The 72,089-nt window shown below is 38.9% G+C and overlaps 1 protein-coding gene, 1 long non-coding RNA gene and 3 other non-coding genes across 9 annotated transcripts; 4 read left to right on the forward strand and 1 right to left on the reverse strand.

Annotated features, from left to right (window-relative positions):
• The first annotated feature begins 22,179 nt into the window (after window positions 1–22,179).
• On the forward strand, window positions 22,180–30,491 carry LOC148863419 (uncharacterized). Of its 3 annotated transcripts, none has more exons than XR_016109771.1 (4): window positions 22,180–22,454; window positions 22,569–24,496; window positions 25,539–28,792; window positions 30,140–30,491. It is a non-coding gene; the product is annotated as an uncharacterized LOC148863419 (long non-coding RNA). The 3 variants fall into 3 exon arrangements; XR_016109772.1 differs by lacking the exon at window positions 30,140–30,491 and adding an exon at window positions 29,298–29,803; XR_016109770.1 differs by lacking the exon at window positions 30,140–30,491 and having other exon boundaries at window positions 25,539–29,081.
• LOC148863420 (small nucleolar RNA R160) lies at window positions 24,866–24,956 on the forward strand. The gene has a single exon (XR_016111731.1). It is a non-coding gene; the product is annotated as a small nucleolar RNA R160 (small nucleolar RNA).
• On the forward strand, window positions 25,357–25,436 carry LOC148863421 (small nucleolar RNA R160). The gene has a single exon (XR_016111729.1). It is a non-coding gene; the product is annotated as a small nucleolar RNA R160 (small nucleolar RNA).
• On the forward strand, window positions 29,372–29,451 carry LOC148863422 (small nucleolar RNA R160). The gene has a single exon (XR_016111732.1). It is a non-coding gene; the product is annotated as a small nucleolar RNA R160 (small nucleolar RNA).
• A 27,134-nt stretch (window positions 30,492–57,625) lies between the features above and the next one.
• LOC148863423 (UPF0496 protein At1g20180-like) lies at window positions 57,626–59,552 on the reverse strand. Of its 3 annotated transcripts, none has more exons than XM_088980968.1 (2): window positions 59,182–59,552; window positions 57,626–58,782 (listed from the first exon to the last, which is right to left on the reverse strand). In XM_088980968.1, exons 1-2 carry the CDS (start codon window positions 59,393–59,395, stop codon window positions 57,704–57,706), a joined length of 1,293 nt encoding a protein of 430 aa, XP_088837094.1. In that variant the 5' UTR covers window positions 59,396–59,552; the 3' UTR covers window positions 57,626–57,703. The 3 variants fall into 3 exon arrangements, with proteins under 3 accessions (XP_088837094.1, XP_088837096.1, XP_088837095.1); XM_088980970.1 differs by having other exon boundaries at window positions 57,626–58,912; window positions 59,182–59,311; XM_088980969.1 differs by having other exon boundaries at window positions 57,626–58,920; window positions 59,182–59,308.
• Between the last annotated feature and the right edge of the window lie 12,537 nt (window positions 59,553–72,089).

The raw sequence follows: 72,089 nt of genomic DNA on the forward strand, positions 1-72,089 counted from the left end.
CTCATATCTTTGATCCACTACTTTCGCCTCCCTGGGGACTTGGTTTACAGCCTCCCTACTGGTAACTTCTTTGGGAGCATGGTCCCAACGACATAGTAGTCTTTCAGGAACAACTAGAGGCTGGCTTGCGTCTCCCCCTACACCCCTTGATAGTGGAGGTGTTAAAACATTTCAACATCACCATTGACCAGCTTCATCCCAACGCCATTTGAAACATGGTTGGGACTATATCCCTGTGTTATGAGTACTGCCTTCCTTTGGACCTTGATATTTTTGCCTCTATCCTCTGTATAAAGAATGTTGCTCCTGGGGTTCCTCCGGAGAGACACTTTTATTACCTCTCTCCCCTCCGTGGCTATAAGCTCTTGTACGAGCTGCCAAATAAGATTCCCGCCTGAAAGCGGGATTACTTTGTGGTCCATAACCCCGAGGGGTGGCCCTTCCCCACTGCCTGGAGGGGTGCCATCTAGGACCCTGGGGCTGAGCTGGACCCTGAAACTCAGAAAACGATGATGTCCTAGGCGTCGGTAGGCTTCCTTTGCTCGGACTACTTGACCAAGGAGAAGCTCATGTAGGTAGGCTTGAGTCTGGGAAGGTCGGCCTTTTAGGTCGTGTAGTGCCTTGTACACACGTATTATGTTCCTTATCGAGCTAATATCTTGTGGTCTTTTGGCAGCCATCATGCCCAGTGCCGATTCGCGCCGCCTTCTCTCGGGCAACTAGAGACGCCATGCGCAGAGGACACGCCCTGACCGGACCCCTCTTTCGGGAAGTACTGAGTTCGGGTCTGCTGAGGCGGTTCTACCTTCTCCTCCGCCCAAGGTTCCGATGCCCCCTCCCAAGGGGACTAGTGGGATTAACCCTGGGGGAAATGAGCTCCCTCAGCCGGGGGAGGCTCCTTGTAATCCCCATTAGCCCCGTCCTTACCCCCAGTTCCTAGTGGGGAACTGGGAAGGGGTAAATGATTATCTGGTGGCTCGCTGGAGGAGTCGGAAGGCAATCACTAATGATGAGATCGCTCAGTGGGGAAACATGGAGCCTGGGGACCTCTCCGCGTTCGCCTCTGCTCACTGCATGGTGGTAAGTGACCTTTTTCCCCCTTCTCTCTCTTGTTTTGCTCTTTTTTGCTGTCTTCTGATCTTCTTTTCTGTTGGCAGGTGAATTCCACCATCCATGCCATGGCTCTCCAGACGCGCATCCATCGCGTCGACGCCCTCGACCAGCGGGCTACCAATCAAAAGCTCCAGAGCGAGCTTGACCGAATCCGGGGAGAGCTCCATCACACCCACAAGGGGAGCGAGTCTTAGGAGCTGCTCATCCACGACCAGGAGGATAAAATCGCCCGGCTTTCTGAAGAGAGCACACGTTACAGGGAGGAATCGTCGAGGATGGCGGCAGAGAGGGAGCTCCTTAGGCAGTAGGTGCGGGAGTTGGAGTCCACTCTTCTAAATCGGACTCGAAACTTTGATCAGATGGTAGAGGCTGAGCGAGAGAAAGCGGTCTGGGATTTTAAAGACTCCTAGGAATTTTAGGACCTCCAGGCGGAGTACGGTTCAGATTCGTATCGCTCGAGGTTTAAGCTTTGTCGGTGGCTGGTTCGGAAGAAGTTCTCTGGACTCAACCTTGACGGCATTACTATGAAGGGTCAGTCCCTTGAGACGGTGGACCAAGCAGAGGAAAAGGAGCTTGACTCTCCAGAGGATGAGGAGGTGGATCCTTGAGGCGGCATTTCTTTGGGCTTCTGGTGGCTTCCGGGTGCCATAAACTCGGTCTTGAAAAGATCTTGTTGGGAAGTTGTGCCCTTTTTACCTTTTGTTAAACTGTCTTGAGCTGTTTAGCCCGATTTCTTTTTTTGGTAATGAAACTTCTTCCTTCTTCTTTTTTTTCCCGAGTATGGCATGCTCCCTTTATTTTTGCTAAAGCGATCTCACCACTTGAGCTTTTAGAGCTACATGCCCGAAATAGGACTTTTCAGTAGTTGTTATCCTGATCTGTCCTTTAACGTTTAAAGCATCTCCATGGTACATCGCGAAGTGATTACCATGTATGCCTGAACTATGCATTTGTTGGTTATTCCTCAATTCAACCAACGTATTGAGACGAGCTATGCTTCATAAGGTTTAAACCCGAGCTGCTTACGCCTCTGATATTTCATACTTTGCCTTTGCCACTGAAGTGCCTAAGCCTTTCTTGATGTCGAGGTCTTCGTTAGCTCGGTGTTTTTGGCCCTTAGGCTAAGGGGGTGATAGTCTGCCACTGAAGTTTGCCCAGTTGCCATGGAGGCGACTAGGTATTGTAGCGCTGAAGTCGTGTTAGCTCAACATTTTGGCCCTTAGGCTCTGGGAGTGACTCGTGGTCTACCCAGTAGTTAGAGGTAATATTGCCTTAAGTTGACAATATTCCATGCCCGAGGTACTTGTTTCCCTTCGAGAGTCTCGAGATCATACGTTCCTTCCCCGAGCACTCGCTTGACTCGGTAGGGGCCTTCCCAGTTGGATCTGAGCTTGCCAGCGCCGGGCTCAGGTACCATAACCTTACGAAGGACCAGGTTGCTAATGCGGAGGTTCCGCCTCTTGACCCTGGCGTTATAGTACCGAGCTACTCTCTGCTGGTAGGCTGCGGTTCTGATGTACGCGATGTCCCTTACTTCGTCGAGTAGATCGAGGTTGGTACGTAGCCCATCTTCATTCATCTGATCACTATATGCTTCTAGTCACAGCATGGGCACTTCGATCTTTGTAGTGATGACTGCTTCAGTGCCGTAGGTGAGATTGAAGGAAGTTTCTCCCATGGTGATCTTCTCTGTGGTTCGGTACGCCCACAGAACATTGGGTAGTTCATCTGCCCACAATCCTTTAGCTCGGTCCAATCGTGCCTTTAATCCACGGAGAATGGCTCTGTTCGTTACTTTTGCTTGGCCGTTTTCTTGAGGGTATGCGACTGAAGTAAAGTTCTGTCGGATTCCCATGTCTTGGCACCAATGTTGGAATTTCATGTCTTCAAACTGTTTGTCGTTGTCGGAAATCAATACCCGAGGTAATTCGAAGCGGCATACAATATTTTTTCAAAAGAAGTTTTGAACGTTTCGGGTTGTGATCTCTACGAGGGGTTCGGCTTCTACCTACTTGGTAAAATAGTCCACTACTACCACTAAAAACTTCCTTCCACCCGTTGCTGGGGAGAATGGCCCGAGTAGATCGATGCCCCATTGTGCAAAGGGCCACGAACTGGTGAGATACTTGAGGTCGGCAATGGGTTGGTGGTGGATATTGGCATGTCTCTGTCATTTGTCACATTTTATAATGAGTTCAATGGCATTTGCCTTTATTGTTGGCCAATAATACCCTTGTCGAAGTGCTTTCTGGGCAAGGGCTCTGCCCCCCAAGTGCCCGCCGCACAGCCCCTCATGAAGGTCGTGGAGTATGAGTTCAGCTTCAGTAGGGCGCAAGCCACGCAAATAGGGGAGCGTGTAGGATCTCCTGTACAGCCGCTCGTCTAACATGACGTATTTAGCTGCCTGGCGCTGCACCCTTCTGGTTGCATTGCGATCTACAGGGAGGGTCCCGTGTAGCAAGAAGCTCGCGAGCGGGTCAATCCAGCTCGGCTCTACTTGGACGACGGGAGCGACTTCCTCTACCCCCTGAGAATGCTAGGCCGAGACAGGTTCTCTATGTACACGGTTCTCATGGTGATGTCGCTAGTGCTGGCTAACTTGGATAGAGCATCGGCCTCAGCGTTCTCCGACCTAGGGATCTGTCTAATGAAGTGTGACAGGAAGTCGAGCAGGGCTTCTCTAACTTTGGTCAGGTGGCAATCATGGTCAGCTCGCGAGCTTCGTATTCGCTGGTGACCTTGTTAACCACGAGCTGGGAGTCATTGTAGATAACAATGTGCCTTGATTTTACTTCTCTGGCTATGGCTAGTCCAGTTATCAATGCCTCATACTCTGCTTCATTGTTAGATGCCGCGAACTCGAAGCGTAGCGCGTATTCCAGTTTCATACCGCTTGGGCCGTGCAGAACTATTCCGGCACCACTGCCCTGTTGGTTCGAGGAGCCATCTACGTGAAGGATCCAAGGCTCCTCATCCCAGCTCGCGGTAGGCTGAGTTAGGAGAGGTGTCACACTGCCTGCTACCTCAAGGGTTCAGACTTGACCGGCCCGGGAGCTTCGGGCTCACCTGAGGTGGGAGCCTTGCGCTCAACCGGCCTGGGAGCTTCGGAGCTGAATGTGTATTCGGCTATGAAATCCACTAAGGCTTGGGCCTTAATGGCAGTTTGCGGCTTGTACTAGAGATCGTACTCGCTGAGCTCAACGGCCCACTTCATCAGCTTGTCGAAGGCGAACTGGCATTCTTCGGTCCACTCGAAGTCTTTACTTTTCTTGATTGCCTTGAAAAAAGGCAGGCAGCGATTTGCCGATTTGGACACGAAGCGGCTTAGGGTGGCCATGCGGCCATTCAGCCTCTGAACTTCTTTCAGCTTGCGATGTGCCTTCATGTTCAGGATGGCCTTTATCTTTTCAATGTTTGCTTCGATGCCACGTTGGTTCACTATATAATCCAGGAATTTACCCGAGGTGACACCAAAGACACACTTGTTGGGGTTCATTCTCATACTATACTTGCATACAATTTCAAAAACACATTGCACGTCATTTATTAAATAGCCTGAGAACTGGGTTTTGACGACCATGTCGTCTACATAGCATTCAACTTATTGCCGATCAACGGCTCAAAAAGTTTGTTGACAAGTCTTTGAAAGGTTGCCCCAACATTTTTTAGCCCAAAGGGCATGACCTTGTAACAATACAATCTTAGCTCGGTTACAAATGTTGTCTTTTCCTTGTCGGCGAAGTCCATCTTGATCTGGTTATAGCCCGAGTATGCGTCCAGAAAACTCAGCAACTCGTGCCCTGAGGTCGCATCCACTAGACGGTCGATCTTAGGGAGTGGGAAACAATCCTTCAGGCAAGCTCGATTCAGGTCGGTGTAATCAACGCACATGCGCCATTTAACATTGGCCTTTTTTACCAGAACTGGGTTAGCCACCCAGCTCGGGTAATGGACCTCCTTGATGAAATCGGCTGCAAGGAGTTTCTCGACCTCCTCATCAACTATCCTCTAGCGCTCTAGGGCGAGATTGCATTTTTTCTGTCTAATTGCCCTCACTAATGGATCAGTATTCAATTTGGGAGCTATTAACTTGGCATCTATAACAGGAATCTCTGTCATGGACCATGCAAACACATCTAAATTTTTTAGTAAAAAACTTACCAGCCAAGAGCGGAGAGGCTCCTTGATTGTTGCTCTGATCTGTAGGGTCCTGGCTGGATCTTCTACTGAGGTAGGGATGCGGATCGTTCCTTCGGTTGGCGTAGCTCGCTCCTCGAAGTACTCTACGGGTCGCTCTAACTCAAGGTCGTCTGCCAGCTTGGCTTTCTCTTTGAGGGCGGTAACGTTGCACTTGTGAGACTCGAACTGGTCACCTCGCACTGTACCAACCCCGAAGTTTGTGGGGAACTTCATAGCCAAGTAGTAGGTGAACACCACTGTGTGAAGTGCGTGGGTGATGGGCCGACCTATAATGGCGTTGTATGACAAGAAGGTGTGCTCGAATCTCACGAGGCTAGGCCAGGTGCCGATCTCCACGAGTACTGAGTTCGCCCTAAGGGCCTGACTTCCTCTCCGCTAAAGCCAACCAGTGGAGTGCTCGTCGGTTTGAGGTCGCCTTCTCGGAGCTGAAGCTTGTCGAACGCATCTTTGAACAAGACATCTACTGAGCTACTAGGTTCAACCAGGATACGCTTCACCTCGAAGTCGTTGACCCTCATCTTTATCACCAATGCATCATCATGGGGGTATTGGACCCCTCGCGCATTGTCTTCCGTGAAGAATATCAGGTCTTCGGGCCTGGGCCGCTTTGGCGGATTCTCCTCTTCACGCTCAGGTTTGCGGACTGAAGAATTTCCTACGGCCGAGGTGCAGCCTGCTACTATGGATCCGTCGGTGACCGTGTTGATCATCCCGCAGATCAATCTCTCCTCGGGTGGCTGTCTCTGCGGTCTCGCTGCGCTGACTGCTGGGCTCGGGAGCATCTCTCCTTTGCTCCCCTTGTCAATCTACCTAGTTTTTATTATTTCTTTGTACAAAATTTGTCACGTAGTCGCGACGGATGAGCTCTTTGATCTCGTCGCGGAGTTTTTTATAGTCTTCGGTACTATGACCGTGATCTCTACGAAAGTGACAAAATACATTTTTATTTCTAAGGGTCGGGTCCCCCCTTAATCGGGGTGGCCACTTCACAAAAGAAGCATCCTTGATCGCCATGAGAATTTCCCCTCGCTTTGCGTTGAGGGGTGTGAAGCTCGTTCTCTCAACCGGGGGAGCTCGGGGGTGAAAATCTGACATGTTCCCTCCCCTGGTTGGGTACTTGCTTTTCTTCCTTTTGCTGTCATCGTTGTTGAAGTTGCGGTCTTCTCTCTTTCTTTTCTCTAATGGGGCTTCGGTCCGTTGGTTCATTTCTTCCTCAGTTCTGATGAATTGATCGGCGAGCTTAAGGAATCCTGTGATGTCTTTGGGTTTGTTTCCCACCACATGCCATTTGAATTCCCTGTGGGTGATTCCCTTTTTTGCTGTCGCAAGTCTTACGGTGGGGTCTAAGTCCGGGATTAGTAGGCACGTGTCGTTGAAGCATTTGATGTAGCTTCGAATCGACTCTCCTTCCCTTTGGACTATACTGAGAAGGCTTTCTTGTGACCTCAGACACTTCTTACTGGTGATTAAGTGTGAGGTGAACAGCTGTACGAGCTGCACCCAACTTTTGACTGTCCCCGGCACGAGGTTTTTGTACCAAGTGCGAGCTACCCCTTTAAAATTCGTGGAGAAAGCAACGCACTTGCAGGCTTCATCAGCCCCAACCAAGTGCATCTGGGACTGGAAAGAATCTATGTGATCATTTGGGTCGAAAGACCCATCATACTTATCCAGGGGAGGGAACCTGATGTTTGTCGGCATCAGGGAAGCTAGGAGCTCGGAGAATAGTGGAGAGGGTACAGAGAGAAGGTGAGCGGTTTTTGTGATTTTCGAGCTTACCCCCATCTTACCTTTGGGCTGCTCAGGTAGGCTGGGTTCCACGGGATGGCTTGGATTTACAACGCGAGGTGCTCTAGCATGTCTCCTTTGCTGCTACTGGACTGGCTCCGCAGTAGTGCTACTGACCTCCGCACTGTCAGATGGTGCCTTGGTCAAGAGTGATTTGGACTGCCGGCTACTATGGACCGAAATGCCTTGTCTGGAGTCCTCGGCTAGGACCTTGAACCGGTTTCCTACAAAAGTTCCTTCAGGTCATGAGGGCCGAGGTGAACTGGTTCTGGTGTGTCGAGTATCTCTCGACCTTCTTACTTGTTGGGAGATGAGAGGAACAACTTGTTTTTCTTTCCTACCACGAGACGAAGCCTGGGAGGTCTCCCCCTGGCAGGGATGGCTGTTTTGGCAGCGAGGCTTGCTCGGGGTGATCAGGCACTAAGGTGGGGTTGGTTGTTGGTTCTGCTACAATGGTGGGAACTGCTACTGGTACATATGGTGCAGGACTTGCTATTGGTACTATTGGAACTGTTAGACCTACAGCATTTGGGCTTGGATAGCCTGCACACACTATACCAAGTCGCTTAACTGGCTCGATCCGACTCCAGGGGAACTATAGGGGTTTCAACGGAGGTCGCACCCACTACAGGAGGAAGTGGGGCGTTAATAGGCACGATTGGTTGAGGTATAGTAGGTGTTGGAATCCCATCCGTGGTGAGCGGTATGGTGAACTGGCCTACGTAGACAGTGAGGAACTGAGGTTGCCCCCCAGAGATAAAAGGTTTAGGTTTTTGGAATAGAGATAAAAGGCTTTTAGTAACGAGTTTCCCACAAACGGTGCCAAATGATGTGGCGTAACCCGGCTGCTCCCTACTAGATATGATCTGGCTACTAGCAACGACGAAAACTAGGGTGATCTGCAGGAGAGGAGTCAGAGATCCCGAGGCGGCTAACCCAACGGGGACACTCCGATGGCTAAGTTAGCACAGATTAGCTATAATAGAGAGCTTAAGGATGATGAATAGTGAGTTTGAGAGCTAGAGAGCAAAGATTATGCATAAAAAACATACATTCGCCCCTAGGGGGTGAAGTCTTTATATACTGGAATCCTGACGGGTTAGGTGGAGTAGGTCGTTGTGTCAGATCCGTTACCATGTTAGTTGGGAGTAACGTCTCCCGCGGTGAGGTTGGCCATCCCCGTCTGAATCGGAGAGTGGGTGAACTAATGTAGCCGTTACAAAGTACGGTTTCGAGGGATGTAGAGTACGAAGGTGTATTCCTTGAGATTGCCATGTGGAGGTTGATTAGACTAGGCAGCGGGCTGCTCATGAAGTGTCAGGCTTCTTGGTGGCGAGCTGCTTGAGTTCGCATTTCACAAACTTGATCTGCCCCGAATGCCGAAGTGCTTTAGTACTGAGGTGATCTTGCACTGAGGTAGGCCTATTCCATGGTGGCTCGTCTGTCCGAGCTCAACCTGTAGCGAACTTGGCACTGTTGTTCTGCTCACGAATTGGTACCGGAACGATCTTAGCCCAAAGTAACTTTAGTTCGGGGTACTAGCGTACCCGAGGTTGCTTTGTAGCGAGCTGATCTACGATGAGCTGTCACCCGTGTTGAGTCATGCCCACATGTCTCTTGATTATGAGGTCAGGCCAAATTCCCTTTCATCAGTAAGTATTGTTGGCCAACCAATACCTAAAGGGAACTGGGAAACAGATACAGACGAAGAGGATCCGCAGTGGGAGAAGGTCTCTAAGACCCGAGTTATGCTAGACATCAGGAAACCCCTGGCTTTAGGAAATTGGGACAGAGACGACGAAGGGCAAAATGGTTCTCTTTCAAGTTTAGGAGTCGAATCAGGATGATGTGGAAGAGAGACTGATAAGAGACTTACAACGATTGAAAAAGGGGGAAAATGTCATTTACAATAGTGAAAGAGCTGACATGGCCTTCAAACTTGTATTTTCAGGCATCATAATTAGAGAAATCCACTCCGAAGATTTGATGGATAAAGAAGGTTTTGGATTGCTAGCGAAATGGGTCAAATCTTCCCAACCCGAGAAAACAAATTGGAGCCAAGAGGATCAAGCTTATTTCAAACAAGCTAGGAGTCCTTTGCCAGAATTTAACCTACTTCAAGATTAGGTTAGCTTGGAGAGTATTCTAAAACAAGGGCGAGATGATCAGGAGGGAGAACTTGTGACCATGGAAGAGGATTATATCAAGGGAAGCCAATCGGAGGGAATGAATCTGGAGGAGGAAAAAGACCAAGGTGATGCAGAAGTTTTAATTGGAAACACCACAACATCATAGGAAGAAGAGGTATTTCTCTCCCTAAATTTTCTCCCTCATTATTCTCAAGATGAAATATTTCCTACACCAAGTAGCTCTTGCATCCAATTAAATGATTTGTATTATAGGATTGATTGGTTTTTGAAGAAAACACTTTTTTCTAAAATGGAAAAAAAGAAAGAAATGCCAAAATTTAGAATACTTGCCTCCCATAAGGAGGATATAACAAAAAGAGAAAAAAAGAAAAAAATTAGGAAAAAATGAAAATCCCCTTTCAAAAACCACCCTTTTAAAAAAGAATAAGAAACAAGATTTCATCAGTAACTCAGTTTAGAGGGGTAGTTTTTTGTCAAAAAATATCTATGCTCAAAATATAGGAGGGGGGTCAATAGAATTGGAGAGCTCTTTGCCATCCATACACTATCACTAAAGAAACAACTACTTCATGAGGAATCTTGCTAAAAATAAGTGGGTAGGGGTCTCCAAATGAGGATGTTAAATTGGAATTGTCAAGGAATTGGGTCTCCGCTAACAATTCAAGCTTTAAAAGTGATCACTAGAAGAACAAACCCAAATATCATTTTCCTTATGGAGACCAATTAGTCTTTATTAAACTGCAGGAAAAAATTAGGTTTCCTAAAGTCCTGGAGCTGTTGGGGGAGTGATGCAAAGGGGTTGAAAGGGGGATTAGCCCTTTTTTGGAAAGAAGGGATCATTCAAAAAATTCTGTTTGTTGATAATCAGTTCATCCACTCTAAAATCTGCAAGGAATGAAATAAGAAACGGTACTGTACTTTTAATTATGGAGAGCCCAAATGACACAAAAGAAAAAATTTCCTAAAGAAATTGGGTGTTTTGTCCACTTTTGTTAGGGGACCTTGGATTTGTTGTGGGGACCTTAAACCTGATCTTCAGCAAGGAGGATAAAGAATGTAGGAGATCCTACAATCTGTGCCTTCTAAACTCTAACAAGAAGTTTCTGAATGATTGCGACTTATCAAAGGTAAGAAGCCATGGAGTTAAATTTACCTGGTCAAATAAAAGGGAAGGAAAAGAAAAAATAAAAGCAAAGCTAGATAGAACTGTAAGCAATCAAAGCTGGAATAACCTAATTAAAGAATCCCACGCTAAAACCTTGATCTGCCTAGGATCTGACCATTATCCAATTATAATGAACACAATACGAAATACAAGAGGTAGGATGAAGCCTTTCAGAATGGAACAAATGTGGCTAACCCATGAAAGTTTCAAGGAAATTGTCCAAGCTAGTTGGATAGAGCAACCAAATGGGTCATCTCAAGACAAATTTCAAAGCAAATTTTCAAACATGCAAGAAAATCTAAGAATTTGGAACAAAAAAGTCGTTGGAAATGTTCAATACAAAATTAGAAGTCTGAAGAAAGTAATAGAGTTAGAACTGAACTTGGGATGCTCAAAGAATGAATCAAGAATTAAAACTCTAGAATCAGAACTTGAAATCTAGCTTATGAGAGAAGAACAAATGTGGGCTAAAAAATATAGGACAAATTGGATCCAACATGGAGACAAGAACACCAAGTACTTCCGTGCCCAAACCATAGAAGGAGAAATAGGAATAGGATTCTCAGCCTTGAAAAGGAGCCAAGTTTCTAAATAGATAACCAAATAGAAATAGAAAAAACCCTCACTCAACACTTTGAGAATATATTTCAAGCAACAATTTTGCATGACCCTGAGGAGATTCTGGAGAGCATGAGTAGGAAAATATCCAAAGAGGAAAGCAAATGGATGGAGAGAAATATAAAGGAAGAAGAAATTAAAGAAGCCTTACTTCAAATAACTCATCTGAAAGCTCTGAGCCCATATGGCTTTTAAAACATTTTTTTTTTCAAAAATATTGGGAAATTGTAGGACCTGATCTCTACAAAGTTGAAAACAAGGGGTAAGAAAGCTTTGATGGCTCTAAAATTGAACATGAGTAAGGCTTATGACAGAGTGGAGTGGAGCTTCCTGTAGAGGGTTCTAACAAAGCTAGGTTTTGGAAACAAATGGGTAACTTGGATATTAGAGTGTATCTCATCAGTATCCTGCCAAATCTTGATAAAAAGCTCCCTAAGTAGACCTTTGATTCCTGAAAGGGGAATTAGACAAGGAGATTCACTATCCCCATACCTTTTCCTTTTTTGTATCTAAAGCACTCTCCACTCACTTTCATCACCTTGTTTTGTAGAAAAAATTTCAAGTGTGAAACTAGACAGGGATTGCCCAGCAATTTCCCACCTGTTTTTTTGCGGATGATAGTTACTTATTCACAAAGGCAACTCCATTTGAAAGTCAAAATCTGGTGGAGGTAGTCAAATTTTATGAAAAGTCTTCTAGCCAATAGATAAATTTTTCTAAGTCTGAGATCTTTTTCAGCAAAAAATTTCATCCAAAGCTACAAAAACTCTTAGCTAGAAGGTTAAAAATTAAAAAGGTGGATCATCTTGGAATCTACTTAGGCTTACCCACAACTGTAGGAAGATCAAAGACAGATTTATTCACCCATTTGACAAGGAGAATCCAATCCAAAACTTCCAAGTGGAATGAACTTCTCCTTTCAAATGGAAGGAAATAAGTCCTTCTGAAATCTGTAGTAGTTGCCATCCCAAACTACACCATGTCTTGCTTTTTACTTCCCAAAGCCATCTATCAAGAGATGAAAAAATCTCATAGAAGATTCTGGTAGGGATCACAAGAAAAACAGAACAAACAAAATTGGGTCAGCTGGGAGATTACAAGTAGAAACAAAGGTGATGATGGAAGGTGATAAAAGCAACCTCTAGTGCAAGGTGATAAAAGCAAGATATCTAAAAGGAAAAAAAAAGATTCTAGCTGATGACCTACAACATATAGGATCATGGGGGTGGCACAGTGTCCTAGCTGGAAGAAAAATCCTTATGTTAGGGGCTTGTTGGGATATCAACTCGGGAGAAAATATTAGAATTTGGGGAGACCCTTGGCAGAAGGACACCCCGAATTTCAAAATAATGGGCCAAAACCCTAGAAATAATGGGCTTGTTTGGGTAAAGGGCCTCATTGACCAAGAAAGAATATGTTAGAACATATAAGTCTTTAGGGAGCATTTTACAGAAGAAGTTGAAGACCAAATTAAAAAAAAAATCCCATTGGCTACTTGTAATTAGGGGGATAGAGTAATATGGAAAGAGAGTAATAATGGTTTGTTCTCTGTCAAGTCGGCTTATGTCCTTGCTAGCAGAGAAAGATTTGAATCTCATGCTGAAAATCAATATGCAATTAGAATCATAATCAGTAGTCAAAACAAATTGCACTGTAAGGAGTTATGGAAATTAAAAATAGACCCAAAGATCAAACACTTAATCTGGAAATGTCTGTGGGATGCAATAGCAGTCAAGAATAATATAGCAAAAAGGAAAATAGTTCAATTTAATATTTGTCCAATTTGTTATAGAGAACCAGAGACAAAAATGCACATCCTCTTCAAATGTGATCATGCTAGATTTCTGTGGTTTGGCTCTTGTTTTGGCTATAACTCAGGTCTTGCACCAAATGATTTTAAATTCTGGTTTGACAACTAGATTGTAAAATGCAATCAGTTGAAAGACAATAAGGATGAGCTTCTAAACTATTCGGCTCTATTGTTATGGATCATTTGGAAGAGTAGGAATAAATATGTTTTTGAAAATGAACTCCCTAATCTGCATCTATCTCTTCTATCTTTTAACAAGGCCTAGAAGGAAAGGATGGTGATTTTGCTGAAAAAATGGCAAGGTTCTTTGCAAACGCCTAAGAAGATAGGCCATCTTTCTTGTGGAAGCTCCCAAAGGAAAATTCCTTGAAGATCAATGTGGATGGCAATTTTGTGAGAGCAGGTAAGGCTGGCTTTGGAACTATAATCAGAAATCATTTCGGCTATTGTGAAGCTTTTTGTTTTAGGCCAAGGCATTAATCTAGCAAAGAAGTTTTGTAGGGGCCCTTTTGTAGTTGAATGTGATATCCCTCAAAGAACCCGCTTGGATCTCATGATGCTTTCTTTTTTTGTAAAGATATTTTAAACTCCAGCAAAGACTTGGACCTTTATTTTTCTTTCTCTGGTAGAGAAAGTAATGTGCTAGCACATAATATAGCAAAAAAAAAGGTCTATTGGATTCAGGTGTTTATACTAAAGCGATGCCTTTATGCTTAGCTAGCTGGGTGGAGTTTCCCCTTTGCTTTGTAATTCTTGCTCTTTGAATCTTGTCTTTTTTTTACCCAAAAAAAATCACATCTGATCTGACCCAAACCATTATGTGTATAAGGAGGCAAAGTGGGCACTCACAACCCTAGTTGCATTTGGAATAAGTGTAAAACGTCATTGGTGTAAAAATATATCACTTTGAAATTATTGCATCATGATGGTTTTTGTAATGTGTGTGAGAAAGACGTTATTAGTGCTTTTACACCAATGGAAAGATGAAGAAACGGTTTTTACATGGAAAACATTACAAAAATAGAGGTGTAAAACGGCCTACAAGCAGCCCACACAAATTGTGGGCTGTGTTGTGTCGGATCATGGGCCGTTTCGGGCTGTGCCGCCCTCCCCTGAGATAACTTGGGGGTTGGCCAAGCACGACCCATGGTCCAAGCCCGTGCAGGGATGTCGTGTCGTAGGTTGGGCTGGTCTGTGGACCAAGCCGGGCCATGGATCGGATCAAAACTATTTATTTAAAAAAATGAAAAAAAAATTTAATTTTAATTTTATGTGAATTTTGATGTACACAATTGTTTATATATACAATAATTAAATAAATTAGTATAATAAAATTGAAAACAATTGCTTACTTTATCAATATATTATATATAATTATAATTTATATAATATTATATATATAAATTATTAAAATATATTATTTATATAAATATATATGAAATATATAAATAATGTATATGGGTTGTGTTGACATGTGGGCCATGGGAGGCGCGGCCCACTCGGTTGTGTTGTGCCGGCCCGGCCCAGCACGGCCCACACAATGATATAGAGCATGGCATGGCCCACAGACCGTTATGCTGGACCATGCCGGGCCAATCTAAATTCGTGTCAAGCTACAAGCGACACGGCCCGATTTACACCTTTAGACAAAAAAGGTCATTTACACCAACTTCGTTGCATCATACAACCCCAAAACTGGATCGAAGTGTAAAATAACAACAAACCGGGATTTCCACTGCTTCCATATGCAGCCTTATCAAATTTGGGCTCAAACATCTCATTTGCCACGTCGATCCACGGGTGAGTAAGGACTAACCCATTGGAGGACACTCTCCTCTAATTGGGTTCCATTTATTAGAGCAAACCTAGGAACTAGGAAGGTATACTTGATTTAATGGTCATTCATTAACTCTTACGATCTTACTTCAAATCAACATTTTAAAAAACGATCCTGAAATGGAACCTTTCTGGCCACCAGTTTCTGGGTCAATGGCCTGACCTTCCGGTTCGAATGAGCGGTCTATTCTGATAGTAAAATTAAAAAAAATAAAAAATAAAAAAAAACAGTCAAAAACCGTTGAATGGATCGACAGTTCAACCCTGGATCAATAATTTGTTGATTTTTTCAACAATTTTTGACCAAATTCTGGATTTTGGGTAAAATGAAATCAATTGCCTAAACGGTTCCCAAGCCAAACGGTCCGACCATCCGGATCAACGGCGGTTTGGAAAACGTTGCTTCAAATCTATCGAACTAAAAAGTTCGCAAACAGCCAAACACCATGAATCTTCAACTCCGAGAATTTGACGAGATGTCAAATCACTCAATTCGAACCCTTTCCTCCACGAGAATTTTGACGAGAGCCAGGAAGATGTGAGGTTGGGATTCTTATGTTACCTGTTCCAAACGTACGGCTGGAAGGAAATCTTACCTTGGATTGCATGGGATGTGCGGATTCTGAAATCCTCTTTCAAACTAGTTAATTCCCTCAACCCCCCAATTTCTCGTGGCTTCAAATGTCTCCTGGAAATGGAATCATAAGAAAGCACACAATAAAGCTGATTCAGATGAAGGAATTGAACAGGAGAATGGGAAATCCTTGATCTTGTGTTAATCAACTGGCTTATCAAGCCATCAAAGGAGGAGGCGATCAACAGCAACCCACTTGGGTTGACTCAACGATTTTGGGGCTGATGACTTTAATTGAATGAAAAAAAAACAGTAATTGTGGTCTGTACAAACATATAGTTTATATTTTATAAACCAAGATAAACTAATTCCCCGTTCATAATTTTCCTTTCTTTAATAAAATAAGATAAAATATATAATATTGTTTTTACAAAGTTATATATTTTATCTCTTTCTCTCTCTCTTGTCATTATTAGTTGGCATTGGGACTTGCATTCACCAATTCCTAAGCTTTAGATTAGTGGAATCTCTCTTACTCTTTCACTTTACTTTATTAAACTCTAATCTACTGCTAAGTTAAGGTTTAGTAGAAAAAAAATGGTAATGTAAGAGATAAAAATGATTTGTATTGATTGGGTGGGTTTTACTATGAAATTGTAGAAACAGTACTTCTCCTCTCCTTCAGATTCTATCAATGTTTGTAACATTATAAACATTTTTATATCCTCTTACATAAGAAACTATGTACAATAATCTAGAGAGGAAAGGAGTTCATGGAAGAGAGGACAATGGGCAAAACCTACCACATCATTAAAGAAATGGGGGGGGGGGTGGATCCTTGGTTCTCTCTCTCCAATTAGCTTATGTGGAAGTCAGGAACTGAGCAAATGGGGTAGTGCCACGTGCAATATTTGTGCCTTTTGGAGTAGGGACAGACAGGTAAAATCTTGGTAGGCTTATTGACTGGCAGCACTGTAGCAATAAGATAATAAAGATAAAATAAACAATGCATGGTTGGCAATTGGAATGGCTCTCCTTTTGGGAAAGATAAACCTAAGCAACCAAATCCCATCTAAAGCAATATGGGATGGGATGGTGGGAGTTGGGGATTCGAGATCTCTTGGAAGGGGTTTTACAATTCTTTATCTGGAATCAAAGTTTGATTGCATCATTGACGAGAACCCTGCGCTCTCTCTCTCTCTCTCTCTCCACACACACAGAGCGAGAGTGGTTGATAAAAGATGCCCAGGTTTTGAGCTTTAATCAATTAGGCTTAAAATTAACTACCAACAAAAAATTATATTACTGAAACTAAAAGTACTGATCTGTTAAACAATGTTCTTTTTTCTTTTTCTTTTTCTTTTTCTTTTTCTCTTTTATTATTTATTTATTTATTTATTTTTTGTGAAGGGGGTTTACGCGGTGAGACGCTGTAACAATGCTGTAATATTGAAGATGACAGCTTGCTTAGTTGGTAAAATTATGACTTTTCATATCATAAACATATATGTTTAGAAAACAGTCTACATTCATCAAGCTACCAAGTATTCCAAGTATTCATAACCCCTCTTGCTTACAGTTCTAACTAAACCTCTTCCCCCAGGTCACCCCCACCTCCCATAGAAAAAGAATCAAGGAAATTTTGAGTAGAATAAAAGAAAGCTAAAGTGAGGGAGAGTTATCTGCGACCAGGGTCACAGATCAACTCAACGACCTGTAGTGATTATTGATGGTGCAAAAGACAAACTATCATGTCTAACACACTGGCGTGTTAGAAAATCACTGGGGGTCGTTGAGTTGTTCTGCCACGGTGGTTGCAGGTAACGTTTTCTCAGCCAATCCATCAAATGGGTCGACGGTGGTCGCAGTTTTTTGATAACTTCAGTTGTCCTGGTCTTTTGTCTGTAGCCGTAGGAAATAGAGTTATGGGTTTCTCATTTCTCATTCCTGCTATACAACAATATTAAAAATATAGACCATTTGTGGTAGTTCCCACTTGGATTTATACTATGTAAAGAGTATGATATGTTTCAACCAAATACTCTGGTGGCAATATTTAGAAAATTGATTGAAGTGATAAAGTCAGTTTGGCCTTACAAAAAGGCATCAGCATCTCCTCATGACTTGTGAAATTCATGGAGACATCGGGGCAGAACATGAAGATATGGCATTGAATGATTGCTTTTGTAACATCTTCTGGGTCACTTTCTTTAAGACCCAACTCATTGATCTGCCTTCTTTTTTTTTTTTTTTTTTATCATAGCGCTGATGCTTATGCTTTTATCCTCAAACTGTGAGGATCTCATCTACAACACAAGTTCTCCATCTTCATCCTTTCTTTTATCAGTGTTGAGTTTGGATTAATACGGGGGCCCATCACTCAGAGAGGCCCTCACATATCCCTATCCCTGTGTCCCCTCCATGTCAATGTCAATATCCCTGAGAACTCTAGAAAGAACAGTTGGCATATTGATAACCATCTGGTTAATATTTACATTAGTTCTGGAATCCCCCAACCTTTTTCTTGTTGATCTGCAAGAACTTGTCCCCCATGTGTCATGGTCGGACAAAGGAAAGATGAAAATTTTATCTTAGCTAAGGTCCTTTCATCACAGATATCAGCCCAATAGTCCATGGAGGCTAGACAGGCATACACAAGTTGTTCAATATCAAACAACTACTCCCAATATTATAATGCTGGTCTTTATCGAAAGTAACACAGTTAGTGTCTGTTTATTATATGGTTAAGTATACAGAATAAGGGCATTATTGATCTATGGACTAAGTCCATAAGCTATATATCTGAATAATTGGTGGGTCACAAACAGTGAGTTAATGTGCTTACTTTAAACAAAAATTAAAAAAGATCTTCATCTTTTGTTTAATGGACCTAACACTGCCTTTAGACCCATATCAGATGGTAAGCCCATAATTAAATATATACTAATATAAATTGCATCAGGTCTAGTTAGTTAGTCCAAGACAGTTTGTAGTGAATGGATGGATTTTGAGACAGAGATTAAAATGTTCATCACTTAAGAAAGGTGATGTGATTGTGACCCATTTTAGGAGATTTATTTTAAGTCCTTTATATTGAAAGATGGTGTCCTTTCTAGTAAGGGGGGGGGGGGGGGAATAGTTAAAACTGTTGAGTTTTGCATGTTTTTCATACACCCAGTTGATCTAGTGGAGGGGGATGAATGGGGAGTCAGTGAATGTGGGAAATTTCAGGCCACAGATTAAGGTTTCTGTTTTGAGATTGTTGATTCTGTTAAGAAAGGGAGATGGGGCCTTGAATTTCCCCCCTTTATGGTATGAAGTTGATGGTGTGCTCTTGTGTGGCTTTAAACTTGATCCCAGAAGATAAGGATAGGCTTTGAGCATGGGTTCTCTGGGAATTTTCTAGTGTGAATGTCGCTTTCAAGTAGCCTTTGCCATGTGCTAACTGGTGAATGCAATACCCTTTTGATAACATTCATCCAATCAATCTTGTGCAACTCTTTTCAATAGAGAGATGGTCTGTTGCTTAGATAACTAATTGCAGCATGGAATAATAAAATCTTGCTTATTGTGAATCGTTTCTCAGTCTTAAACTGTTATAATCTTTAGCTGCTATTTGAGCCAATTTCTGCACTAGATGATTGGATTAATTTTGTTTAATCCATCTTGATTACATGATAGAATTGGAGCTCAGCTCCATTTCTGTAGAATTGATTAAAGTGGTTAGATTCTCTAGGAATTTCAGAATCCACAAAACGTGGGATTTGTGGCTTTAAAGTTTAAACCCATTAACATTCGAATTCAAAACTGCTGCCCAAATGCACTCGGAGTGCGAAATTGAGAAATTCGTGGAGTTGGGACAATCAATTCCACTTCTGCCCCTGAGTTCCCGGGGATCCAACTTCCAAGAACACACACATTATTATTTTAAGACAAGTGAAGGATATCTTAAATCTTTCTTATCAAAGGGACCATAACAAAAGCATCACAACAACAAAATTAATAAAAGGAAGATCATAAGAGAAGAAAAGAAAAACGAGAAGACAAAACAATCCAGAACGAAGGAATTTGACCCAGTTTACTTTTAACAGTTGCAAAAGAAAATTAAAAGAGGTGAAATGAACAGTGGGACCAAATTCCGTCTTCATTTCCTAGTCTATCTAGGAACCAGACTTTGTCCCCACCCTAGGGCAAGAGGAATTTAGTCTTAACTCTTAAGACGCATGAAACATCAATCATGTGGAAAGATGGAGGAATTGAAGCAGCAAAAATGGAGGACACTATATGACACCATCATGGTCTCGGGTTTTTGTGCATGGAAGTTTCATCGGGAGATGGAGCTTTTTCTTTGGAAAGCAGTGTCAAATTGATAACCAGCTGCAGCTGGGTTTCTCAGCCCAGGTATATATATGTAATGTAATGCGTGTGGTCCAGTGTTGAGAGATGAAACCCCACGTTACAGAGTGGAACCTGGACCTCAAGTGAACAGAGAAGCGAAGCCCATTGAAGCCATTACAGTCACAGATACGTTGCCACCTTTTCTGTCTCCCTCCTGCTTTCTTACAGAGACAGCATTGGTTTGTCCGCCTTGATCCTCGCACGGGATGGTTGGGAATTTGGGTAGCAAGACTGTCAAGTGTCAATGGCGGGCGGGATTTAGAATACTCATGAGTCATTAGCAGCTGGACCGCTGGAGCGGCTGGAGAGTGGAGGCCTGGAGCAGATCACCTGATCACCATCACATTGCATAGACGTAGACCATTCATTCATAACTTCATATCATATGGGAGCGTTATTGGCTAGTGGTCTAGTCTAGTGGTTAAGGCTTCACGCCACTGCACATTGCACAAAGGCGGCCCAGCCCAGCTCAAGCCCACTGGAGCTCAGGTCATTCTGGGCTGAATAGTTGAAGAAGGTTCCTACTTTCTTGTTCCCTAATTGGGTCATCTAGGGAGCTTCAATTCCATATGTTAACCTACTATATTTGTGCTACGTAGAGGGATGGTGTCAATCTCAGCTATCTGCTAAGTAAGGTACCTTCTGAAGTGGCCAGTTTTTACAAATTCTTAGCCCACATCAACTTTTTGCCCACCTTTTATTAGTCTCTTCCACAAGTAATATTGCATGTTCAGAGTGTCGAAATTCTAATATTAAACTTGCTTCAAAGAGAGAGAGAGAGAGAGAGAGAGAGAGGGTTCTTTGGACTCAAAATTGGCTTATTAATAAGGGATAACACGAGAAATTATGGGCCCATCCCAACCCAATTTGCCATGTAGCCCAATCACTCACTAAGGCTCAGTTTGGAAGGAGTAATCACTATGGCTTCACGCAACTGCACATTACTTCTTCCAAATGGAGCCTAAGCTGGTAAGTCCTGCGGCCCATTTTCTGTCTTACCGTCTTGTGTAAAGGAATGTTCTACTAAATACTCCACTAAGATCAACAGCTTAACTTATTCTTATGTTCCAACCAGAGTAATGCTTATTCATCTCCAAGCAATTAAGTCATGTACCAGTGGGCTTGCAAGCCAAACAACTGGAGCAATTGGAGGCACTTATCCAAGTATCTCCCGTTCAATATCAAAGACGATAGTTGATTCTTGTAAAAAGCAACTACACACTACTTGGATTGTTGAAACGGGAAGCATCAAAGAAACATATGCATTCACTTTCCTCATTTCCATTGATGGGATTATTGTAAAACCAATTTGTCTTGACTTTCAGTGCACACAACCTTTAAATCTCTCCCTCTCTCTCTCTCTCTCGAGATTTGTTGGTCCTTCTTCAAACTTCTTAGCAATCAAGTTATAGTTCCAATAGCCATATTGAGTGTGGCTAGCTCTTCGGGCTTAACATTCTCAGCTAGTCCAATGGCCTCTAGAGTAGCTATACCCTATAGGTTGCTGCTGCAGTGTTTTCACCTTCTTCCACATGCTGGTTTTGTCTGATCCCTACAATACCAATTACCCCCACCCTCTCCACGTCTTAACACAATTCAGGCAGGTTGGGTTGAGGGTCAACCCTGAAGGTGCAAATCTTGGGTTTGGGCCTATCCCAACTAGAGGTCAAATCTGAATTTACCAATCTAGACCCAACTCAAGCTTAATCTAACACAACTCCATTTGGGCACGGGTTAGGTTAAGCTGGGCTTAATTGGCTTTGGATGGATTGATCGGGCACATTTTCTGGACCTTTAACCCAAATTAGGTGTAGAATTGATTGAAAATATATTCAAATTTCATTTCTGAATGTAGATGTACATATATTTTTCCGACTGATGTTCAAATGTAGATATAGTTAAGGAGAAAAAGATATTTTTATATAACTAAAATTGTATGTATTTGTTTGTTCGGGTGGGCTTGGAATAGATTTAGCGGGCTCGGGCTAATCAAGACTCAACCCAAGCCAACCAGAGAATAGGTCAGGTCAGGCCCGAATTCTCTGATCCAGGCCCATCCCGCATCCGGAAAATACCGGCCCGAACTATGCAACAAAACTGGGTTGGGCCCGCCCAAGTTGCGGGCTTGCAGTACGCGAACGAGTGGAGTGATGAGGGTTTTCGTGGAACAGAAATCAAGTAAATCTGACGGTTAATAGAGGACCCTTCCTGATGTTACCATTAGGCTGTGTTTGGTTTGAAGGAAAATACAAAGTTTATATAGATTTTCTTGCCTTTTCTTACCCTTTTCCTTCAAACCAAACACAGCCTTGTGGTTACCCGAGGGGATTATGAAACGATGCAGTATTTGGATAAGTACTTAAATTACGTTTTTAGTCTTCATTATTTGCCAAACAGTTGCCAGTAGGGCAGTAAGTCAGTAACTCTTTCGAAGCAGGGGTATTGTTGGCGAGACGCGATAAAAACTCTGCCTTTCGTGAACTCACCCGTCACGCGAAAAGAAACTTTATTCCCGCCCAGACGCCACGCGCCAAAGCAAAACCTTAGTCCTATACATAGATAAAACCCTAGAAGAAATGAACTCGGAGAGGAGCAGCAGGGATAGATCGTTTTGTTTTATTCCCTGGGATCTCTTCAAGCCTAGCATCTCTTGTCCCCTACCGTCTCTCTTATTCGACCATCTCCATTCATTATCTCTCCCACCCTTCGAATCTTCCTACGGCTCCTCGTTGTCACAAAGACGCTGTTCCACTTGTTTGGCTTCTAGGGTTGATCATTCTGTTAAGCTATACAGGTTTCCTGGTATTAACATGTTTCTCCATCTATTTGTCAAAAATAATGCAATCCCTCCTTTTTGTTCAACTTTCTTTTATTATTTATGAGTGATTTGAGGCGCATCATTCTGTCCCTGACTAGGTCTTGAAAAAAGTTTTGATCGGAAGGGAACTGGGAAATATCAATCTCTAGATGATGAAATGCCTTGTAGCAGTGTATTTTTAGGTTGGCTTCATTAGCATCATCCTTAAGTGGACTATGAAGTCTTGTTCAACCTTGTCTGGCCATGGTATTGGTTCACAACTGAGTAAACGCGGAGCTTTTTCCCATAATGAAGAGATGGGTTTGTCGGTTTTTTCTAATCCCTTCTGGTTTATCTCTAATACTAAAGAGATAATTCCTTCGTGTTCATATATATTGCATAAATATTCATTGTTGTCCACACTATTGGACATTTTCTGTCGACTACTCTGTGCTTAAAGCTGCTTCGCTTCGTCTCATATTATACACTATTTGTCATGTAAATTTATATGGTAGCTGTACAGGTAGATTTCCATGAAACTGGGAGAGGCCCTAGGGTTCCCCAAATAACTGTTTATTTTGGTTTCCTGATGGCTTTGTTTAATGAGAATGGAAGTGTATTTTGAAGTCCATGCAAGAATGATAACGACACAGTACTTTCATATCTATTCAATAGCTGGGCAAATAACAGTTGGGTTTGGTCATTTATTTTCAACATGTTTAAATGATTGTTTGATATAATTTCTTCAGTCTTAATTCAATATAAACTGATCTGGAATAAGTTGAGTGAATTTAGTGGTCCATGCTTGCTTTGTGCCTCTTGTGCTTTTGGCTAATTTCTTAATTATGTTTTTGCCCTATTTATTGCCAAGTTTCATTGCTTAGATGAGCCAGAGCGGTCTTACTGTTGTCTAGAGATAGGGTTTTTTGAGAACTTATTTTCTCTGAGATTTGAAATGGTTTGACCAGACATTGTCCCATTTAATAAGGTATACAAATCTTTCCAAAGGTGGACATGGTTTTCATGTTTATACTTGGCTCTAGGAAGGGAAAAAGTGGAGGCACCAGAATACACAGTCTGTTCTTTATTTCTTGGTTTACAGACTATACGAGCATGGTGTGACAGAAAAAACCTTCTTCATTGTCCGAAATATGTTGTTGGCACATTCTTGCGATGTGACAAAGTCTATGAAGAAGACATTTTGACATGTATAGGATTTTGAATTATGTGATTGTTTACTTCCTTTCAATGATGGAATGTGTTGTGCTGACCTTATTGTTGTATTTCTTTATGTTTTTGTGATGTTGTAACATGTCTAAAAACTGAACTAGACTTGGTTCAGGAACAGTTCAGGTAAAGTTGTCCAAAGTAGAACCATTAATATTCATTTAGCATAACCTCTGCTGTGTATATTTCCGAGATATGCTGGCCACAATCTGAATATCATAGAAATGATATGAAATTACTGGTTATAATTTATAACTGATGTAAGCTTTTGACCTATGATTTTGTTTCTGTTGTCTTGTATCAACTTCCTTGCCTTGTAAATTACAAATTTCTGGTTTTATTTTAATTCAGCAGCATGATGAATATATGATTTTAGTTTATATTGAATCTTATAAATCAGAGGTCTTCAAAGTTCTCTGAGCTCTTTCCATGTCATGGACATAATTATTTTTGTTATTATTTGTTATTATTGTTATTGTTAAGTTTCATGTGCAAGGGAGAGGGGAAAGGAAACGGAGAGAAGGGTGGAGGAAAATAAATGAATTAAATTTATTGTATATGGTGGTCTGGACCTGAAGCCAAGGCAAGTATTGGTATTATATGGTAAAGATTAAGGCAAGAAATATGTTTTATTTGAAGAAGAGAGGCATGGGAAGGTGTGTATTGGGATGCTGTGGCACAATGTTGAAAAGGAGATGCATCGGATGCCCTTGATGCCTATAGAATTGCTTGGCTTTTTCTTAGTGAAGGGCTCTACCTAAGATACTCACTGAATACAGAACTCCATTGAGCAAGATGTCCAAAGAAGAGATCTGTGCAGGTATTTTGCTTTTGTTAAAAAAAGTTATTAGTTTGGTTTTGATTTTTCATGGCATGGTTAATTGGTGATGAAGTCAATACATCCTGGTTTCTTGTTAGTGCTTTCACGTCTGTACTGTATCATTTTATTGCTCACTGGCTCACTGCTATTTCTGAAATAACACCTACTGCGATGAGCATTTTTGGTGAATATGAAATTTCTAGTTCAAATTTTATTATCTTGTTGAAAAATTGACATGTATTTGTCGGGGGAATGTGTATATATATACTACATAATGAGCAAAGGGAGTAGTATTTTTAATTAATGAATACAATTGTTTGTTTTTGTATTTTCAATTTTATGTCTACTTGTTTGATTCTATGTAAGCGAAGCAAGATGATGAGATAATACTTCTGAACTGTTAATGGTGAAGAAACGCATATTACAAGTTTATAATTGCCTTCAAAGTTCTCTGATTGCTTTGTTAGTTCAAGGGTCACTAATTGTAACGGGAAAGTTTCTGACTTGGTGACCAAAAGATTACTAAGTTGAGAGCTTTATTTTATTTCTTCTTTTTGTCTTTTCTTGTGTCCATATTGTTGCCTTTTTTCGTTTCTGATGCCAACCAAAGTAGACTCGTGCAAAATGATGATATAATATATCTGAACCATAAGCTGAAGCATTCAAAAAATAAGTGCCTTTAAAGTTCACCTTGTTATATTATTGATCTGTATATTATATTATTGATCAGTATAAAAGATGAGTAGGTTATTATTTTATTGAGGGTTTTGTTTATGATTTTTCTTTCTCTTTTCATGTGCCGTTATGATTGTATTCTTTTCCACAAAGCAAATAAGAGTAGGCTGATTCTATGATTGCAAAGCAAAATGATGAGACTTTATATCTGAGCCATCAGTGCTGAAATGCATAGCATAATTGCCTTCAAAGTTTTCTGATTGCTTTGTAATATATATGGTCATTATGTGACACGAAAGCTTAAAGTTTCAACTGTGTTGAGCATAAAACGAAGGCATGCTAACAAATTTTGTTTTTTGATTAGTAGGTTTACAAATTTGTTTGAGTGCTGATGAGGGCAGATTTGGCCCTCCAGTGAAATTGACACGTGGCACCTCGTGACAACTAGGAAAACACCCAGCCAACAAACTTACGAAGTTGATGACCCACCCGGGCACCAGTCTGGCCCTGGCGCGACCTGCGCGTGGCCTGTGCCACTTGTGCACGACATGCGCAACGCACGTGCGGCCTAGCGAATTGCACACGGCTTGCGTGAGTTGCGTGCGGCGTGCAGCCTGTGCGACCTGGCCGACCTGGACCAGCCTAGCGCATGATCCAGCCAAGGCGCCCATCGACGAACCTGGCCTAGACACTGACCCGCCGACTGACACAAGCGCTAGTTTGACAACTTGGTCTAGACACTGACCCGCCAACTGACATAGGCGTTGACCTGACGACCTGGCCTAGACACTGACCCACCGACTGATTCAGGCCCCCCTTTGACAATCCGGCCCAGGCGCCGACCTGGTCGCCTAACACAAGCGCTAGTTTGACGACCTCGAGGAGTTCACCACCATACCCTGATTCTGACAGGATGCAACGAGTCCTATCGTTTGGAGGCTTTTCACCCACTTAACCGGCGAGGACTCCGGTATATAAAGACCTCACCCCCCAAAGGGGAGGGAGATGAAAAAAGGGAAGTAACCCCTGCTCTCTAGCTCTCTCATATTATTTTCAAAGCTCTCTACAATAAGAGTGCTAACTTAAGTGTCGGAGAGCCCCCATTGAGAAAATACCCCTGGGACCTCTGGTTCACTTCTCGCAGGTCCCTTAGCTCCCGTTGCCTACAAATGAGAGAAAATCACCTTACGTGGAGGGTAGTCAGGTTGCGTTGCCCCAAGGAGCTCCACCATCATCTGAGTTGTACGCCGCCTAGGAGCAAGCCAAGTGACGAGTCCACCAGGCAGTTCGCCACCAGGGAGCACCACCAGGTAGTTTTCCATCAGGCAGTTTGCCACAAGGCAGTTTGCCAATAGGGAGTTCGCCACCAAGTAGTTCGCCCCCAGGCAGTTTGCCACCCGATAGTTCATCACCAAGTAGCTGTCCACCAGGGAGCTCGCCACCGGGTAGTTCGCCACCAAGCAGTTCATCACCAAGGCACGTCACCACTGGGTCAAACAATGAGGTACTTAGCCAAAAAAGTTTATACATCACAAAACATTGGTACGTGGCCGAAAACGGTTACATCAATTGGCACTGTCTGTGGGAACATGCTACGAAAAGCTAAGTTTTCATCTTACCAAAGCTAAGTCTTCACTTTTTTGAAGCTATCACTTTATAATTTACATTTTTTATGAATTCAAAAACTATGCAGAGAGCTAACAGACTAAGTAGCTCTACCAACCTTATTTTCAATTCAGATAATGCTTCATTAGTCCTCTCCACAAGGTTTTCCCCACAAAGATGAGCTCTTCGTGGCTTCCACGGGAGTTGACGGCCAACAAACTACATAGGCGCCCTTATCGGTCGAGCCTTCCAAGGCTCCCGTGTGAGCTGGCAACCTAAAGTTAGTAGTGTTGCCTTCGAAGGTCAAGCTCCTAGTAGCTTCTTGTAGGAGTGGGTGATCGGCATTACGAAGCTGATGCAGCACAATCATAGCTCGACACCTCACAGGCAAAGCCTACGGGTCACATTACTGTTTAAGACCCGGTCGCCTCTCCGGCACGGTCCAAGTAAAAAAAGAGTGGACTACGAGTCACTCCCAAAAGCCTACGGGCCGCATTATTGCTTAAGACCCGGTCGTCTCTTCGGCATAGGCAACGTCAAAAAAGAATAGACTACGAGTCGCTCCCAAAAGCCTACGGGCCACATTACTGCTTAAGACCTGGTCGCCTCTCTGGCACGAGCAAAAGTAAAAAAAGAATAGACTACGAGTCACTCCCAAAAGCCTACGGGCCACATTACTGCTTAAGACCCGGTCGCTTCTCTGGTACGAGCAAAAGTAAAAAAAGAGTAGGCAATGAGTCACTCCCAAAAGCTTACGGGCCACATTACTGCTTAAGACCCGATTGCCTCTTCGGCATGGGCAAAGTCAAAAAAGAGTAGACTACGAGTCGCTCCCAAAGCCTACGGGCCACACTAGTAATTGGATTAGCACTTACTAGCTCATTGACTTACGGGCCAAAAGAAATCTACTCCCTTCGCTGAGTTACTATTAGCTCGGGAGTGGGGCTATTGATGAGGGAAGATTTGGCCCTCCAGTGAAATTGTGACACGTGGCACCTCGTGACAACTAGGAAAACACCCAGCCAACAAACTTACGAAATTGGTGACCCACCCGAGCACCAGTCTGGTCGACCTGCGTGCGGCACACGCGACCTGTGCGGCGCGCGCCCGGCCTGCGCGACCTGGCCGACCTGTACCAGCCTATCGCATGATACGGCCAAGGCGTCCACCAACGAACTTGGTCTAAACATTGACCCGTTGACTGACACATGCGCCGACCTGACCACCTGGCCTACACATTGACTCGCCGATTGACGCAGGCACCCCTCTGACAACCTGGCCCAGGCGTTGACCTGGCCGCCTGACACAAGCGCCAGCCTGACAACCTCGAGGAGTTCACCACTGTACCCTGGTTTTGACAGGATGCGACGAGTTTAATCGTTTGGAGGCTTTTCACCCACCTAACTCGCGAGAACTCTAGTATATAAAGACCTCACCCCTCAAAGGGGAGGGAGATGAAAAAAAGAAAAGTAACCCCAACTCTTTAGCTCTCTCATATTATCTTCAAAGCTCTCTACAATAAGAGTGCTAACTTAAGCGTCGGAGAGCCCCTACTGGGAAAACACCCCCGGGACCTCTGATTCAGTTCTCGTAGGTCCCTCAGCTCCCGTCGCCTACAAAGGAGAGAAAATCACCTCACGCGGAGGGTAGTCAGGTTGCGTTGCACCAGGGAGCTCCACCATCCTTTGAGTTGTAGGCCGCCTAGGAGTAAGTCAAGTGACGAGTCCACCAGGCAGTTTGCCACCAGCCAATTCGCCACTAGGGAGTTCACCACTAGGCAGTTTGCCACCAGATAGTCCCCCATCAAGCAGTTCGCCACCAGGCAATTCGCCACCAGGGAGTTCGCCACCAGGCAATTCGCCACCAGGCAATTCGCCCCCCAGCAGTTCGCCACCAAGGAGTTCGCCACCCGGCAGTTTGTCACCAAATACCTCTCCACCAGGGAGCTCGCCACCGGGTAGTTTGCCACCAAGCAGTTCATCACCAAGGCACGTCACCACCGGGTCAAACAACGAGGTACTTAGCCAAAAAATTTATACATCACAAAACATTGGTACGTGGTCGAAAACGGTTACATCAAGTGCGTTTTATGTTCGTATCCTCTTGGTTGTTTTCTTTTTCTTTAAAAGCAATTACAGAACTGCAGCAATCACAGCAGACTGATTCTAAAGAAAAATGATGGGCTAATATGCTTTTAATGCTGAAGCACATAAGATAATTGCCTTAATGGTCAGTAAAGTGACATTGATGTTTCAACTGTGTTGAGCATAAAATAAAACAGTTTTAAATATTTTTTTGATTGATATATTTTATGCTTCTTTTTGCTTTCTCGTTTGCCCTTGTGAGTGCTTTCTTTTTCATAAAACCAAGGAAAACTTCGATGTAATGTTGTTATAAACAGATAATCATAAACAATCTTCGATCGTTCTTTTATCTGTGATGATATATAACCTTATTATAAATTAAGAGGGAGATAGTGAGTAGGTATGCAGTCACTGACCATGTATGTTATGGAGAACAGATTGAACTTGTGACTTGTGAGCTGCTGAGCTGCTGAGCTGCTGCTAACACAGTATACTGATTCCATGACAGCAAAGCAAAATGATGAGCTAACTTATCTGAGCTATTAGTGCTGAAGCATTTAACATAATTGCCTTGAAAGTTTTCCGATTGCTTTGTTGTATCAATGTTCAGTATGCGCGACATCAGCCTTTGTGTCCTTGTGGTCAATTCCTTTTTCATCAATCTGCTTCCCATAGGCATGGTTCAAAGTTCCATTTTCTCGATACGTATGCTACGTATTGGATGTTTGTAATGGGCATAATACTGATTAAAAAAAAATTAATTAGGTTTCGAGAATCGTGTCGGGACATCTAATAGCAGGAGTATTAGACTTGATTTTTCTTCTATTTGTATATGGATATTGTCATTTACGGGGTGATATTCATGTAGGGCTGTAGTGTTTTAAGAATATGAGATCCTAACTTTTATAGAACCTTATTTGAAATTGGTGTCGGAAGGTAAAAATGGTTTAATGTCAATGGTAGTCACATAACTGTTCTTCGTGGATAACTCTCTTGGCATATGTTTAATTTTTAATGCAATTGAATGGCGTCTGCATCCTCTGCAAATTTTCTAATGATTCTTGCACTGAGATGGAGAAGGTTTCACTCAAGCTGTCTTCAGTTGCTGTCCTCTTTCTTATTGCATCTGGTTAATCTCTCTCTCTCTTTCTCCATCTCGCTCTCTTTGAAAAACACACATACACCAGGCACATTGCATTTGATCTAGATATAATATTAGTTGAGTTGTGAAGTTTTTAAAAATCATGCATGCATGCATGCATGTAACTGTTTGGCGTAGGGCTGGCGGTATCGACGACGACTGAAGCAATGTTTAACCTGCAAGTCCTCGGAGCGTAGAGTTGTGATGGTCATGACCTAAAAGGTCCAGCACGCAACCGAAGCATTTTCGGTACTAGCGTTTTGCCACACAGACAAGGGCTGCAAGAGCAGGTGCCCACCAAATTGCCCCATTGTGAATCATGTTAACCGTCAGTGCTTCTGTGAGTATTAATTCAAGATTTATGGTCTGTTTGAAAATTGAAGCTCCCCCGATCTCTCTGTTGAATGAGGCTACTTTTTTCAATGTCGTCTTTTGGTCTTTCATAGAAATGGGTTAATGAATGATGATATCTGGTTCTATGTTTCATGGATTTCGTGGAGTTTTATTGCTAAATGCCAATGTGCGAATGCAAATTATGACATCCACACGCTTTCACACAGAACAGCCATGAAATGATATGGCACATGTTATACCACATTGTCGAGCAGGATAGAGTTGTGATTTTCTCAATCGGACCCAACCAGTGCTGAAGATTGTCGTTGAAGATAATTCAAGAGATACGTGTGGGTAGAACCACATCGACTGTAAAATTGCAAAGCTCACCGGTTTTTATGTGCTTTTCTCACGACTTAAAATAATGTCTAGCCGCGTCCAAGGTTTCTAAATGTGCTTCATCAAGATTCACCACACTTGAATTCTCAATAATAATTAATTTTAGGTGGATTGCCATTAATTCCACTGTGATCAAGCACTCTTGGGTGAAAGTGTGTGGTAAGGGTAGATGGAGCAGTGTAAAAACTGCAAAGGGAATGGATTACCATTAGGCTGAGAATAGTGGTGAAGCTATTTGCCGTTAATTAGAGAGCTCTCTACAGTGAGTTGGAAGGGCTTGACTTGACACGTCCAATCGTTTTTGGTTGATCTTTCTTTTCTTAAACGGCCAGTGCCAAGTATATTGGTGGGGTCCCTGGCCCCTCTACAAACATGGTTGCTGATGGGTGATTTGGCCCCAACCTACGTAGACACGCGGACGTTATCAAATGACTGGATATTGACAAGATATTTCTTGCCGCTTTAGCAAGACAGGTCACTTTGGACACCTTGGGAAAGACCGAGGTTTGAATTGCTCGTTATGGCCTGACATGCAGAAGTGACTTGTAGCATACTTTACAAGCTGTCCACAGTTGTTTTTAAACTTTTTCGGATGCTATGTGGTCTGTGTTGAGCATGATACGATGGGATGGGCCATATTGGATTAGAGGTTTCGGATCCATGAACTGACATGACACAGCATGATTGAGCGGGCCGTGGTGCCTGCTGCCTGGGCCAATCCGTGTCCCAGCCTTACCCAAGACTTGGTCCACATATTAGCCTGGCCTTTGACAGGCATAATACAGCATGGGCCCGCACCACCGCACGGGCTCAAGCCATGGGCCATGCTAGGCCGATCCCCGAAGTATCCAGAAGAGGGAAGGATGGACCGTGCCCGAATTATACCACTGAACTTTCTTTTGGCAGATAAAGAGGAGGAATAAAAATTTACAAGCAATAAAATAACAAGGTTCGACCAGCTGTGTCAGTTTTCGCAGACCAGCTGTGTCAGTTTTCGCGGTACCAAAAGATATTGGAGCGATTAACGTCCTGGTCCTGGGCAACCATGCGCGCATATTGATTTAGGTCCTCACGCCTGTATTTAATATTTAGTATTTATAGAACTAAATCTTAAAGAAAGTTCCGGAGTCCAGATGGTGAGATAGAGAGCCATCAAAAGGAGACCCATTCAGCGCGTGAATCGTGATTTGTGAGCCGTGAGATGAAAGGCTCTTTGACATTATTTCATTTCCTTGTTGATAAGCATTGCTTACCTTCTTTTATGTGTCATCTTTTAAATGGGTTTGGATTGGATCAGACTTTTCAAAATAAAAAAACTTAAAAAAGGGTAAATTATAAAGACCCCTCTGTGACAAAGACCTTCCTGTATTTTGTTTTGTGACAAAGACGACTCTGAGACAAAGACTTCTTTTCGTTAGTCTTTCATCTAAAAAATGAGAATTCATCATTGCAATATTTTTTAATCCCTATATTACTCTTGTAATAATTATTTGAACAATCAGAAGAAAGAATCCTGATTTTGTATCCTTAATCAATTTATATTCATCTCTTGAAAGCTCACGCACTATATCATGGAATGGCTCATGGTCTTGCATCTAATAATGTTCCCATCTTCATCTCTTTTCAAATCCCTAAAGAAACCAGTATGTGACAGCAGTTCTTCAAGGTATTCCATGGCAGATCTCTCCAACGTCTCTCAACTGTCATCCATAACTGTGTTACGACATCCTTCTCAATCCAACAACCTTTGGGGAATAGCAAGAAGTACTTTAGGCACCTTTTTACATCTTTGGGCAACCTAACGTAACTCGATTTAAGCATTTGCAAGACAGTCCTCCACACATTTGACCTCCGGTAAAGTTGCCATTGGCAATCTCTTTCAAGGTTACTCAGTTCTGTGTAATCTCTTTCAAGATTGAAAAATAGGGGTAGTCGATGATCTCTAGTGTCACGGATAAGAAGAAGGGGAAGAAGAAAATGAAAAAAAAAAAAAGAAAGAGGAAGAAGGAGCAAAGGGAGAGAAGAAGTCAGAGGAGAGGGTATGCCCAAATTAGCTGTTGCAATGAGTTGTGGCGGCTATGGCCGAGAGGAACATAAAATAGAGAAAAGCGGAAAGAAAAAAGAGGATGAGAAAAAGGGGAAGGGGAAGAAGAGAGATCGGGGGAGAAAAGGAGAGAGAGAAAAATGTAAAGGAATTTGAGATAGAGGGAATTATCGCCGCTGCTATTCGTGTATAAAGATAAACGGTGTTTTTCTCCCGATTGTCCGAATAATTATTATAAGAATAATATAGGAATTAAAAAAATATTACAATCACGGAGTTCTCATTTTTTGGACAAAAGGTTAATGGAAGGGGGTGTTTGTCTCACTGTCATATTAGAGGAGGCCTTTGTCGCAAAATAAATTACAGGGTATTGGTCACAGACCCCATTGTACGGGGGTTTTTGTAATTTACCCATATAAAAAAGGTAATAAGAAAAGGTGTTCGGATCCGATCGGCTACCAAAAAGTAAAAGAGCGAGCTCTGCGAAACCGACCCCACCCAGAAGCTTCATTTTCTTTATAGTTTATGCTTTACTCGTGAGAAAAAGAGGATTCTTTTCTTTTTCCTATTTGGCAGTCGACAGTTGCAAGTTGCAACCCAACAGCCGATGCCCGAGGGCACTTGCCGTTAAACACCACTGCTCTCTCTCTCTCTCTTTGAGTTTGTGGTAGTCGCTTTGTGTCGGAAGTCGGAAGTACCGGAAGAACTGGTTTATGCCGTTTCCTTCATGATAGTGGTAGTGGTGTTCCTCATACACCTTCCTCACGAAAATATTTACATAAAATAAGGAAAAAAAATTGAAATTGAAGTGTCAGATTTCATGTCATTGGGTTCTACTGGTATGGATCCTTGAAGTTGGTTGCATGATATGCTTTAGCCGGTGGTATTAAGGAAAATACCAGAGAAAATATACAGAAGAACAATAAAAGAGAGCTCTCAAATCTTAAAGGTGAAAGAGAAGAGTTAAACCAATAGATCTTGGCTTAAGATTAAGTTGTTTCACTTCGCCGGAGAAATATACTAACTTCTGGGCGGCGAAGGCGATGTTCTTTGTGTGAGGGTTTCGTTTCTCCGGAATTGAACTATCTGATCGATGGAACTCAAAAAAAGAGTTGAATAATGTAAGGATTTTGTTGGGGTTCATCTCGCCTCCAGGACCTTGAAGCGGACAGTCACAGATGACAGAACATCCCAACTCGGTCCGAACATCGAAGGAAGCTTCAATGATATGATGATGTCATCGTCTATCCCAACAAGTAATCTGTTTAATTGTTAACCCGTCAATCCTTTGTTTCCATTTCTTGTTTCTACACAAAGGGCCGACGACGCAACACAAAGGGTTCTGCCACATAAGAGAACGAGGGCTACGATCAATCTATTCCTATTTGCATCGTCCGATCTCATATTCAGGGTTGGCCTGCTTTAGTCGTAATATCTGGTTCCCTCTCTCTCTCTCTCTCTCTCTCTCTCTCTCTCTCTCTCGCTCTCGTTTGAAACTTTAATATTTTCAACATCCTTGTGAGCTGCTGAATTCTCCGAACATATAAGAAAAAGAACTACAAACCTAGGAAAAAAAAAATTGCAACACGGAATTCACAATAGAAAAAGGAAAGGCTAGCCTGAACCGAAATTTAATGCCATCAGTTCATCACAGAGAATTGAAAGTGTGTTAAAGGCTCTTTTTATCAATATCTGAAATCAAGTTTGAATCCGCGAAGACATTATAGATTGCGAATAAAATGGGCCAGAAACTGATATTGCTCTACGAAAGAAAACGGACTCCAGATTCGATCTTTTGCAGCATTTGTTAGTGGTTGGTTTCTTCATCATTATTTCCTCATAAGCAATTAATTCCTGTATTTAATTCTACCTTTTTTTTTTTTTTATCTTCACATAGTTTTATATTTTTATCTTAATTTCCTTGTTTGGTCGTGCATTCCTATCATGTGGTTCTTCAGTTCTTGATATTTGTTCCGAGTCTTCCGATTCGTTTCTCAGCCAGATCGTAATTCGGAAGTTTATGGCTGAGTAGGGATTTTGCATCGGTTGCGACCGCCCAAGTCCTACAAAACATGATCAGTAAAAGTCTTGCTAGAGGTTAAAAAATATTATTTATTTAAAATAATCCCGCCGGTCGGTTGCCGCTGCGTGTATAAATTCGACCGTCGTGCGACAGCAACCGTCATTAAAGGAATGGTGCCGTGAAACATGGTGGCCAAGCATAGATTACCTACTTTTTTGCGTGTCATCGTTAAGTTAAAAAATTCTGATAAGGGCTGATTGGTACTTGTCCCAAAAAAGAAAGACTGGGACCATGTATTGTCCCATCACTCAGATGGCAACCAGAAGCTTCGCCCTCTATTTTTTTCGTAGTTCTGAAATTTCTGAAACTTCTGGGCAGCTTCCATTGCAGTGAGCTGTGAAGGTCTACATATAACGCGAAGCAAAGTTGGAGTTTGAATCCATCGAAATCGCCATTGCCGGGCGCTAACTAATGCGCTATGTCGGTGTAAGAATAAAATGGCGCAGGGTGCCAAAGAAAAATTGCTTGCAATCTCTGAGGCAGTAGGTGCGAGAGCGTGGGTAAGAGCAGAGAAAGTGAAAGTGAAGCTGCCTTCCCTTCTTCCCGTGAGAAACGTCGTACCACTACCACATGAAGTTCGGACTCGACCTGAAGAATTGATCTATGCACTTTCCTTCATGATAGTGATTTCGCTCATACAACTTCCCTACGAATATATTGACGGCAACCCAATCCCGACCGTTATTTTTGAGGGCCAACCCACTACTTTTCATGCTTTTATCTTATCCCTCGTCTTTTCATTCTCGGGTTCGGCGTGTGCTATGATGTTGAGAGAAGACTACCCCAAGGCCGCCGGGTACTGTCGCCGTTTCGGTCTATTTGCTTTCTCACTTGCTTTTTCTGTTTTCCTGTGGGCTGCCATCCCCGACGCCTTCCGGCTGCTGTCGTCCCTTACCTCCTCTTCTTAATTAAGTTTATATATTATATAATTTGTCGTTGTTGTTGTTGTTGTATAAATGAACAACAGCAAGAAAATTGCAAGATTGTTCTACTAAATATGGATGGTTGCATGCGCGTCCCTCCCGGGCCCCCGCTGAATTTTTAGTCTTTTTATTTTATATATGGATGGTTGCATTTGCATGTGCGTCACCTGCACTTGCTTTTCTATATTATTGGGATTATGTCATTATGATTTAATTAGCCTTTTAAGGGTATTTTTGTCCTTTTATTTTCTATTTTCTCGTTGCATACAACATACGATTCCTAATCACGGCCCAACTACGAGTGAATGAGTGATCATTTCAGCCCGGTATGGAAATTCTGGTTTTGAACCTCCGTTTTGGGCTTAATACTTCAAATAGGGGTGAACATGGCCGGATCTGAAACGGGCTATGCACTTATTATAAGAGTTATAGTTTAGGTTCGGGCCCTGTCTGGTCTGGGGATCCAGGCCTGAAACAAGTCCTATTTTAGGTCTACACGGGTCTAAGTAGAGTAGAGACGGACCTAATTTAAACTTATTTTATACATTATATAATATAAAATATTACATGTAATATAATATTTATATATAAAATATATAATATAGTACAAAATAACTTCTATACATATGTATACATTATACACAAAATGTGTAAGTTTAACTATATGCAAGATGGGCCCGTGTCAGGCCTGAAATATTAAGCCCAAACCCACTCCTAAATCTTGTGGGCCTGATGTAGGTCTGAACCTAGGCCAGGCCTGAACATAAAACCCAGGCCCAAGCTTGGAATTTTTGGGCCAGGCCGGACTGAAACGATCACCCCTAACTTTAAGTCTAGCCCAGGTTCCCATTATTCTTAATATATTTAAATATATGTGTTTTATATAATACTAACGGGGACTTGTGCGATGTATGGACTTTGTACAGTGAAAGTTAAATAACAAAAATATATAAGAGTATGTAAATGTTTTATATTTATAATGAAAATACAATAGATATCTAATAAAAATATAATAATAACAAAAATACAATAGATACGGAAGATACAATAAATAGTGTGATCTCAAATAATTATTTAATTTCTAATAAATATTAGTTAATAAATTATAAAAATACATAATTACAAAAATACATCAAATATGATAAATTAACTTTTAGAAGTTAAATAGTTGTTTAATCTCCAATAGTTATGGATAATTTACTGTTAAATAACAAAACAAAAATAGATTTATAAATAATTATTGAAAACATATTTATCAAAAATACAATAAATAATTACTAAAGCTAAAATAACTATTAATTTTAGCATATATAAATATATAATGAATGTACACTATTATTGTAAAATTGTTACTAATAAATATATATTTTTTGAAATTTATTTTCTAAAATTATTAATTGATATAAGTGAAATTAGTTATTTACAATATTATTTAGTTATTTAAATAATAATATTATTTAAAATTTAAATATTAATTATTTTTTAAATTTAATAATCCATAAATTTATAATTAGTACTATTATTACATAATTCATCATTAATTTTGTAAAATATTAAATTATTATTAATATGAAAATTATGAATCTATCATAATTGTTTTTCTACTTTTAAGATTTTTTAATTTATTACATAATTTAGTTATTTTAACTATTTAAAATTTGGTTTTGTTATATTTCATTTTTTAAATGTTTAAATAATATGCAAAACATTAAAAAAATTTCATTATTTGAGTTTTACTTATTTTAATGTTATTATGTAATATTAAATATTTTGTTTTATAATGATTTAGCTATTTTTAACGTTTTATTATTTAAGATATTTAGTTATTGAAATATTTAAATAATGTTTTAAGTTTTAATGTTAAATTTTTATTATTTGAATAAAATTTAAATTGAATAGTTCATAAAATTATAATTTGTATTGTTACTACAAAATTCCATGATGAATTTTGTAAAAATATAGAATTATTAATAATATGAATATAATTAAATCTATTATAATTAATTTTTGTGTTTTGAATAAATATTTTAAAGTTGGTATAGAATTTCATTATAATATTTAAATAATTTTGATTTTTTTTAATTCAAAATTTCTTTAGATGGATGTAGATAAATAGTGGGGGAGAAGGATAAATAGGAGTTAGAGATAGTTTAGGTGGGAATCTCTTGACTAAATTAGAGATAATTTAAAAGATAAATAGGAGTTAGATATAATTTAGGAGATAAATAGGAATTAGAGAAGAATTTGGATAAAGTGAGGGAAAGTGGTGCCACTTGGCTAAATATTAGAAAAGCATATCTCTCTTTCTTTATGGTTGTTAGAAAAAGTTAAGCCTATATTATTTCTTTATTGCAAAACCGTTGATACAGTAACACAAGAATGGGTCAATCCCGTTTTTGAGTCCACACGTGCATTGTACAAGAATTGAGAGGAGTCCATGTGAGGCCTGTGGTGAGAGGTCCCTTACCTCTTCTCTTAGTCTCTTTCCTCTTTATAATATATATATATATAAATACCATTCCCTCCCCCTCTCCTCCTGGGAATGAGAATACATTCCGGCCAATTCTGATTCAGATTTCAGACTGAATTAAATAGGTGAAAGGAATAGAAAATTCTGATTTCGATTCTGACCGTAAACCAAATGAGTACTAAGTAATGCAAAAGAATGACCATCTATTTTTCTCATTTGGATTGCCTCCCTGCCAAGTATATGTTTGTTATAACTTTCATTTATTAAATAAACAAAATTTTTTGATTTGTCTTCAAAACTAAGAAAACTACTTGATGAACCCTTTATTGACAAATAGGCGCCATTAAGCACCATTAGGCACCACATCAGCGAAACAATGAATAAATGCTTAACCGATGGGGGAAGCGTTAAAATGAAGCCTCCCCCAAAGGTTGGTGCACACATAAATCCTATGCATAAGAATGGACATAATGGGATAAATGCTGATTTAGCAATAACATGACAACATTTATCAAAACGCCTATCATAAAACACCCACATAACCAAACATATGCCAAGTATTCCTCATACCAGCCATATATAGTCGTACATTGGGAATATCATATTACTAATGTGTGATTACAACGTGGAAGTTTGTTCAAGTGTTTCAAGTAACTAATTTGGGTGGCTATTAGACTTCATCTATTGAAATGGATCAAGTTGGCTATCCAACCAGACTAATGTTTAAGGGTGATTATTTTATCTTTTCAAATTTTTAGTGTTTTAAAATTTTACATTTATTAAAATGGCCAAATCTTCCCAAACACCCTTTCCCTATGGACATGGCTTTGATCAAGCATACTCTCAATTCCAATATGTAGCACCGATGGATGTTGATGCTAATGCTAACAGTAATGTTGGCGCTAGTGAACTAGGGAAACCGGGAAAAGAGACTAGTGGAGTATGGGGAATCTATGACATTCGTTAAAACACAAATTGTAATTTACCCAATGGTAGTATTGAACATTTAAAAAAGACACATGGAAAAATATACACAACAACGTGAATCAACTAAAACACAAATTGTACACACATCTAGTTTATTCTGCACCTTTCAATATTTCCAAAAAAAATTGACACAAGCACTTGATAGATATATTATATATGCAAAACAATCATTTAAGTTTTTTGAAGATACAAAATTTAAAAATTGTTTACAATTATTTTCTAGAATTTGTAGAAATATTATAAGAATATATACATATTAAACTTTTTCTTCCACATAAACGAAAATTAATTTCTACTTCTTCAACTCTTATTTCTAAAGTTTAACTTGTTTCAAATATTTGGACTTTCAAATATAGTATTAGTTATATTTATGGGGTAATAGTAAAATCATTATCACAAGCATAATTAAAACTAATAAAAAAATAATTCTCAATATCGTAAGTACGTATAGTATTTAAAACATCACAAAAAATAGTTGAGCCACTACGTGGCTATTCAAGTTCTGTAAATCTTAGCATTCTTTTTTTGTAGTAGCCATGAATCATCAATAAAATGCCCCAAGACATAATATAGCTAATATTATATTTAGAAGTTTAGATATAGTGAAACTTCAGAAATAAAGTTTGAAAAAGTAGAAATTAAATTTTGTTTATATGAAAGAAAAAAATTTTATACATCCATTCTTGTAGAATTTCCAGAAACTTCTTTTAAAAATAACACTGATGATTGTAATTTTTTTTTCAAATTTTAGATCTTTAGAAAATGTAAGTGATTGTTATACATTTACAATACAACTAATAAGTACTTGTGGCATTTTTTTCTTGTGAATATTGAAAATTTGCATACCAAACTTGATATATGTGCAATTTGTGTTTGTTTTGACTTGTCTATTTCTACATGTATGTTTTTTTAAACTATTTAGTGCCACCATTGTTTTGGCAATTAAAATCCTTTTTGCATTATTTTATTATTATTATTATTATTATTATTATTATTTGCAAATGGCAGTCATACTCTTTCCTTCAACTTTAATTTATTTTTACTGTAAATTAAGAACATACTTCACTTTGGGGGTATTTGTAATTTTCCCATAAAGAAAATTAATTACCCTTACCTAGTAATTTGATTTGATATTCTTACTTGATTTCAATTAGTAAAGTCTCCTAACCTCTCAAATAAGTTGAGAACTTGAGAGTTGAGTTGATTCTATAAATTTGAGTGTAAGAGATTGATTGTAATAAGAAAGTACTAGTGGGTAACTTTGTGACATAAGGGAGATTTTAACTTAATTGTCAACTAGGAGAGAGGGAATTGTAACATTGCTATTTGATACATTAAAGTAGACAATGGTTTCTTAATAAGAAACTTGCAATTATAAATACTCAAGTCTTAAAATTCATGTGCTCGATTTTTAAATATTGCTTCAGCAAAGCATCTCATAGTTGTCCTTTATTTCACATTGAGAACTTCTAGTTGACCCGGATGGTAGGACCGTTCGGCCTGGGAACCGTCTAGGCAATCGGTTTCGTTTTATCCAAAACCTGATCCTTGACCCGAATAGTCAAACCATTGACCCATTGACTCATTCAATTGTTTTGACCATTTTTTATTTTTAAATTTGTGTTTATAAAATGAGTTGTCCGTTCGGACTGGATAGGCGAACCGTCAACTCGGAAATCGGTGGCCAAAATAGTTCCGTTTTTGGGTTGTTTTTTTTAGATGTCAATAATTAGACGAAAAAACTTTGTAGTCATAGCAATAGGAAGGGTGGACATTGAGAGGGATTCCAAAACCTTGAAAGGTAAACCCAAAAAAATGGCAGTAAATCCACTAAACTAGAAAAACCAAGGAAAAAAGCAAAAAATCGAGTCCAAATTTTCGCTTTGAGACGGAGCTAAATACACATGCAATTAAAGAAAGAGACGGAGTAGATCACCTTGTAAGAAAAAAAAAAACATTGTACAAGAAAACCCAAAGAGAAAACAAAAAAGAAGAAATAAAATGGACCCTAAACTATTTTGGAAGATCTTGAATAAGAAGACAAAAAAAAAAAAAAAAAAACAAAAGCAGAAGAAACTTTGAATAGTGAAAATCAGAAAGCATAAAAAACCAAGGTTTTCGAACTGTTGTTGACCCAAATGGTTGGACCGTTTAATGGTTTTTGGCCATTTTTTTTAATTTTTTAATTTTTGTTGTTAGAATGGGCCATCTATTCAAATCGAACGGTTGGACCGTTTAATGGTTTTTGGCCATTTTTTTTAGTTTTTTAATTTTTGTTGTTAGAATGGGCCATCTATTCAAATCGAACGGTTGGACCGTTGACCCAAAAACCGGTGGCCAAAACGGTTCCATTTTAGGGTTGTTTTTTAAAACCGCGTAAAAAACCCTAAAAAAGTAGAAAAAGAGGGAGAAGAATAGAAAGATGGGGCAGGACATAAGCTTTGCCAAAACAAAGACAACGAGAGAGAGAGAGAGAGAGAGAGGGAGAGAGAGAGAGAGAGATTACTATGTGAAACTTGAGCCACACAAGTGGGTAGGTTAATGCGTGTAATATGATTCACATGTGGAGATTCCATTTATTGGACGCTCAGGGCATCCACGAATCACCATTATTTATATAAATGATTAATTTATACATTATTGGGCTTTTAAATAATTACTTTATACATTATTTAATTTTTTTGAAGCCCACCCATTATTTATTAAATTTAATCAAAGTTTATTATATAAATAATTGCCCACAAATAAATGTTTAATTATTAACTAGTTAAGCTTTTATTAAAAGCCAGTAACGAATTAAACTTTAATGGTTGGTAAAAGTTTAAATAACTAAGTAACTCCGAAAAATTCATTTTAGGTAGTGGTGCAAATGGATCGGATGATGATCTGATCCGACCCGAAGCTCAATCGTATTTTGTGGGATTTAGATATCCTACATTATTTTTTTTTCTTTTGTAAAAAACATGCATATATATGATAAAAATAGTTGAAAAATTACTTTTATTTTTTGTTTCTGTACATTTACTCTTATTTTTTCCCTTTAATAATTTATTACTTTTTTAAATCAAATTAAATCGGATCATATTCAGATATTCAACATCTTAATCAGATCTTCGGATTGTATTGAATCGAATCTAGTGTATAGGATTGAGTTCGAATATTTATTGATCGGAATCTGATCCATTTGTGTCCCTAATTTTAGGGGTGGATAAAGTGATTAATGCAACCATAAAACTTAACCAAATTTATAGGTAACTATAGAATTTTATTAAGGTAAACTCTATTGGGGAAGTTTAAGTAATTTGTACATTATTTCAAAGTTTTCTAAAGCGTACCCAGTATTTAAACTTTAAAGTTAATTAAATTTAATATAAGTTAAATATAAAAACAATTGCCCACAAATAATACGTATTTAGTAATTAATTAAAGGAAATGATAAAGTAACTTAGTAAATAATTAATTTATTTACTTTATCCATATCAATTAAGTGGGTTGATTAATATAGTAAAATAATTAATTTTCGTAATGGAACTAATTAAATTTTTAATTATAGAATAATATTTAATTAATGGAAAAATCACACAGAATAATTACATATAATTATAAAATTTAATAGTTTTATGTAATTATTATATTTAATAATTTCCAAAAAAGTAAAGTATTTTAGGAAATGTTTATTAACAACATTTATTAATACCCATGCGATTTACGGGAAAGTCCAATATCTTATATAGTTATATGAAGACAAAGAGAATGACTGGAAATGTAAGATAGATAGACCATTATATATTAAAATGATAAATAAGAAGTGCTGTGTAAAAAATTTGATCTATATAAATAAATCAATGTAATTAATGAATCAAAAACAAATAATTGAACCATGTACATTATACATGGCCCATCTCTATATACATTGCAATGATACTTTGCCACATTGTCAGTCAAAATTATGATCTTGCTACATCTCCCATATCAGTACGGATGTTCTACTCACAATAACTCTGCCCACGTATCATCCCAGTCACATATGGAGAACATCTCATCCTCCTACATAATATTATGCATGGGGAGATATTCCCAATGCATGGTGGTATAATAGAGTGTTGTAGGTTATTATGGGCAGGAGATTTGGAGTCCTCCCATGTGCCAACAGAACCAACACCTTAAGCCATTAGATCCAGCCAACAAGCTTAAAAGCCCCTCGAAATCAAAGGTTACCCTTTTCTACTCCAAAATAGTCCTTGTAGACCTAAAAATTCTTTTTGGTTAAATTTTCACCAAATGTTTTCTTTAAACCTCCACCAAATAGAATTGTGCACTTCCAAAAGTACTATGGGTACCTGTAATAAGAAAGTACTAGTGGGTACCTGTGTGCCAGAAGGGAGGTTTTAACTTAATTATCAACTAGCAGAGAGGGAATTGTAACATTGCTATTTGCTACATTAAAGTAGACAATGGTTTCTTAAAAAGAAACTTGCAATTATAAGTACTCAAGTCTTAAAATTCATGGGCTATGTTTTTAAATATTGCTTCAGCAAAGCATCTCATAGTTGTCCTTTATTTCACATTAAGAACTTCTAGTTGACTCAGATGGTAGGACCGTTCGGCCTAGGAACCGTCTAGGCAATCGGTTCTGTTTTATCCAAAACCTGATCTTTGGCCCTAAAACATTGAACCGATCAATGACTCGTTGACCCGAACAATCAAATTGTTGACCCATTGACTCATAAGAGTATACAATTGTTTTACATTTTCAACTTTTTAAATAATTAATAATTATTCATATTTTATATACTACTTTTAATAATTTTTTTATAATACAAAAATAACAATAATTAATTTCAGTTAGGTTTATTCATCAAATTGATGAAACCGACCAACTCGATCAGCTTGACTTGAGTTGCTCGGTTTTCTAGTATTTTAGGTCGGCTTTGGTTAAAAAATTTCCCAATTCGACCAATTTGGATTAGTTTAACTTTGGCCATTTGTAAATGGACCAAAATCGAATGACCTAACCATGGATATATATTAATATTTTTTTATTTTAAATATAATTTTTTATATTGAAAAGTTGGAAATTTCCCATGGTCTAAAATGTTTTATATCATAAATTTAGTTTTAAAATTTATTTATTAATAATTGCACTATAATTTTTAAAATTTAATTTTTTTTTAAAGTTTAACTCTTTTGAACCGACTGACCAAACCAAAAAAAATTTACCCAAACCGCTACAATTTGAATGTGTTAGATTTCACAAAAGGTCAATAGGTTTCAATTAACCAACTCCTCAACCTAACCAAGTCCGTTTGGTTGGCCAAATAGCTTACAACCGAATCGACTCAACTCACGAACACTCATAATTTTAGCTAAACTAATAGTCTTACTTCTCATAAATAAAAATATTTTAATCTCTAATAGTTATTAAAAAATTATAGCGAAAATACACAATTATTGAAAATATATTAATAATAATAAAATACAATAAGTACTAAAAATATATTTAGCCAATAAATAGTATAATCTCAAATAATAGTTTAATCTCTAATAAAAATTAATCAATAAGTTATAAAAAATATAATAAATACAATAAGTATAATAAATTAAATTTAAAAATTTCAATAATACTAGTTTAATCTCCAATAATTATTAAAAGTTTTCTGTTAAATATCAAAACAAAATAAATTTATAAATAATCATTGAAATTATGTACATTTATCACAAAAATAATTATTGAAATACAATAAATATTAATTTTAGTATATATAATTATATAATAAATATAGATTAAGAGTTTAAAATTATTACAAATAAATAATACTTTTTGAAATTTATTTTCCTGAATTATTATTTGATATAATTGTAATTAGTTATTTACAATATTAAGTAAGAATATTAAATTATTATTAATTTTAATGTTTTATTATAATTATTTTTCTAAATTTCAGGATTTTTTTAAAATTTATTACATAATCTCTTTATTTTAACTATTTAAAATCTACTTATGTTAAATATTTTGTTATTTAAAATATTTAATTATTTAAATACTTAAATAATATGTAAAATATTAATTTTACAATATGAATTATTTATTGAATTTAATTATCCATAAAATCTTAATTTATACTATTATTACCTAATTTCATTATTAATTTTGTAATATATTAAATTATTATTAATTTCAATATTATGTTATAAATATTTTTCTACTTTGAAGAAATTTTTTAAATTTATTATGTAATTTCATTATTTTAATAATTTAAAATCTAGTTATGGTAAATATTTAGTTATTTAGATATTTAAATAGTATAGAAAATATTTAAAATATTTTGTCCTTTGAATTTTATTTATTTAAAGCTATAACATATTATTAAATATTTAAAAAACATTTAAATTGATAGTCTAGAAAAACAAGTTTAAATTATTAGTACATAATTTCGTGATATATTTTGTTAAAATATTTAAATAATTCTTAATTTTTTTAATCTTAGCTTTCTTTAGATGGATATAGATAAAAAGTAGGGAGAGGATAAATAGGAATTAGAGATAATTTAGGGGTGAAAATCTCTACTAAATTAGAGATAGAACTTTGGAGATAAATAGGAATTAAAGATAATTTTTTAGAAAGTCGGGGTTAGTGGGGGAGGTAGTTTTGGAGAAAGTTTAGCAAAAGAGATTATTTATGTTATTGGGAAAGTGCATCTCATTGGTTGTCTTGAAAATGACATGGAATATATATATATATATATATATATATATACACACTAGCGGGACTCGTGTGATGCACAATATTTGTTAAGCGAAAGCTAAATAATTGAAATATATAAGAGCATATAATTGTTTTGTATTTTAACATTTTAATTATCAATCCGATCAAACTTGACCCGAGTTGATCAATTTTCTAGTATTTCTGATCAGCTTTGGTTTTGCAATTTTCCAACCTGACCAAGTTAGGTCAATTTCAGTTTCATCATTTGTAAACCGACCCGGCCATAGATATATTAATATTTTATATTTTAAATATAATTTTTTTAAAACGGGAATGTGGAAAAATTCTCATATTTCTTAATCTAAATATTTTATATAATAAATTTAATTTTCAATAATACCACTATAATTTGTAAAATTAAAATTTCATTTTTAAGTTTAAGTCCATGTTAGTATGCCTCTCCTTGTTCAATAATTTGCCATCTCAATATCCTCTCTCTTCATTCCTCTCCTTTCTCATCAGGTTCTCCCTCTGCCCCCACAACTCAAGTCTCTCGCTTTCTTTAACAACCTATAGTAAGACGGCCCACATCTTCATTCCTTTCATTCACTTCTATCTCTAATTCCCCTCTATTCTCTCCACTTTCACATATAAATGGGGTCGTAGTTTATTAAGATTTGGTTTTTCAAATTAAACAATATTTATATCTATAGACGTGATTTCAAGCAAAGAGTGGGGGAATAAGGGGAATCCGATGTTTCCTATATATTCATGGCATCTTCCATTATTGTTAAATAATCTATTCTTAAATAGTCCATAGTTAAGAAAATTGTTAAAAAATTCTAGAAAATATTCTACCAAAAATCATGAAAGAATTATTTCAGAAATAATCCATTATTTAACAAATATTAAATAATATAATAATATACAAAAATTTAATAAACGATCCATTATTTAATATTTTTTATTAATAAATGTTCAAAATTTCAACATTTATTGTAATTTACATTAATCATTGTAATTTAATAAATTTTCATTAAAATTTTACAATAATTATTTATTGATAAGATATATTACTAACTAGTGTAATGTACTAATTTCTATAAAATCAATAATTGTATTTAACAATTATCAAATAATTTAGGGAAACTCTTTAAATAATAATCCATAATTATTTCCAAAATAAGTAATTAAAAATTAAGAAATTAATGTATGAAAAAATATTCTACAAGACTATTTAAATAATAATCCATTACTATTATTATTATTATTATTATTATTATTATTATTATTATTATTATTATTATTATTATTATTATTATTATTCAACTTAATTATTATTAAAAAATTATGAAAATTATATTAGGAAATTAATCTATTAGAAATTGTTTCATAATTATTTAAACAAAAGTCCATTATTATTATTTCACTAAATGACTATTCAATAATTTAGGAGAATTATTAAATCTGTTCACACCTATCTAGGCCACTTGGTTGACTTCAATCATACCTAGTTTTACTGTAATTAACAACAAATGGTTTACTTTTAATTAAATTAATGTAGTTAATCATAATTACATTTACTTTGATTAATAGTGGACAATTTAGGCTTAAAAAGTAAATAATTTATTGTCGTTGTAAATAAATTTACTATACATTACTACTAATCAATAGCAACTTCAATAATTTATTGGAAATTATCATAAAATATTATAATTTATTTTTATTTAATTTACTGTTAGTTAATTAGTTATAGATATTTATTAGAATTGTAGGGATGGAAAATTTCCCTATAAAAATGGAGCCCTACCCTGGCCCACCTCGAATGAGGAGAGTTTTCTCAAATCTTAAATGAGGATGGGGTAGAAACAGGGTTGGGGCAAGGAAAATATTTTTGCCTTTGGGATGGGGTTTAATTATAATTCAATGAAACCTATGATAAATTAGTTAAATATTCATAAATTTAATATTGATTTTTAAAACATCTCTAAAATTTTTTCATATTCTTATAATTCTACGATCCAATAATTCCATTTGTAAAATACCCTAAATTGTCATAATCCAATTCATAAAATACCCCCAAATTTGTATAGTCCTATTTATAAAATATCCATAAATTAGAAAAATCTATTACACAGGAAATATATGGTATGGAAACCCACCCATGAATTTTGATAAATAACATCTGAATCATTATCATGTTTATGATTCTATTTTATTGGTCAATTGCTTTTTTCGTATCATATATTCTTTATATCATAATTGAACCCATATAAATTAGATTTTTTTTAGGTGATTGCCTTAGGTGGGAAAATTTTAGAGATTCTCTAAACCATAAGGAATGAATGACTCATTTTGAACCCGTCCTGCCACTTGAATCGGGGTGGGGATGAAATAGAATGTCTTAGCTTAGGGGGCGAGGGACAAGGAGGGGTGCCCATCCTGTACGTCTCACAGAGCCTACTAGTAAGGCTAAAAATAGCCGTTGGAATGAGAGAAGGGCGAAGGATTCCTTTTCAACTTATTGTATTGTTTCGGTTTCGGTTTCGGTTTGGCCCCATTTTAACTGTCAAAGAATTGGAATTAAAATTGAAGTTTGAGTTTGGCAATATAGAGGGCAAATTTTAGGTCTTATTATTAATAAAAATAATATTTTTAACATAATTTTTGAAATATGATAACTTTTTCAAAAAAATATAAAAATACTGTTAATCTCCTTCCTTTTTAGACCATCAAACAAATCTCGTGTCTTTATTTTCTCTTTCCTCCTCTTGTACTGGTGTTATGAAGGGCTTCAAGATTCATCAATACCAACTACTCGGTGAAGCCAACTTTGTTCGGCACGGCTACACCGTCACCCTTCGCGCTGAGATAGTCGGCACTTCATTCTTGTCTACACCGTCTTCTCTGCAACTGGCGACAAGAAAAACGCCAGAGACTCCCACGTCCCTGTAGTTGTTTCATTATCGTTGTCATCCTTATTTTGAGAGTTTAAATATTTATTTTTTAACTGAAATTTCAAAATCCATTAGGTGAAACCGCCTATTACAAGAAGATAGTTCTTTGAGTTGTGATTCCTGAGTATTAAAAAAAATTTCAGCTGATCTGTAAAATCAAAAGTTGCCTTTTGAATTAGAAATTCTTCCGGTGGCCGGGGTTCGGTGGGTTCTGTTGTTTACATCTTTTGTTTCTGATTTGATGAATAATTGTCATAAAAGTGTTTTGATTTGGCGAGGTATAACCGTGAAGTATTTAATTCGATAAAGAGAATTAGGGTCTGAATTTCTATCATTGTTTTTTGATATTTTAAAAAAAAATATTATATTATTTTTAAAATTATGTTCAAAAAATTATTTTTATTAAAATAAAAACAAAAATTTACCTTTATCAATTATAATCCCTTCGAATTTCCGAGGTCTTTCGAAAGTGAACGCATTACTTTTTTTGGACTACATGGCTTTTTCTAGGTAATGGTGAACGCATGACAATGTCATACGAAATTTCCAAGAAACTGTGTATTTCGCTCAGGTTGTTTGGTGTGGAAATTTGAACATCAATATCCGCCAACTGTTGTTCCTTACACGACACGTAAAGGTCGCTTTCAAGAAGTCAATATTTTATTTTCGTCGTGACTCGTGAGAGCATTTCTACACCGCCATAAATCATTTACCGTCCAGTAAAAATCTTGTGGTCTGGCTCTAAATCCTAAAAATCCAATGGTTTGAGACAAAAAGAAAAAAAAAAAATTGAAGGTTTGCCTTCTATATATATCGTTCGCCGGGTTATTATCTCTTCGCTTCTTTATATATTGTTCGCCGCTGACACTGATTTTTCTTAATGAAATCCGGTGAACCGAGAATTAGCCAAACGTATAAAACGTTTGCCTCTCGAATTCCATCTGAGGAGCTTATATTTGGAATTACTTTTATAGCAGCAGTGACACTCGCCCAATTGCCGTTCGAGATCATTGATGGAAATCCTATTCCTACAGTTTTGTTCAAGGGTCAACCGTCCATCTTTCACGCCTTTGTCTTAGCCCTCAACTTTGCTTTCTTTGGTGCTCTTGGAACCATTTCTGTCCGTGAAAGACACTCAAAACTCGCATCATATTTTCGACAGTTCGCTGTCGTTTTTATTGCAGCGGCTGCCGGAATCCTTTTATGGGTCACAGTGGTTCCGGCTGGGTTTACGTTGATTTTATATCTTCGTAGTAGTAGTACTGCGTTTTACTATACATCTGTTTGATGTCTCTCATCTAAATTTGTATGCTTTTACAAGATATTTAAATATAATTTCGTTTCCCAATCTAAACAGCAAAGCGATAGTTTTCAGAAATTGAAACGATATATAATTTCTCAAAATTGGTAGTCCCAATCTAAAATTGGTAATATGAAAGGGAAAATTTGAAGTCAGTGGAATAAAGGGGATCCGTAATCTCTAATACCTTCCCTCGCACTGGACGAGGTGAAGATTAGAGGGTAAGAGATGGGATTGCCAGGACAGAACAGTGGTGCCGCGCCTCGACCCTCCTTCAGAGCTCCTTGTGAATCAAACCAGAAACTGAAAAAGACGTCATACCGGAAAAAAATCTATAACCGATCAACCCATCATAAATGCGATTTCCCCTCCACTTTTCCCCATTTCTCATAAACTTACTCTGGCTTTTAAAAGCCTTCCGTCCTTGTTAAATAATTGCTAAGCTTAGCCCATTTGAATGAGGTGATGAACACTCAAATCTAGAGGGGGGTAATATTAGTATTAATAAATTGCGTCATTCCAGAAGGTTGGGTAATATGGGTAAATTTTCAAAATTGGTTCATCTCATCAATCCCATTAGGGACGGGGAGTGGGTGGCTCACTGGCTTCGGGCGAAGTTTTTAGGATTTCTGTTACAGGCGTGGGTGGCTTGCTCCGAATTCGACACCCGGGATAGGGTTTGGGGAATGTTCAGGATTTCATGCGAAATTTTGGCAATGGAGATAGGGTTGGGAAATTTTGAGGATTTGACAAGTGGTGAGGACTGGGTGTATTGACACGATTCCTGTTTCAAGGGGTGCATTTTTCCAGGTTAGGGTTAGGATTTTGTCAAAATTTCAATAAGTTTAATCCGAAGCCCAAACCCAAAACAGTCTAAACTATTACCTTGGGTCAATCCGATTTGCACCCTACTTCTAGGAGGTAGGATTGTTCACGGGTCAGGTTGGGTTGGGTCGGGTTATTGGGGTTTTTCTAACTAACACGACCTAATTGGGTTACCTGAGGTAGAAATCAAAACCGACTCACTGATAGGCAAAACCGATATGGTCGGTTTCGGTTTTGCTCCTGTACAAAAAGGACAGAGAAGCCTACAATTAGAAAGAAATTTATTTGAGAAGATGGGAGAGTTGGGAGAGCCAAGTTCAAAAATCAAATTGTCTTGAATTGAGGACTTGAGGGGGGCGGACCAAGTTAGAGAATAGAAGAGAAGACAAAAGTTATCAATAAAATAGAAAGTCAAACTATTTTATAGAAAGAATGTTGAAATATTTATATTTCAAGAAACGTTCTAAATTCTAATCTAAGTAAAAAATGACACCTAATTCTAATTGTAATTACCAAATGGGTTGCCTATTTGGTGTAAAAGACTATAGAAACTATGATAGATACAATTTAGGTAAAAAATGACACCTAATTCTAATAGAAACAAAAGTTATCAATAAAATAGAAAGTCAAATTGTTTTATAGAAAGAAGGCTGAAATATTTATATTTCAAAAACTTTCTAAATTCTAATCTAGGTAAAAAATGACACCTAATTGTAATTGTAATTGCCTAATGGGTTGCCTATTCGGTGTAAAAGACTATAGAAACTAAGATAAATACAATTTAGTTAAGTAGGAACTACCAAACTAGAAGACTAATTGGTTCAATTCGGTTCGGGTCGGTTTATGAATTTGCCCAACCCAAAACCGATCGGTGCTGATGAAAACCCAGCCGACTCGAGTTGGGTCTGTCTAGGTTGGTTGATTTAGTCGGGTTGGGCCTTCTTATAAACAACCCTACCAGAAAGTGTTGTTGGGTTGCTATTTCTATATTTGATAATTATTAATGAAGTTAATAAAATATTAAGTTTTATTTATTTAAGTCAATCATGATTATTTAAAAATAATATTAATTATTAAAATCATTAAAAATTATTAATAAAATTAAATTTATAAAAGATATTTATTTATATTAAATTTACAATAATGTTTTTTGTCAATTAACATTAATTAATAACAAATTTCAGTTTTTTAGATTCTCTCACGCATTGCATGGTTCACGTAAACTTTTTTCAAGGTCTTCGACGTGTTGGTGTATTTTTTCAAGGGGTTTTGATGTTTAAATCATTTACTTCTTATTTCTTCTTACAACTTGTGTAAGTGCTTAAATTGAAGTTTTATATTTTTGTTTGTCTTTTGTGGTTGTCGTTAGGTGTTTAAGGTTTTGGATCGTGGTTTCACTGTTTTTTGTGGTCTCTGTTGAAGTTTTATCACCTTCCTTCATTCACCAGCAATTTCTTTATTGGTGTTGATTAGCCTTGATCATACTTTGCTTCTCACTTTTCTTAGGTTGTTTGTCTAGTTGGGTTTGATTGGTTTTTGTCAATTTTATCGGTTTAAATTCCATCCAACATTTGATTAAAAATTAACTAATATTAATTGAAAATTTAAAATTAATTAGTGAAACTAAAAATAGCTAAAATTACAACACATTTACAATTCATTCAAAAATATTTTATAAATTACATAGATATAATAAAAGGTAATTCTTATTATTGATGGATCATTTATTCATTTTTTATTTCTAGAATAAAAATAAATACAAAAAGATTTATTAATATAATATTTGAAATTAATTAAACTAAATTTTGCTAAAACTAGGAGAAAGAGTAAAATTAATAAAATTTATTTATTTTAATAGATTAGTAAAACAATAAAATAAATTAAAAATTAATGTGAAACACTTACTTGGGTAAATGCATTTACGCATGCTCTTTTATTTTCATAAGTAAAAACAATGACCATTTTAGCCATAAAAAATCCATTATTAAAAGGGCATTTTTGTCTTGTTCAAGTGTTGAGACTTTCCCCCATGTGGAAAAGTTATTTACTCACCTAGTGGATGGATACCACTTGTGAGAAGGGAGGTAAGGCTACATAAGGGGGTTTTCTTGAGGGACAAAGGAAAGTCGTGAGCAATAGGTACGCTAACTGCTAGGGCGAATGAATTGATAATATAATATAATATTTGAAATTAATTAAACTAAATTTTGCTAAAACTAGGAGAAAGAGTAAAATTAATAAAATTTATTTATTTTAATAGATTAGTAAAACAATAAAATAAATTAAAAATTAATGTGAAACACTTACTTGGGTAAATGCATTTACGCATGCTCTTTTATTTTCATAAGTAAAAATAATGACCATTTTAGCCATAAAAAATCCATTATTAAAAGGGCATTTTTGTCTTGTTCAAGTGTTGAGACTTTCCCCCATGTGGAAAAGTTATTTACTCACCTAGTGGATGGATACCACTTGTGAGAAGGGAGGTAAGGCTACATAAGGGGGTTTTCTTGAGGGACAAAGGAAAGTCGTGAGCAATAGGTACGCTAACTGCTAGGGCGAATGAATTGATAATATAATTGTATCGTTATGAGTTAGACCCCTATTTATAAGGAGAAATTCCGAGGTTCCGAAAGAAAGGAGTCAAAAGTGTTTGATTCCCATTAAGGAAGAGAATCTTGAATTTGATGTTACTTGTCAAGGAACATTGCTAAGGTTTCATCACATGTTTTATTTTGTGTAAAATAATAATAATAATAATAACAATAATAAGTTAAGAATACCCATATTCAAGTAAAGCGCCAAAGTATTGATTTCTAGTGATCCAATACTCCGATCGCGTAGATCAATTGACGCTCACCTACATTGGCGATGGAATCAGAGCCTGGCGAGAGAACACTCACTAGGGAACACCAGATCATCCTCCTCCGGAGCAAGCGCTTCCCCGAGGATTACAGCATGCGAATTTAAGATCTTCCCAACGCTGGATAGTAGAATCGCAAGGATTCAACATACCAGAGATAGTTCGACGTCTTTAACTTCTTGGCCCGTCCGGCGTGGCCATCGAAAACAAAAAGTTCCTCCCTGGAGCAGTAGAAAAAAAGCGACTGGTGAGTAAAAGGTTGGAGGAGAGAAGTGGAGACTACTGGCAAACGGGGAATACCTCCAGTGTGTATACCGGAACGGTCTTCGTTGCCGAAGTTCTTGCTGTTAGCTCGGGTGTAGGAGTGCAGAGGTCAAAGTTTGATAGAGGAGGGCAGGTCGAGAGTCGAGAGTAGCGGCAATTTGGAGCTAACAGCCGTCCCATTAGCTCCACGCACGCTGAGGGAGGAAAATGTGCGAGAGGACACTTGGACTTGGTGCCTTATGTGTGGCATTTGTTGGGCGAAGATTTAAACTGCAGTTAACATGCCAACCGAGCCACCATTCGATTGGTATCCTTTTGCCAATTAACCTTCGTATTTATAGCCAATAAATTTCTTCCTTGTCCAATAGGGACTCAAGTTCATGACGCAGCAGCTTATGTTGTTGAAGTAGTTTACTAGGGGAGGCTGGGTCATGTTGTAATTGAAGCAGTTGGTTCTGAATTTGTGAAATTTGTATTGTAATTGAATTGATGGGATCCAATTGTGAAGATAGCATGTGTTTAACAGTATTTAGGTTTTGTATTAAAGGACCATCAATAGAGCGAGTTCACATCTGTGCCACACAATGCACCTCCGCCGTCTAGTGGGAATATCTTCCGATGATAATACCAGATTCGATGATGTCATCTTCGGGAGATGTTTCCAATACAAGGCATGGATGCGCTGTGGGACGTTGTGGGGGTGTTTCATCGTGGGGTGCAGATCTGAACTCCAACAGAGCACCGTGCCATATCAAAAGTGTCATGAAAGGATGAGTGGTCAAACCAAAGCGCTTCATCAAAACGCTAGTGTCCGTTTGGCTTGCAGTCAGTATTGGAATCAAAATCAGAATCAAAGGTCTCGTTTGGCATCATTTCAAAGAATCAATTCTCTTAGTATGAGAATGGTGTTTGATAGAGAGAAGCCACCAATTCTATTTTGAATGAGGATGGCTTTTTCGCTCCAAAAATTGGATTCTAGGGAGTGGAAAACTTTCACTTCTTGGTAGGGTGGCAAATGGGTGGAGTGGGTTGGATTAGGCAAAGGTTGAATATCAACCCACCCATATTGATCCACCAACCCATCATGACCCATCATGACCCATCACCAATCTTTGTTAAAGGGTCAAGACACACCCTAACCCTGACCCACCTACATTGTCCTTGACCCACCTACCAACACTTATAAATACTAAAATGGGTCGGGATAACTTGTATACCCGAAATAATAATTTCTAAGATGAACATCTCTCTCAAGGCAAAAAACGGGTTAGGTCAACCCGTATACCCAAAAATAACAAATTTTTGGGAGGGACACTTCTCAAGATTGCCATGTGGCATAAATGGGTTGGGGCAACCTATAAACGTGAAAATAACAATTATTGAGAGAATAATCCCATTCAAGGATGCCATGTGAAAGAACCGGGCCTGTATACCCAAAAAAAATTGAGAAAATCATGTCTCTTAAGACTACTATGTGACAGAAACAGGTTGGGTTGACCTGTATATCCGAAAAACATTTTTGAGAGGATCATCTCTCTCTAGATTGTCATGTGACAAAAATGGGTCAGAATTATGAAAAATTCAGAAAAGTATAGAAATACCAGAAAATTGCAAGAAAATGCATGAAAACACCAGAAAAGTGCAGAAAAAGCACAAAAAAATGTAGAAAAATACCAAAAGTTATAGAAAATAGCAGAAATTAAATAAAATGCATAACTTAAGTGCTTTTGTAAAAGTACTTTTATAAAAATACTTTCATAAAAGTGCTTTCATAAAATCACTTTTGTGAAAATGATTTTATGCTTTCATAAAAATACTTTTATGGAAATAATTTTATAAAAATACTTTCATAAAAGTACTTTATTCACATTCACTATTTGTTCTTTTTTCATTGATTCTACCTCCTGGGTAAAAATTACGAAAACTATCACATTCACTGTTTTCCTCTCCCAATCATTCCATCTTTAGAGACGTATCTTTAACAGTAACATCACCTTCTCCTATGTCGTGGTGGTTGGTCTCTCCTTTGATATTTTTTTTTTCCAAAAAATCTAGAAATCTCAAAACCATTGAGTTTTCTACCCGTTCGTTCACAGGTATAAATCTCTTATTACTTGAAGATAGAATATTATTTTTTTTATGGAGCACTTCCTAGCTGTTCATTGAAGCCGGTGGTCAACTTCCATATATTGTTTTCTTTGTTTCCCCCTATTTGCGTCGTTTTAAGTCTCACAGAAGCTATTGAAACTGAAAACGATGGGATTCCTATTCTTAATGTGATTGTGTTGTTCAATGTTTAGGGTAGATTTGATAAATCCTAATTTCACATTTTCCACTCTCTTAAGATTCATATCTATTGCTTTCTGCCCCTCCCCTGACTACATTACTTCCTCTTCAAACATCTCATTTTCTTGAATCACTCATCTAATGCAAACGGGATTTCCTACTCAATGATCTATTCTCATAATTTGTTTGGTTCATACAGAAATAAGAATGAAAATTGAAATTAACAAGAATGAGATTTCATTCCTAAGGGAGGGGCAGTGAATGATCATTCCTTCAAATGGGGATTCCAATTTCATCCAACTAAACAATTGAAATCTGAATAACATATTCCAATTCCAGAGACCTATTATTCCCACGAACCAAATGGACCTTAGTGTTGCTTGTCCTCCATTTAGAAAATAACTGAAGTAGAATTGGTGCGTGATCGCTAGCTGATGCAAGTAAATGGTGGATTGAAGCATTATGGAACAACTGAATCTAATTAACTGATCGACCCAAGAACTCTATCTAATCTCATCTCTATGGGGGGACTGCTGGATGATGATAATGCCAAGTGAAGTGAAAGGAGACCCATGATCGATACATCAAGGTCTGAAGAAGCTATGATAGGGGATGGGGTGAGACCGCCACTAGTCTTTTCTTCCATGCTTGTGATGAAATTCAAGTTGCCCATGATCGATACTTTGGTGACGATGATTCTAGCACAGGGAAATCTATAATGCGAGAAAGACATGATATATGGTATGAAAAAAGTTATGATCAATCAAAACTCAATCCATGAATTTTGATAAATAACACTGATTGAGCACACGTTTATGATTTACCGTGGTGCCTCAAGTAGAATCATATAAAAATAGTCAGCATTTGCACTCAATCGGGTAAATTTTTACTAAGGCTTGAGGTCATGAACTATTTGACAAATATTTAACGATCCCTGAAATTTCAAAGCCGACTGTTTTTGTAAATTTGAGTTTCATTAATCAAGTCTAAGCAGTCCAATTGAACGGAAAAGACTATTTTGCCCTTATCACTATTCTTTACATTTTCCTTTTTAGTTACTTAGTCTTCCACTATATTGAAGAATTTTATTTCTTAATTACCATCAGAAAATAGGGGTGTAAACGGATCGAATTCAAATCGGATTATGCAATATCTGAATTTGAATCCGATTAAAAAATTTAAAGGAAAAAAAAAAAAAAGGAAAGAAATGCCTCTATAAAACATTCCATCTGTCGTACGAGATTTATTAATGGTTCACCGCCTCAATCATTATACCCTGGAGCTATTTCTTCTATGACCAGCCTCCTAGCTCTGTTGATAGTGAGGAAGCTCAAGTAGACATGCTCCTCGAGTTCCTCTAGCTGCTCCCGGAAACAAGGCTCGTGGGTTTCAAAGTCATTTACAACCGCCTCCAATATCTGCCTATTCCGGCTCTGCGCACACATTTTAGCTATAGCCTTTCCATGCTCTATCTCATCATTCAACCTCTGCACAAGCCGGCTGATTGTGTCCATGTCCCCATTTAGAATAAATATCCCCCTCGCTGCTGCATCAAGCTGTGCATCCAGCCTTGCGAGCTTGCTTCTCTTCAGCCCAAGCCGGTCACACTTTAACTTCTTCATGAAAGCCAGAGAGAAAGTCAACATCCCAGCAGCTGGTATTGCCGCTATGCCGATCAATGTGTGCACAGCAAGGACTATGGCTCCAAAGCCAAGTGCAGCACAAGCGATAACGAGGCTTAATCTAGCAGCCTTCTCGCTTAAGCCCATCAGCTTTTCTCTTCTTACTATCTTTCTACGCTTTGACCTTAGCCGCTTGAGCAACAGCCCATATCGGTCATGAATCAGACGGAATTGCACCGGGCTTGAGCGAGAGAGCGGGTTGTCGAGCTTCGCAAATGAGTCGAGTTCACGGAACTTAATTCGACACTGATCATCAGTGTAACTGCTATAGTCAGCTGGTAGCGTTTTGGTCAGGCTGATGATCCTTTGAATGATACAATAGTTGGTGCGTGTTTGATTGAGTCTCTGCAGAAGGAATTCACATATCTTGCATGCTTCAAAGCTGCCGTCGAAGTAATCGATGAGAAGGAAGTGGAGTTCAGAGTTGTCGATCATCTCGGCTACGATTTCTTGCGGAGGTTCGAGCAAGAAATCGGAGAGACGTGAGTAGGAACGTGAAGTAGACAAGGGGGAGGCTCTATCTTGGTTTGTGGATTGAAGCTGATCTTTAACTTTGCTGCATATGTCTATAAAAGACTTAGTCCTGAAGGCTTCCATGTATTCCTCATTTACGCTTAACTTGTTTCGCACGCGACCAACTTGTTTTATTGAAGATCCGCCTAAAAAATCACAAGGAAAAACAAAAAGAGAAGGAGACAAATCAGAAACGGAAACCATACAAACCTCGACCTCGAGGGCTTATCTCTCTGCACTTGTCCTCTGTTTCCCACCATCCAAGACTTCAAAACCCTGTGAATCTAGTGGATCAAAATCAGAAACAGAGCTTATTAATCTAGAGGCTTTCGAGAGCTTTCTCTTTATCTCTCTCCAGACCAAAAACCCATGTAGATAATCTCAAATTTAGGACCTTGCATGTTTGACAATGCCTACTATGAATCAGCTACAAAAATATAAACCGTCCCAAAACCCAAAGAAATCCATATTAAGAAGCCAAAAACAACAAATCTCCATATAAGTGCAAAATGCCCATGAGAACGAATCAAATTCAGTAGACTCACCTCTCTTAAGAGAAGATTTCAACTTGGACCACATGATATTTGTGATCTGTGACATCAGACACAAGGGTTTCTCTATTTTCGCCTGGTTGATTGAATTTAAGAAGGAATAATCTCCCTCAGAAGCGGAGCTTGCCACCCACACGATAACTTCAGTAATGTGGTGAATGGTGTTGACACGATAGATCAAATTGCAGTCTCTGTGCTCCGTGCTCATTTTAGCGCAAAAGCAAAACAAACCCTACACTCTGTAAGAGTTTGGTTTGTATTATTTATAAGTAAGGACCCATTAATCATTACTTTCAAAGTTCAAAGTCCAAAGATACCAATCCACAAGTTGGTGATCTTAGCTTCACTCAATCTCTGGTAGACACCTCTATAGTCTATACATATCTCAGTCTATAACTTGGGCCTACAGTAGATAAAAGTTGTGTATATATGCCTGGCAGGTGGCAATGTGGCTTTACTCCCACGTACGTAGCTATATATTATAATGGATATTTTAGACAGCCAAGTGACCCACTGATCTTATGCCCATGTAGATAACTTGTCTGATTACCGAGGTGAGTTATTTTGCCATGTGTTCCACTCTAATGAAAGTCTAACTCTCCTCTTTGGGATGGTTACGGATCTAGGATGATTTTGGTGCACGGTTCCTTGATAGCTGCTAGCCGCAACCCATTATTTTTCAAACAAGAAATTAAAACCATTATTCGGTCTAGCTCCAAGTTTTCACACACAAATACAAATAATAGAGAAATAAAGAATAAAAAGGATGATGTAGGCACATACACCACATGACACTCCTACAGCTCTATGGGCCGGTTTCTTAGCGACAGTGGATCAATTATGGTATGCCGTGTCAACAACCACGTGAAAAAAAGCTGATAATGTGGTGTGCCTTATAGGTCCAGTATTACGAGTAGAACTGTAGAAGATAGGAGGTACGTACGTATGAGTTGAGTGCATGGTTAAGTAAGATACACACGGCTTGGCTAACAGCCGGGTTTTCATGTTAATAAATCTCTTCCTTCCGGTTTTCATATGGTTTTTGATGAGGGCAGATTTGGCCCTCAAGGGAAATTGTGACACGTGTTATAAGAAAATACCTAGCTAACAAATTTATGAAGTTGGTGACTGACTCGAGTACCAGTCTGTCCGGCCTGGCGCGACTTGTGTGCGGCCTGATGCAGCATTATCGAACTGCGCGCGGCACGCGTGACCTGTGTGGTGCATGCACAACCTAGCGCGCGGCCTGTGCGAACTGCGCACTGCCTGCGCGAGCTACGTGCAGCCTACGCGACCTGGACCAACCTAGCGCATGAGCCGGCCAAGCCGCCCATAAGGCGCCCATCGACAAACCTGGCCTAGACACTGACCCGCCGACTGACACAGGCGCCAGCTTGACGACCTGGTCTAGACACTGACCCGCCGACTGACACAGGCGTCGACATGACAACCTGGCCTAGACACTGACCCGCCGACTGACGCAAGCGCCCCCTTGACAACCCGACCCAGGCGCCGACCTGGCCGCCTGACACAAGCGCCAGCCTGACGACCTCGAGGAGTTCACCACCGTACCCCGGTTCTGACAGGATGCGACGAGTCTTACCGTTTGGAGGCTTTTTCACCCACCTAACCCGCGAGGACTTCGATATATAAAGACCTCACCCCCAAAGGGGAGGGGGATGAAAAAAGGGAAGTAACCCTGCTCTCTAGCTCTCTCATATTATCTTCAAAGCCCTCTACAATAAGATTGCTAACTTAAGCGTCAGAGAGCCCCCACCGGGAAAATACCCCCGGGACCTCTGATTCAGTTCTCGCAGGTCCTTCAGCTCCCGTCGCCTACAAAGAGGAGGAAAAGATGGAGTTCTCGGAGGTCCCTCAGCTCCCGCCACCTACAAAGAGGAGGAAAAGATGGAGTTCTCGCAGGTCCCTCAGCTCCCGCTACCTACAAAGTGGAGGAAAAGATGAAGTTCTTGCAGGTCCCTCAGCTCCCGCTGCCTACAAAGGAAAGAAGACCACCTCATGCTGAGGGCAGTCGGATTGCGTCGCACCAGGGAGCTCCAGCATTCTTTAAGTCACCGGCCGCCTAGTAGGCAGTTCGTTACCAGGCAGTTCACCACCAGGCAATTCGCCACCAAGCAGTTCGCTACCAGGCAGTTCGCCACCAGGCAATTCTCCACCAAGCAGTTCGCTACCAGGCAGTTCGCCACCAGGCAATTCGCCACCAAGCAGTTCACCACCAGGCAGTTCGTCACCAAGCAATTCGCCACCGGTTTTTATGTGCTTTTCTCACGATTTAAAATAATTTGTCTAGCCGCGTCCAAGGTTTCTAAATGTGCTTCATCAAGATTCACCACTCACTAGAACTCTCAATAATAATTAATTTTAGGTTGATTGCCATTAATTACACTATGATCAAGCACTCTTGGGTGAAAGTGTGTGGTAAGGGTAGATGGAGCAGAGTAAAAACTGCAAAGGGAATGGATTACCATTAGGCTGAGAATAGTGGTGGAGAAGCTATTTGTCGTTAATTAGAGAGCTCTCTACAGTGAGTTGAAAGGGCTTGACTTGACACGTCCAATCGTTTTTGGTTGATCTTTCTTTTCATAAACGGCCAGTGCCAAGTATATTGGTGGGGTCCGGTATATAAAGACCTCACCCCCCAAAGGGGAGGGGGATGAAAAAAGGGAAGTAACCATGCTTTCTAGCTCTCTCATATTATCTTCAAAGCTCTCTACAATAAGAGTGCTAACTTAAGCGTCGAAGAGCCCCCACCGGGAAAATACCCCCGGGACCTTTGATTCAGTTCTCGCAGGTCCTTCAGCTCCCGCCGCCTACAAAGAGGAGGAAAAGATGGAGTTCTCGGAGGTCCCTCAGCTCCCGCCACCTACAAAGAGGAGGAAAAGATGGAGTTCTCACAGGTCCCTCAGCTCCCGCCACCTACAAAGAGGAGGAAAAGATGAAGTTCTCGCAGGTCCTTCAGCTCCCGCTGCCTACAAAGGAAAGAAGACCACCTCATGCTAAGGGCAGTTGGATTGCGCCGCACCAGGGAGCTCCAGAATTCTCTAAGTCACCAGCCGCCTAGTAGGCAGTTCGCTACCAGGTAGTTCGCCACCAAGAAATTCGCCACCAAGCAGTTCGCTACCAGGCAGTTCGCCACCAGGCAATTCTCCACCAAGCAGTTTGCTACCAGGCAGTTCGCAACCAGGCAATTCGCCACCAAGCAGTTCACCACCAGGCAGTTCGTCACCATGCAATTCGCCACCAGGCAATTCGCCACCGAGCAGCTCGCCACCGGGCAGTTCGCCACCAGGCAGTTTGCCACCGAGTAGCTCGCCACTAGGCAGTTCGCCACCAGGCAGTTCGCCCCCAGGCAGTTCTCCACCGAGCAGTTCGCCAGTAGGCAGTTCACCACCAAGTAGCTCATCACTAAGGCACGCCACCACCGGGTCAAATAACGAGGTACTTAGCCAAAAAATTTTACATCACAAAACATTGGTACGTGGCCGAAAACGGTTACATCAGTTTTCAACACTCTTAATCTCACTACAAATTTTCAAGATGTCTAAAAATTTTTATTTTTAAAAACTCGCATAAATAACATGCACCATTAATGCTTCTTAGTAAGGTGTTCATGTCAACATAAATAACATTTTTCATGACCAAATTACCCTTGAATGGTAATTTAGAGAAAAATGATTTGTTTTATTTTTAATATTCTTGTTTTTTTTGTACTTTTAGTGTTTATATATATATATATATTTTCCTGTATTTTTTGTTATTTATTTGCAATTTCTGTGTTTTTCTAAAATTTTTAGTGTTTTTCAACAATTTTTATTTTCTGATTTTGTTTTTCAATTTCTATAGTTTCTATAATTTGAAAATAATTTTTTATTTTGTTTGCAATTTCTATAATTTTTTATTTTTTTGTAATTTCTATGTTTTATGTATTTTATAATTGAAAATATTTTTAAACTTTTTCCTTTTTCATATCTAAATATTAAAATGATAATATATTTTATATTTTTCTATAAAGGTTAAAATGGTAATATTATCCGTTAGTCTCTTTAACGTCAGGTTAGCCACATGGTGAGTTTTATACATTTTGAAAATTTGTGGTAAGTTTAAGAGATGCTGAAAACTCATGGTGAGTTTTAGACAATTTCCCTTTATCTTTGATAAATCGATGAAGGCCTATTTCAAACGAGAGAGAGAGAGAGAGAGAGAGAGAGAGAGAGAGAGAGAGAGAGAGAGAGAGAGAGAGACTCTACTCAATGCATGCACGGATTGATGTGGGTAAGGACTTCTTCTATCTTGCTTCCATGCAATTCACCAACTTACGTTAAGGCGATCATCTCGATCCAGAGAAGCATAGAAGGGGTCCCTCAGGTTTGGACTTTGGATCCGTCTAGTGGCCAGGCCAGCTCAATTCTAGTCTCGACATAATATGGCCTTGAAAAGACTGGTTTCTAGATAAAGAAAACAAACAAAGATGATGGAAAAAAGGGATGATGAGGAAGAAAAAGTAAAAAGAATAATGAAATAAGCTTAGGCAATACTATTCTAAAACCCGAATGACCAGTCGTGTGCCATTTGACTATGTCGAGTCGGACTGGTCTTTGTGAACGGGAGCAGGAAAATAGTACGCCTAGAAACTAAGGCTGCATTTGTTTGAGGTGTAAATTTAAATTTTATACCATGGAAAAATGTGAACTGGTTTAATGATTAACGGAAATTAAGACCGGTTGATTTTAAAAATTTTACACCGATCATGTTTGGTTTTATAAGGTGTAAATTAAAAAGCTATTTGATTATAGGTGAATAAACTGGGTCTTGACGATAAAAGGTGAACAAGAAATGCTTACACAGTGAATCTTATGCAATGCTTTAATGCGTACACCGGCAGGATTTGCATTGATACGCCGCTCAGCGCTGTCGGAACTCTGATACGCCGCTCGTTGCTCACCACTCACTGATATGCCGGAGCTGGTTCACTCTCTTCTTCGATCGAACTATGATACGCCGCCGTCGGTCAGCGCTCACTGATACTCTCTTCTTCAAACGAACTCTGATACGCTCACTACTCATTGATATGTCGCCGCTCACTGATACAATGGAGCTGGTTCACTCTTTGGACGGAACTCTGATATGCCGCTATTGTCGCATCGGTTCACTCTCTTTTTCGAGCGAGTTCTGATATCCTGTCGTCGCTCACTGCTCACTGATACTCTCTTCTTTGGTCGAACTCTGATACACTCACCACTCACTGATACGCCGGAACTGGTTCACTCTTTGGAGAAAAATTTGATACACCACCACCATCACACCGGTTCACTATCTTCTTCGATCGAACAAAGAGATGTAGCCATTGGACAGAAGAAGAGGAAGGTAAAGTTTTACATCGATTTTATCGATGTAAACTTTCCATTGATTTTCAATGAATATATTGACAAGAATGGACTTTTACACCCATTGATGAGGTATATTAACACCTCTACCAAATGCCTGCAAAATTGAACCGGGGTGTAAAGTTTACCTCGATTCTCATTTACAACTCTACCAAACGCAGCCTAAGGTGATGTTTGGCATTCATGATGATTTCTCTAAAATCGGTGCCATGTAGAATTTATGTCAGAATTTGAAGAATTAGTGATTTTTTTTTTGTTTGATTGACCAATTATGCCAATTTGTAGGAAATCAGGCAAAATTTGATTATTGACATCAACCCTTTTCAGGGATCACCATTTCTGATGATTAAACTAATTCCGATTTTTTGAGGATGACATGACATCCAACATGACATTTAGGTGGCGTTAGATTGCACTTTTCAGATGTTTGAATCTGAAAATTTTGCTTTTCAGACACCACTTTTGTTTGGTGTTGCATCTGAAATAGGGTCTGACAACTTTTATCAGATCTAAAATTTTTAGACTTAGACCCACCACTTAACACATTCAGATGCGTTTCAGACGTAGCCAAAAGTTAAAACTACCCCTCCCCTTTTGAACTTCTCTTTCTCATCTTCATACATCTCTCTCTCTCTCTCTCTCTCTCTCTCTCTCTCTCTCTCTCTGCCCTGTCTCCCCACCACCGTCGTTGCAAGTTGTAGCTGTGGCTCTCTCTCTACCCTGTCTTCCCACCACCGTCGCTGCAAGTTGCAGTGGCGGATCTCTCTCTCTCTCTCTCTCTCTCTCTCTCTCTCTCTCCCCCCTCTCTCAGTAGCGGTGGTTCGGTGAGTAATAATAATATTTTTTATTAATTATTAATTATTTAAATATTTTTTATTAAAAATTATTTTGTTATTAAATTTACTTGTATTATTTATTAATTATTTTTATTAACTAGTAATTTTTATTTATTTCATTAATTTTTAAAAATTATTTTAATTTTTATTGGTGTAAATTATTAATTATTTAAATATATTTATAGTCATTAATTTTTTTTTAATTTTTTCATTTATTAGTTAGTAATTATTGATTTGTTGTTGTTTATTTGTATTGTTTCAATATTATATTGAGGTTGAAAATTATTTTTTGTGAGATCATGCAAATTGAACTCAACATTTAAAAATAGTATATTCTAGGGATAAAATAGTAAAATCATTAAATTTTAGATAGTAAAGAGTTGATCAAACACAAACTAACTTCTAAATTCAGATCCTCTAAAAATTAGAAAAGCATCTATGACACTTTTCAGATTTAAAACACTTAATATCTTTTCAACTTTTCAGATTTATCAAACGCCACGTAAATATACAAAAATAATCGGCCTTTAAAAATCACTGATTCCATAAATCACCCATTTCTGGATAACCTGTAATTCTATGCTAATCATCACCTAAAAACATGTCCAGAATTAAACTTTTTTTGGGATAATGGGAATTGGACCTATATATCTTGCGGCCAGAGGCTGGCCAAAAAGTCCAGGTTCTGGGACCAGCATAAGATTTATGTCTAAAAAGATTATTACTTTAATTGCTTGTTAGTAAATGCATCTCTTGAAAAATCCATTATAACTATTTAGAAGGTTATGTGTTAAGGTAATATGGTCAGGGGAAAGAACAGGTGGCAAAATCTAAAGATCCCCTATCTAATAGATGGTGTTGGATTTGCCACATCATCCCTTCAAAAGCAGAAAAACAAGTGATCTTCACTTGTAAACATGTAAGCTATGCAGTGTCACGTGGTAGCATTTGCTTTTCCAAATACTGGAAAATAGCAATTTCTGACAAATCATTCAATTTTCCTCATTTTACAAGCAACAAAACAAAGGAACCATAGCAATATATTAGCTTATTTTGCTGTTATTTACCAAAAAAAAAAGGCAAATTATGTTAATACATGTGGCAGCCCCTAAGATAAGCAATGCTAAATCTTAGGTGTGGTGGGCCCTAGTGGCCAATTATAAGGGCTGCAGGCCCATCAGCGCATCCTGTGTCCCCAGACCCAAGATGCTCTCGTCAAGCAAAATTGGACCCACAAGCAATTTAACTAGACTGGGCTTGATTGGGCCAGGTAGCCTGGCCCGGCTTATCTATTTCCTTACGTACTCAAATGATAGTTGAATTTTACTTGAGGACCTTTTCTTTTACAAAATGAATTAGAAGAGAAATTATTATAGCTGAAATGCAAACCAAGAACTTGATTCTTGAAAGACAGATAATAGGTTTGCATAATGTAACTGTTTGTTTCCTCTCTTGCAGATTGCAATGGGCAACCTCCGCTTCATCCAATCCCGGCCTGGTCCCTTGCAGTTGCAGGCCAAGACAGGCAACGTTTCTGCTGATCTATTGACTTTTGGTTGAGTGGATTGCCTACTTGCTGTTCCCCAATTCTCTAAGCAAGTTCATTTCATTTGTGCACATTAGCTGGATTTGGGCTGTGCAACCCACCCTCATACACGCCCGTTGTGTAGTAAGCCCAAACATGAGGCCAACATATCCAGCCCAAACAAATCCTTTTTTTTTTTTTTTATCTATTGATCCGGACCAGCCTTCACAATTCACATTAGTGTAAAGCACAACCCGTGAGTCATGAAGCGAATATGTGGCTTAATGCTTTTCTTTTCCATTTTCTTTTTCCTACTCTTTATTTGTTTTTAGTAGGAAAGCTGTGTTCAATTCATTTTTTCTAACAAAAAAATGATAAATATATAAGATTTAGTTTGGGAAGAGTGTAACTACAAGGTTTAGAAGCATCGTGTCATATTTGTATTGACACTCTTCTCAAATATATATAGTGCAGAACCTTGTATATCGTATGGGACCAATCTCTACTTAATACTTACAATTTATGGGACAAATGTGCGTCAATCTTGTGAATTTATTTGGGATGCAAGAAAATAAACTTGAATGCATAGAAATTAGGGGTGTTAACTGATATTATCCAATCTAAGGTGTTCCGAATTGAGAATACAATCAGATCTATTAATTGGATGTGGTCGAGATGGAAGGATGAAGTTATACACCAAGATCTACAACCAAGAGAAAGGTCATAGGCTCAATGAGTTGTTCCTCGGGAAGGTACTCTGACACTCAAGTCAATAGGGTAGAGAAAAATGTGACCAGGACGAGCAAGTTGAAATAACGTTGGTCCAAGCCAAAGAGATAATGTGAAGAGGTATTGAAAGAGTGTTCTTCCAAAAGTCTCTTACCTCAAGCGAGGAATACTTATTTATAGTTGGGTGTCCGTGTACCAGATGGATAGGGTTTTTGGGGTTATCAAGATGAGGGCATCCATCGACACCTTCAGGAGGTTTCCTCTTCCCGACGGAGTCCGCTTCCTTGTCCGTGTAGGACACTCCTTGTTAGTTGTGCTCTTCTGTTACGTGTGGTGTTGACATGGCTTGAGAGAGGGGGCGGCCATGGAGATTGCTATGTGGCATCCTTGGCCTACTAAGCCATCACCCGAAAACCACTCCCCAATTCTGAAGTTGAGGAGTGTAGTGCTCGGCCGTGGTTGGGCGTTGAAAATTTTTGCGGTCTTCGGTTGAGGAGCTTTAATTTCTTTGAGTTGACTGGCTAGAGTTAGGCTGGTTTGCTAGGCAGACCAGCCGATTCAACGCTCGTTCTGTTTTTGATATGGGTCAACAGACGTGTCATTTCGTCTTCCCGAGGTCACACACATGTGAAGGGCGGCGTCAAATTGACACCGTTGATTTGGACTGATCTGGATTATTGGTTCCCCTTTTAAAAGGGGAGGTGGCGAGTCATTTTACTTTGTCATTTTGAGTGAGTGATCTTAGGATCTCACCGAGAGTTAGTCCCCGGTTGGTGCTTTAGGTGTTATGCGATGCAAGTCTTTGGTAAGATGTCTTCATGTTCCTTCTTGTCTTCTTGTTCTTCCTCTTCATCGAGCTCTTGTACGTCGAGTAGTGAGTCCGAGCCGGAGTCTCATCCCGAAGCCACTATGCTCATCGTCCGTGAGACTGACGTGCACGGAGCCAAGGTCGATGGGCCTGAGGGTGAGGGTGCTGCAACAGGGGAGGCCAAGGTTGGGGAAACCGATGTGGTCGAAGTAGATGTTGTGTTAGAAGAATGCTCAACGCCCCTACATAGTTTGGTAGCCGATTTGCATCTTCGCCTTGCAGAAATAACACTCGGAGACCTGGCTTGAATTAGGACCTTTATTGTATTCCTAAAGAGTATGAGCTAAGGTACCCATGTATCAATGAGAGGGATACCTCGGCTCGATCGGGGGAGCTTTGTGTCTATAAGCACAACCTGATAGCATGGTTGAGGTTTCCTTCGAGTAAGGGTATTGCAAATTCGCAATGGTGCTAAGGTGGTTCTGCATCCAGCCAGTCCAGTTGATGCCCAATTCCTTTAGATACTTGGTTAGCCTCCTCTATTATTGCTCAGTCATAGTGTGGACATCACCCCACCGATGTTCACATACTTTCTACCCCTGAAGAAGCAGCAACATGTCTATTATTACTTCTCGGCTCAGCAACACAATAAGGTGCTCATTGAAGCCCCCTCCTTGGCGATATACTAGAAGGAGGGGTTCTTCGTGTGTTCCCTGGGATCTGGCCACTCCCCTCTGAGATGTTATCCCAAGGTCCGGGGTGAAGGTACGGAGTCGAGGCCATGCTGTCTAGGGAGGAGTTTGTGGCCATTAGGTGGATAGAGAGGGTAGACGTGCATGAGTACACATCGTTCTCTATGTTGGTCCATGCCGGGCTGAGGGAACCTTTGGCTAATTTGTCCTTGCTTTTGTAAGTGTTTCTTCTTGTTTCATTTTTTTGGATTTGACCAACTCGTTCTCTTTAGCAAATATGGCAGTCATTGACGAGGAGGAGAGAACAAGATGCATGCAAGCTGCCACACAAAAGAGGGCGGCAACCTAGACTGGGGCAGCTCCATAGCAGCACCGTCCTGAGGCCGTGAACCCCCGACCGAACTAGAGATCATGGCTGGTTGAGAGAGACATGGTGGACGTCAGTTCCGATGGGTCTCCATCATGGTACATCTTCGGGTTTGGTGGATCCGGTGACCGAGGTATACAAGCTGAGCTGGAGTGTTTGGCCAGAGGACACTTTGGAGATTGAGGGCGTGCCCGAGTAGTTGGCTAGGGGCATTCTACTACACGACATCCGTAGAGAGACCAGTGACTGCACGAGCGGGGTGATGGAGAGCGCAGCCATCTGGGAGTCCATTGCGGTAATATTTCTGTAGTATTATCTCTGTTCTTCGGTTTATTTGGCTGTGCTTATTGACTTTGTGTTTCTCAGGCTATATGCACGGTGACGATGTTGGTCAGCAGGATGTACGCCCTTCATCAAATGGCCAAGGCTCGGGAGGGCAAGTTCTCCCATTTGCGGGTAGAGATGGCTGAGTTGAGACAAGCGACGACGACCAAGGACAAAGATCTGCGACGTCTGGAGAGCCATGCTCGTGACCTCAAGGGGGATCCTAACATGGTGAGTAAGGCAGTTGAGGAGGTGGAGGCAAAACTGCTATGTGTTGAGGAGTTGGTCGCTTGGTACAAGGAGTTTGAGGAGTTATAGATTGCCTATGATGGTTTTGCTATGGACTCCTGACAGATCGTCATTGCTATCTACAAGAGGAGGGTCATGAGCGAGCACCCTGAAATTGTTGTGGTCGTGGAGCCGTATGGGCTCTTTGATGCCGAGGAGTTGCCAGTCAAGCAGTTTGCCCCATACTATAGTGTGGCCACCCTCGAGGAGGTAAAACTTGCAGAGAGCACGATCGACCTATATTGATTTTCTTTTTTCCTTTTGTTGTACACAGCTTGGTATGCCGAGCTTATAATCATTGTATCTAGGGGCGAGCAAAAAAAAAATCAAAAAATTGAACTGACCAAAACCAAATCGGAAAATCGGTTCTGAACCAATTGGTTCGGTTTTGGTTAACCAATATAGAAAATCGGCGGTTAACCGAATCGACCAGTATACATATATTTATGTGTATTATATATACTGTATATATTTTATATATTATAAATTTATAAATATGCATTATATATAAATATATATTTATAATATATTATTTTTTATTTAAAAACAATATTATATATATATATTTATAATTTTTTATTATATATTTATATATATTTTTATAATATATATTGTAAAAACTAAAAAACCAAAAAATTGATGGTTAACTGAACCCGATCAACTAGTTAACCGACTGGCTTCAGTTCGGTTCCGGATACCAATTTTCCAAAAACCGGTACTACAAGTTCAGTTCAAAAAAATGCCCCACGGTTCGGTTAACCAAATCATGAGCACCCCTAATTGTATATATCTTTTTATTAATGGAAGTTCGGTCTTTTTGTTGAGCATGTTCTGTTTCATTTTTTCCTTCATTTTTTTTTAAGTTGTTTCACTTCGGAGTTAGATAGGCTTGTAGGGTCCATAGGCCATGCCAACATCTACGACTTCATAGCCTCGATCTTATGTTGACCGAAGTTTTGGGCTTAATGTTAGATGGCCAGGGTCTTCGACTTCGTGGCTTCGGTCTTTATGCTGGCCGGGGTGCTTTTGAGATCTCAACGGTGACGAGGAACTTGGTGGCACTTGGTCTTGGAGAGCCTTACACTCTTTGAGTGGGCTAGCCATGATCCTTGGTTGGCTCTGCTCCGACTGTTAGTTGGTTGGGTGTGCGGAGTTTGATGCCTGTTCTCTTGTTGTAGTGGCAGGGATGTCATTCCTACAATACCCGATGGGGCTTGTTGGGCTTTAGGTCTTGGCCGCTTTAGTTTGGCTAGGATTGTTAGTCGCTCTAGATCTTCTCAACATGTCCGACATGTGTGAGCTAGTGTGTGTGGTGACGTGTTTCAAAATCCTTAGTCGTTAGAGTTTGGTTGGGCAGGTGTGTGTGGTGCATACTTGTCTACTGAACGCAAAAACAAAACAATATTTCTTGAATTGTGTACAATTGATGCTCGTCTCTAATCATTGGTAGTAAATCCGTAGATTCTTGGTGTTCGAGCTCCTCGGCATTAACTTCCCATCAAGGTCTTCTAGTTTGTATGTGCTTAGGCCGAGGGCTGTGTTTATTCTGTACGGTCCCTCCTAGTTAGGTCCGAGTTTTTTATTCTCTTGACTTGGGCATTATGACTTTGTGAAGGACGAAGTTTCCTGTCTTGAATTTCTCCTCCAAACTTTAGAGTGGTAGTATGTGGCTATCCTCGGCTATTGTATTGTCATACTGATGTGACTCAATGCTTTTCTTTTTCTTACTCTTTAGCGCAACTATAAAGTTTAGAAGTATCGTATACAAGGTTTTACATTGTGAATATTTGTATTTACACCCTTCTCAAATATATATAGTGCAAAACCTTGTATATCGTATGGGACCAATTTCTACTTAATACTTACAAATTGTGGGACACGTGGCATCAATCTTGTGAATTTATATGGGATGCAAGAAAATAAAATTG

Source organism: Nelumbo lutea, chromosome 3 (assembly GCF_056320005.1).
Source record: "Nelumbo lutea isolate HS-2025 chromosome 3, American lotus-T2T, whole genome shotgun sequence".
Taxonomy (NCBI): domain Eukaryota; kingdom Viridiplantae; phylum Streptophyta; class Magnoliopsida; order Proteales; family Nelumbonaceae; genus Nelumbo; species Nelumbo lutea.

Coding starts and splice junctions, on each gene's coding strand:
- LOC148863423 (XM_088980968.1), bottom strand. CDS start 59,395: ATGAGCACGGAGCACAGAGACTGCAATTTGATCTATCGTGTCAACACC. Junction 58,783..59,181: donor GAAATCTTCTCTTAAGAGAG/GTGAGTCTACTG, acceptor GTGATTTTTTAG/GCGGATCTTCAATAAAACAA.